We start from the raw sequence: 72,089 nt of genomic DNA on the forward strand, positions 1-72,089 counted from the left end.
GAGGAGGAGAAGGTGACGTGCTGAGGAGGCCTCACCATATAATCAGCTACCAGGAAATGAAAAGTGACACTCTCTTAACTGACGGTTCCTGCCGTATCGTAGGGATACATCAAAAATGGAAAGCTGTCATATGGAGTCCTACGCGACAAGTCACAGAAGCTATTGAGGGACAAGATGGATCAAGTCAGGTTGCAGAGCTGAAGGCCATCCAGCTGGCTTTAGATATCGCTGAACGAGAGAAATGGCCAGTGCTCAATCTCTGCACTGACTCATGGATGGTGGCAAACACTCTGTGGGGGTGTATGGGAGGCACGTCTAAAGGCAGGAAGGATGTGCCCAGGTACAGAGCCCAAGGAGCATGCCCCAGAGTTAGTAAACTGGTTGGTTAAGAAAGTCACATGATATGTAAGGATAAAAGGGCGCACGAGTTTGAAATAAAGCCTCTTTGACTACACCACCCACAAGGAGCATCATTCATTTCCTTGTTATACAAGGGCCTACCGCAACATATGGCGATCTGAAAGGGACATTTTTAGCTTATATTAAGCAGATATTTACCCTGAATCAGGTATATAAGTGGTAGTTTCTGGCTATCAAGTCTATTAGTTTGACTTGGGAATCTTTAACTACAAAAAACCTTGACGTCAATAATCCGTGGTCTTAGGGCATCTAAGAGACGGACAGTTAGTTTAGCGAGCTCAAAAATATTAGGATAGTGCATGGAAGAAGAGAAGAAAGAGTTAAAGAAGAAGTCGAGAGGTCAGAGCAGGCAACCGGGGAGAGCGGAGAGGGTCCAACGCAACATCAAAAGCGGTGAGTTTAGCTAAAAGGCATCCCGCACGCCTAGACTGCTCCCTGGGCAAGACGTGCCTGCTGCTCGGAGACCCGAGCCGCGGAGTACCTTAAGATCGTCAGCAAAAAGCCTGTTGGTCCCCCGAGTGTCGGTCATCTGGTAAAAGCGGCATTCCGCTGCCGACTGCGCTGGATCACGTGCGAGAAGCGGTTTCGCCGCTGCCCGTACCATCCCAGCCCCACCGCACAACCCCCGCATTGCCTTTCTGCCTAGCGGAAAGCACAGAGCTCCGTACCGCTGCACCGCCGGCCGGCACCTAGTGCCTGTTGCCTAGCAACTACTAAAACCATAGTTTGGAAGTACCGGGGAAATGGCCGAGCCAAGTACGTGTGCTGGCCGCCCCCCTGCGCCACGGCAGGGGCCCGTGCCGGGAGTGCCGCTTAACGGAACCCAGCGCTGCCTTAACATCGCCCGTGTTCGCCCGCTGTCCCTGTCGAACCCGCGCTGCACTCGAAAGCCACGTGGAAAAGGCAGAGCTGCGCCGCGACCCTATCGGAGCACCCGCTGAGTCCTGCGCACCAGAGGAGGCTCTCCGCCACCTTCTGCCGACCCCTGCCTGTCTGTGACAACAGTGTAGACCCTCCAAGCTGAGGAAAAACCTTTCAGAAACTGCGGAAACCCCAAAAGAACTTTTTGCCGCTTTTCGCCGCTTTCTGCCGCCGGCCCGGCGCTGGGACCGCCCGCCGGCCCCGTGCCACGCGGCGCCCGCCGAGCCGCACGCGCCGAGGATGCCCCGCGCAGAGCCGCTGCCGCTGCAGCCCACCCCGAGAACCCAGCCACCCCCTGACCGCCAACGTTCATTGCAGAAGCCGGCGCCCACGCCGCGGATGCCCGCGCCTGCCGACCCTGCCCCGCCGCTTGCAGCCTGCACTGGGACACCAGCCACCAGCGTCAGAACCCCACGGCCTGCCATCGCTGAACCAGCATCTGCCGAGCCTGCCCCCGCGCCAGGAGCTGCCCCACGCCGCAGCTGCCCCCAGCCGCGTTCAGAACCGCCCATGCCGCCGGAGTAGCGCCGTGCCTCCCCCACCACGCTGCAGCCGAAACAGCCCGGACCCCCGCAGCCCTGTCGAAAGAAAAAAAACGCAGAAAAAAGACTGCCAGTTAACCCAAACTGCTACAAAAGGACTCAGAACGTGTGCTCCCAGTCGCTGGAACATAAGGTAACATAAGACACCCTGTTTCCATAGAAACCTCATGATACATTGAAGCGAAACTCAGACTCAAGCGTTTTGCTAACTTTTACAACATAAAGCAGTTTACTCTGATAAACTCTGCCTGCACGAGGCACACAGGGAAGAACAAAACAGCCTACACCCCACCCCCCCCGCACACACTGCTGATAGCAGCACAGCACAACATGGTAATACAAACTCAGGGATCATACCGGGAGACACGAGAGCCACGTAAAGCGGTTCGCTGGGAAGGAACAGAGGCTGTAATGCAAGATCCCAGCCCATGGGGCCAGAGTAAACGACTCCATTACAGCGATGGGGGTAGTAATCCAGTGTACTTACCTCGTCTCGCTGCAGATGAACAGCGACCACGTGGGCAGGTATGGCCGCAGCCATTTCCCCCCCCCCCCCCCAGACTAAACTCCAACCTTTCTTTTCCGGCCAAGGAGCCAGCCCCGCCCCCTACTCACCGCCTGCACTGCCCACCATCCCCCCACAGGGAACCGGTTTTGCCGAGACTACAAGGAAGGAGAAATGGGAGGAATGGGAGGAATGGGGGGAGGGGAAGAAGGAGGGGGAGAAGCAGGGGGACAAAGAACAAAACATAGTTCCAACTGGAGGGATCAAAAGGACAAATGGGGAGAAGTCAGCTAACATGTGGGAGCAATGTCTGGACAAAGCAATTCGAATGGAAAGCCTGAATGTTAATTAGGCATACCCAAACCAAGATGATCATTTATCCTGCATTAAAAAGTTACAAGGTTATACTGAGTTAAATTTAAGATGCTTGGACCAGCTGCAGTCGACTTTAAACAAGCAAATTGAATACAATGAAGCCAGAGAGATGCTGTACAAGCATTTGGCTTTTGAAAGAGAAAATGCAAGAGCTTTGCAGAGCCCTCCTGCAAAGGAGAACTGTGACTTTACTGAGCTGGTGCAACCCTATCAAAAGGCTAGCTCTGAGAAGCAACTGCCTGCCTCCCTAGCTGCAGCTTTAGATGCCCAGATAAGAATACACAAGGAAGTCAGACACACAGCTAGCTGTTTTAGTTGTGGAGAAATGGATCACTCTCAGGAGGATTGCCCCTGGAAGCCCCTAATAGCAACATTCCATAGACACCCTAGCAGCAGAGAAATGACTCAGTTGTACCAAGGGCGCCATAAGCAAAACAGAAGATGTGCTACAAGCATTATACTGTTTGTAGCAGCCCTGCTTGCTGTAATCCTTTGTGGTACTACTTTTCATGTGCAAAAGAGAAAACTACTTAAGGCAAGCCACAGTATACCAATAACCAGCCCCCAAAATACCCATGTACCCTGTACCCCAAAGAAAGGTGACAGGTGGAAAACATTACAGATGTTAACAGCAGAACACGCAGTCAAAAAACATGCAGAAGCCTTGCAGATTGGACTGCCTCTACCTATAAGGCTTCTAGCAAATTGGTCACAAGTGGTAACTGATTCAAAAAACCATTCCTTTACCATTCTCCGTCACCCTGAGGATGCCCAGAAACCCCTCTTTCCCATCATGGTTTTAAGCAGTGCACAGACTATCCAAAATCACTGCTGGGCTGCCCTTCCTCAGGGGATGCAAAATACCTCGATAAAGTATCAGACAGCCATAATACACCATTATGCAGAGGACACATTAATAACCACAGCCACAAAAAATGAACTGCTAATTGTTTCTGCTGTTTTAACCAAAACTGCCCAAGGTGCAGATCTTCAGGTTGTTTCAGGAAGAATCCAACAACCACAACTCTGGAATTGCCATGAACAAGACAACACAGCAAAAAAGCTCTACACAGGTGACACAGCTCGAGGTAAAAAACATTTATACTTACGCGAGTTGCAGAAACCTCAGAGGGCTACCAGTTGCTTAAAACCTGTTTTAACCATAAACAGAGGGGACCTACACCCTCTCTTTGTGTTGCTAGGGGAGAACTCCAACTTAAAGTCTGACGAATTGCTAACTGCAGAGGCAAACCAAATGTTAGAAAAAGATACCAAGGTAATGAAAGGCAAACAAAACAGGAGAGATCCTGAAAGGCAAATCTGCCTAGTTTTTGTTTCCAGCAGGTATGAAGCATTGCAGTTTTGTTTCAGTGGGATCAAACTGAGAGAAGCCCGCTGTTGGTTCTAAAACAGCCTTTTCTGTCATACCTCACCACCTAAATCTGTGTAAGTTGCTATTGAGTTTGTAAGCTTGTCATTTAGGGCAGAGCACGACTGAGGATCTGGACGGAAGAAATCCTGCCTTTACCAACATTCCAGCTTTGGAAAGACAATTTGGATAGGATGACAGCTGAGGACGCTGGATTTCAAGATGCCCTGGCAAGTTTTAGTGGTAATATTTTAATTCATCTCCTTAAGCACAGATTGTGGCAGAAATCAACAGTTTACCTTTAAAGGCCATACCAGATGCGAACCTGAACCAGTGAAAGGCCTCAGGGCCTTCACATATGCATCTAAGAAAACATAATATGCTGCAATAGACTTAAATAAATCCTGCCACGGAACAGTAGGAAAACTACAAGCCATGAACTAAGCTTCTGTATAGTTCTGGACTGATTGTCATTCATATTACCTTGGGAAAATTTTAAAACAATCCTTTGATGTTATGATTGTGCTTATTTTGCTATAAGATTGATAACCTGTTTTGAAGGTTAATTTCCGTGAGATATTGTTAACCCTTACCTGTTTTTTAAAATGCGTTCTGGTTGGTTCCTGTGAGTTACAAAAGGTATGATTTCTATACAAATGCACACAAAATCACATCCTGACGCCACAGCCAATGACTGACAGAAACTGAAAAGCTACTAAAGCAGCAATGTTTAACACTATACCCAGAGTTTTAAGGCAAGCAATTGCCTCATTCATTCTCCATCAGAATACAGGTTCTCTAAGAGACCATTCAAAATAACAATTAATAAAGCTACATCATCAAGGCATGCACACTGTCAGGAAACAACACTAGAGAGTTAATAGCAGATGAGGCCTGGCGATCAGAGATATACATCCTTGAATTAGACATATTGAAATTGTACATGCAAATAGATATACATCCACAAAACATGACTGCTACTACATCCACTAGACAAAACACAAAAGTGTAAAACACATGAGTTAGTTGCTTAGCAACCCTTTGGTACTCTAAAATGGATTAACATTAAAATTAAGCAGTTACTTCCTATGAAATAGGAAAATTCTCACGTCAAGCATTTCACACTAATCCATAAAACAGTAAAGGCACATATTGAAACACGTGCTAAGTTTAAACAAAAGGGGGGAGAACTGGTGTAACCTGCAAGAACATCTGTAAAAAGCTATGTATGTTATCAATTTTTGAGTTGTGACAGTGCTGAAAGAAGCAGTTTTGAAAAGTAGCACACACCTCAGGCATTTGTTTCTTCCAAGTTGCTAATCATAGTAAGATTTGATTTCAGGACGATGGATGAGATTCCTAGGTTTGTGACATGGAGAGAAAGCTATGCCTAAAAGTTATAAGAAAGAACTCAAGCAGGTTTCTTCCAGGTGTGTAAAACCCTATTCAAATATGTGACCGCAGCAGCAGGAACCAGAGCAACGCAGAAGTTTGGAAAAGAGTTATGTTATGTTTCAAGTTTACATTAGAAAATGACCAACGTGGTGAAAAGCAATCTCTGGAATGTGTGTGTGTGTGTGTTCGTGTGTGTGTTCAGGGTACGGTGGCCACCGATGAATGAGATGAATGAAAGGAATGCATGAATGAAAAATAGTTGTTTGACTGGTCAAATAATAAAAAACAAACACCTCACAAATAACATTACCTCAGCCACAGGTCGCTTTAAGAAATTGTAGTTTACTAAGATTACCCTGTTCTTAAATAAAGTTGAATTCTCCAGTTATAAAAATCCTCAGATTAATAAAGTTATAAGTTTATACACAGTTAAGATAGGCCCCAAGTTAATAAAGTAATTATCCAAGTTGCACTACCCTATAGGAATATAAGAAAGTTTTAAAAAGGTTTACATTAGAGTTAAGAAACTGAGTAAAGCAATGTGCTGGGTCGCTGCGAAGCTTAGTAGTTTTATAATGTTCTGATTGTTAAAACTGTTGTTTGCATTGTTGTTTGCATTTTTGTTCATACTGTTTTTGTGACTTCTTAATATAATTAGAAGAGGGGATGTGTGGGAGGCGTGTCTAAAGGCAGGAAGGATGTGCCCAGGTACAGAGCCCAAGGAGCATGCCCCAGAGTTAGTAAACTGGTTGGTTAAGAAAGTCACATGATATGTAAGGATAAAAGGGCGCGCGAGTTTGAAATAAAGCCTCTTTGACTACATCACCCACGAGGAGCATCATTCATTTCCTTGTTATACAAGGGCCTACCGCAACAGGGGTGGTTGGACCGATGGAAAAAGACCAATTGCCAGCACAGAGGGAAACTCATGTGGGCTGCTGAATTTTGAGAAGACATCACTGCCAGGGTAGAGAAGTTGGCTGTGAAAGTCCATCATGTAGATGCACATGTACCCAAGAGTTGGGCTACTGAAGAACATCACAATGGACAGGTGAATCAGGCTGCCAAGATTTAAGTGTCTCAGGTAGATCTGGACTGGCAACACAAGGGTGAATTACTTCTGGCTCGGTGGGCCCATGATGTCTCAGGTCATCAAGGAAGAGATTCAACATACAGATGGGCTCGTGTTGAGGGATTAACTTAACCACGGACATTATCTCTGAGGTTATCCACAACTGTGAAAAATGCTCTGCAATCAAGCAGGTCAAGCAGGTAAAGCCTCTGTGGAATGGGGGACAATGGTCAAAATATAAATATGGAGAGGCCTGGCAGATTAATTACATCACACTCCTGCAAACCCGCCAAGGCAAGCTGTCTTAGTTTAAAGACAAATACTTGGGCAGGGACTCCAACAAACGGGTCACCTCCCCTTTTTTAAAAAAACTCTCCCCCTTTCACCAATACAGAGAGAAAAAATGTGAGTAGATATAAGTGAAAAGGTAACAGTTTACTGAAAAGAAATATAACAGCAACAACAATACAAACAGAATGGTTCAAACCAACAACAGATAGAGATCGCCTCTAGTCTCCCCCCTTCCCCCCCCAAAATTCCAGGGACAAAAGCAAAACCTAGGAAAAACTCTTTGTCCACAAAAAGTTATACTATTAAACTGCTCAGTTCACGTCACTCCCCTAGGCTAAGGTCTCATTCGGCTTGGCTGCAAACCCGCAGACTGTTGCTGGAGAAGGTAGCTCCTCACGGTTCGGCTAAGGCTTGTTCCCACACAGCTGCCTCCGACACCTGCGGGGCTCAGCTCTGCTCCGACTTGGCTCAGTTCAGCTCCTGTGGAAGTGGCACAGCATATTCCTGGCAGCAGCTAGCAAAAAGCAGTTAGCAATTGCGCAAGCTTTGGAGCGGCTTGCGGCAGGGCAGCGGCTGCATTTGGTGGGTCCAGGAGCAGTGGTGGTTCCTGGGGGTGGCTCCAACCCAGCAACAGTTATAGCTTGTTGGTTTCAGTAGCAGTTACGATTTCTCGGAACTCCCAAGAGGCAGGATGGTGGCAGGGACTGCAAAATGGCATGGAGACTGCAGAGTTAGTTCTACTTCTGTTTTCTCTCTGGCTGCGGCAACTGCGGCCCCAGGCAGCACCCTTTCAAGGAGTCCCCAGCGGGGGTGCAGGGGAGGGTGCTGGTGTAGCAGTTTCTCCCAGGGGTGGCTCCAACAGTCTGTGCATCTTCCTCTCTCTGCCCCAACAGCCAGCAGTGTGGTCCAAGATGGAGAGGGTCTTCCTGTTCCTTCCTGGTAGTGTCTTCCTCTTCCCCCCCCCCCCCACTCCCCAGTCACATGGCTGCAGTGAGGGGTTTGCTCTTAAAGAAACAGTATTCCAAAACAGTGTTGGAAAAGACGATGGAAAACAAAACCTACTTTAACCATGACACAAGCGCTACATGCTTACCACTGTGAAAACAACTCCTGGATGGCTGGAGACATACCCTGTGCCTCATGCCACTGCCCAGAACACCATCCTGGGCCTTGAAAAGCAAGTCCTGTGGTGACATGGCACTCCAGAAAGAACTGACAACAGGACTCATTTCAAAAATAGTCTCATAGACACCTGGGCTAAAGAGCATGGTATTGAGCGGATGTATCATATTCCCTATCATGCATCAGCCGCTGGGAATGTTGAACAGTACAATGGACTGTTAAAACCCACATTGAAAGCAATGGGTGGTGGGACCTTCAAACATTGGGAGCTACATTTAGCAAAGGCCACCTGGTTAGTTAACACTAGAAGCTCCACCAATTGAGCTGGCCCTGCCCAATCAGGACCTCCATGTACCATAGAAGGGGATAAAGTCCCCGTGGTGCATAGGAGGAATGTGTTAGGGAAGACAGTTTGGATTAGTCCTGCCTCAAGCAAGGGCAAACCCATCCGTGGGATTGTTTATGCTCAAGGACCTGAGTGCACTTGGTGGGTACTGCAGAGGAATGGGGAAACACAATGTGTACTTCAAGGGGATTTGATTTTTTTGTGAGAACAGTCTGTAATGTTAAATTGTATGATATTGGTTGCTGAATGACACTGCCACTGTATGTCATAACTACCATGGACAATGAGGATGGACTGCTCCAGATACACTAGACGAGCTCCTGATGCAGTTTGCAACCAGCTGACAGCACACCAGCTCTCCTGCCCTGGAAGACATTTAGGATGGATAGAACCCACAGTCATAGACTAAATGAACTCAACAGACATCTCGAAGGGACGGCCACTGACTATGGAAATGATACATGTGCTTGTGTAAATATATATATTTATATATACATGTATATAGTGGAAAGGTGTAGGATCTGGGCATGATGTAGATGGTATAGAATAAGGGGTGGATAATGTCCTGGTTCTGGCCAGGACAGGGTTAATTTTTTGCAGTAGCTGGGAGGGCGAGTGACTAGGACCTGGATGTTATTCTGAAGGGGACTCACTCTTGTTTCCAAGAGGAAGGGTGTTCTTTCCCAGTGGGGAGAAAACTGTGGTTGGGAAAGAGTATTTGTTGTGGTTTTCTGTGTAAATAGTTTCTTTGTTTTATACCTTTTGTTATTAATATTGTTGCTGTTACTGTTCATTTTCTTATCTCATTTCTTTCTCCAGTAAATTGTTCTTATCTCAACCCACATTTTCACCTTTTGTTCCTCCAATTCTCAACTCCATCCTGCCAGAGCAGGAAGTGGGGGGGGGAAGGGGGGAGTGAGTGAGTGAATGAGTGGCGTCTGGTTTGCGAGAGTCTCAGTGGGGGTACTGAACTGGGGAGTACCATTCCTAAACCACGACACTCCTCTGTCACTTGGAGAAGGAAGTTGTCATCAGTGCATTCCAGGAACTTCCTGGGTTGCTTATGCCCTGCTGTTTGTCCCTCCAACAGACATCGGGGTGTTTGAAGTCCCCCTTGAGGACCAGGGTTTGTGAACATGAGGCTGCTCCTATCTGTCTGTAGATCTGTCTTCCTGGTCAGGTGGCCTGTAGCAGACCCCCACTATAATGTGACCTGTCCCTGTCCTCCCTTTAATCCTGACCCATAAACTCTCAGTCAGCTCCTCATCCAGCCCCGGACAGAGCTCCATGCAACTCCAGCTGGTCATTGACATAGAGGGCAACACTGCCTCCTCGTCTCCCCTGCCTGTCCTCCCTAAAGAACCTGTATCCTTCCATTCCAATACTCCACTCATAGAGTTCTCCTGCCATGTCTCTGCAATGCCGATAAGGTCATAGCCCTGCAGACGTTTGCACATCTCTAACTCCTCTTGCTGCATGTGTTTGCATAGAGGCATTTAAGTTTGGCCCACAATGAAGCTGAATTAATGTCTGGAGTTGCTGGAATTCCTTGGTGCTGCCCTTCAGCTGCTCTCCTGCTGACCTGTGATCCCTCTGCAGGCTCTGGGCATCTCTTGCTGGCACTGGCATCAAAGCGGTAGGAGTGAGATGGATTGTGGTCCCCTTCCCCCAGCAACTTTAGTGTAAAGTCCTCTTTACCAGCTTGGCAAGCCTATGACAGGAGATGTTCTTCCCCTTCTCTGACAGATGGATCTCAAAATTTAAAAATTGAAAAAATATTTCAAAATTGCAAAATCTTAATTCAGACATTTAGTTACCAAGCTGAAAATATCCATCATATTTTTTTTAAAAGCGCATGTTAAATGACTATACATCATGGCTAGGCTTTGCGAATGAAGATTCGGGAAAGGTCTCTACCCACGTTTGTCAAAAGCATGCTGGTGGCTAAAAAGGCCAATACGAGACAGGCATGTCCGATTGCAAAAGGCACAGCAGAAGGACTCCTTAGGTGGTGTATTCTGCAAGGCACGATTCTTTCTGCATTGCCTTTTCTCCTCAAGGGTGATCCTGCGTGCTTTCTCAAAGGCATCAGCAGCGTTATAGATAGCGTATCTCCAGACCTCCTGATTGGAGGCCAGAGTAGACCAGTTATGGTGATCAATATGGCCAAGGCTGAGATGTTGTTTCAGGGAGTCCTTGTATCTTTTCTTAGGGGCTCCTCTCATGCGGCAGCCAGTAGCAAGTTCACCATAGAGCAGGATCTTAGGGAGGCGGTAGTCCTTCATCCTTGAGACATGTCCTGCCCAACGCAGCTGTGTTCTCAGCAACATGGCCTCAATACTTGTGATTGCTGCTTGTTCTAAAACAGATGTATTAGTCACATAATCTGACCAGTGGATGTTTAGGATTGTACGGAGGAAGCGTTGATGGAAGCGTTCTAAGAGACGCAGGTGGTGGCGGTAGGTGGTGGCATGTTAAATAACTATACATACATTAAACATATTTCTACTCTTAAGTTTGTAAACTGAAGTTATTTCTAGCAATTCAATGAAGATGCTATTTTTTTTCTTGTTTAAATGATGGTTATAGACTCTTACTTGCTTCAGGCCCTGCTGGCATGATTTAATTCTGTTGCATTTGCAAGATCTGCTCAGTGTCGATGAGGTACAAAAACCTTCAGTCTCTGCTCTCTCTGCCTGCAGTTGCAGGCACACTGTACCCCCACGTCCCACACGCCTCACTCATGGGGGCAGCAGTGCTCTCCCTGCTACTAAACAGGTTGCTCTCGAGGCAGGCAGGATGAGGGTTGCACTCATCGGCCGTTCCACGCCTGCAGTCGCAGGCCTGCAGTGGGGCCGGCACCTGGCCGTATGCCACGCATGGACCTTCCAGCGGTCAGCTAGGGCCTCGCGGTGCCCACCCAGGCTGGTCTGTATGACCCGAATCTCGGTTTCGGCATTACAGTACACAGTCCAGGCCGCAGTGGTGCGAAATGCCAGCTAGGGCTGTCGTTGCTTCCCGAGTGCCCGTCTTCTCCTCAGGTCAGTCTCGCGAGCAGCTGCTGGTGTCAATAAGAGTGACACAGTAGAGCTGTGACACCGCACAGTTAATTACGGCGGCGGCGCTGGGGATTTCCTCGCCGCCCCGCGCGGAACATTTGGGATTGTTCCCGTGACGTCACGGCAGGGGGACTCCCGCGAGCAGGGCGGGGTAACACCCTTGGTGGCGGCCGGGAAGCTCCACCCCGGACGCTCGCGGGGTCGTGCGGCCAATCTTGCGAGGCTTGGGCATGCAGAGGATTGTGTCTCGGAGCGGCGCCATTTTGGGAGTAAGACGAGCGGGGTGTGTGTGTTTTTGTGTGCGCGCGCGCGTCGTTTTCGCGTCTAGGGTTCCCCCGGCTCTTGGATGGCGGGAGGGGGCAGATCCCGTTAGGCGTGGCCTGGCGGTGGTGGGCCTGGGGCGCCGGGACCGCAGGCGCGGGGGGCACCCTATTCCTTTCCCCGCAGCGAGGCGGTCAAGGGGAGCTGCCTCCGGCGTGGCGACGGTGGCTGCTGTGGTTGTTGTTGTTGTTGTTGCGTGGGAGTGGCGGGGCTGGTGAGTGCCTGAATGCGGGCCGCGGCTCCCCTGGAAGTCAGGGCGCGCGCCCAGCGCGGGCCGTCGGAGCCCTTCTCGGGGGCAGCCGCGGCTCCACACCAAAAGCCCCCATTTGGGCCGGGTAGCTGGGGGTCTGCTCGCGCACTTCACAGGCAGCCGGCCCCGAAGCGGTGAGGCTTCCCCTCAGGGCTGTGCTGGGGGCTTCCCTAGGCGGCTCCCGCTGCTCCTCTAGGCTCGTTCTGTGCTTAAGCTCCGTTCCCCTGGCCCAGATCAGCGCCTTCCTCCCCAGGTGCCTCCTGCAGTTCTATTATCTTTTCCAGTAAAATGAGAAATGCCTCTTTCCGGTTGTTTATTATTCCCGGAAATTAGAGACAGGAAAACGTTTTTGCTGATACGCTGTGTTTTCTGATAAATATGCCTGCTGTTTTCTTCAGAATGTTAATGAATGTTTAATTGAGGCTTCTGTACTCGGGTTTGGCTGCTTGATTGCATGCGTGTTTGCTTTTAAGACTCAGATTTATGTACTTGTCTAATGCCAATTCAGAATTCCAGTGGAAAAACTGATCTGGTTCTTTTCCCCCTAGGCAATTTGCGTTACGGAGTCCTGGATATTTGGAGCCTTTTGCTGCAGCTGGTAGGGAGGAAAAAAAGGGGGAACCGTCCTGCACCAGTTGTTTCTTGTGAAAGGGGAGAAAAATCGGACACTGATCTGGGATTATTTGTCCAAGTGCTTCCTCCTGAAAAGGCTTCTGGAACAATCATTAGGCATCCAAGAAGTGAATTGGAAGTTGAAGTCATGAGCTTTTTCTTTCTATCAGTGTAGAGCACCTCACCCTCGGATGCTTTTGTCTACCTGGCATGGATACACAGCTAAATGTATCAAGTTCTGAATACTTCACCTGCCAAAATAAAATGGTGGTTTGCATTTAGTTATTTTTTTCTTCCATGTGCATTCTGTCTGAGTCACAGGCATAACCAGTTTTGTTAATTGGCTCCAGGTTAAATGCAGCCTGAGTTACTGTGTAGATGTTGCTGAAAAGTTTAATGACAGATATTTTTACCCTTATTTTTTACATTTTTTGATATAACCTACTGTAATTTTGCAATGAGACCTACTTTCTAAATGAAGTGTCTGATAAAAAGTTATTTATAATTTTGTCTTTTATATTTTATTTAATATTTTTAGTGAAAAATGTCGTTGCCAATAAGCAATACAGTGGTATCCAGATAGCTGTTGTTTACAAGTGCCTGTGTTACCTGAAGGTAGGAAATGTTCCTCAGTTCAGATGTGGAATTTGGATTTTTGGTTTCACAGGCTGTGGTGTAAAAAGTGTATTTGTTTCACCTGTAGCTGATGCTCCTTATAGTGAAATGTACATAGAATAGACAAGCGAAGAAACTGTCAGAGGAAAAAAAAAGCTTCTTAAGGCAGAGACTTGGCAAATTTTGGAAATAGCCTCACAGAATCTGTAAACAGGAAGGATGGGTAACTGATTTCTGTGAGGTCAAATCTATGTCAAACAGCTACAAATGTAGTATTGATAAGAACTCCGGATGTTATCTTGAGGAAAACAAACTGGAAAAATATAAGTCACACAATACTAATACATTGTGCAGCCCTCTTGGATTAGGTAAGTATTGTAGTGTTCATAAATCAAATTTCTACTGATAAATGGTTTATTCAGGTGTATGGTTAAGCCAGTAATATTACTGTCTAGAGGATATTGGGGTTTTTTTTTGGAGAACATCGAAATGAGCTTGCAGAATCTTTTACTTGCCATTTTAATAATTAATGGAATATTTTTAAGAATTTGCAGAATACATGTATTACTACAAAGAGAAATTTGTAAGTATGAGTGTTTTTTCTGGGAGATTAAAAATATGTGCATCTAGACTGAATCAGTAGGTAACTTCATATTAATATTGTAATCACAACAATGAGCTTTTATACTTATTGAACAAGTCTGCTGTAAGGCTTGTGTGTCTCAGTCTTTCCATTTGCATTAGACGTTTTTTCAGCATAAAGGTACTTATAATGTAGCTTTTTAAAACGTTATTTCCTTTCAATGTTCTTTGTCACTTATGGAAGCCAGATATTTATTGAAAAAAAATAATTTGCTTATGTAAACTGGCTTTTACATGTGTTGATATTTTAAGGTTGCGTTCAGAGTAATTTCCTGTTCTGTAATGGGAATGAATGAGTCTGATTAGTTTGAAAGTATACCATAGCAACCTCTCCAAAATCTTTTTGGAAGAATTCAAAACAAAATATAGTGGTGAACTAACCAATGTTACATGTTACTGTTAGATGTATTGCTGTCCCCTTCCCCCTGTAGTCGTTAAATGTTTCTGAATATAGATATAGTTTAGATATTGAAATGAATATATTTATGATCTGTTTTGTAGGTTTGCTTTCAGCTGAATTACTACTGCTTTGAAGAAAATTAAGATGGACAGAACAACTTAATTCAGAAGTCAGAGGTAATTTTTCGAAGTCCTCCCCCCCTTTCCCCACCTTGATTATTCATAAAGTTTTAAATAATTAAAGTATTATTGGGTAGACTGTCTGGTAAAGGTGACACATTTACCTTAGATGTGACCTTTTCCAAAATTTTTCAAAGCTTCTTCAGTATTGAAATATTACTAATAGTGAGTTAATGAAAAAAATTGTTTTCTCTAAGAGCACTGCAAAGATGTTTGAGAAGATGGTTTGTGTTAAAACCTTGTAGAAAAGTAATTTTAAGAATGTGAAACTTTGTCTAAAGATTACTACAGTGGTGGTGTTTTGTGGTTTTTTTTCTTTTTCTTCCCTGTAACTCGTTATTTTGACTATAAATGAAAGACTTGCAACTAAATAAGTACTTTAAATTCTTAAGCTCACTGAAGTAGTTCTGTTCTGTGTGTTGTCAGTATCTAAAAGTTGATCTAGCTTCAGTATTTTGCTTTCTTTGAATGTTTTTGCTGTTTTGTTATTTTAACTTACATTTCAGTTTTACTGTTTTGAAAACATGGAAACTGTGGATGTAAATAGGAGTGTTTCTGTAATCTCATGTGGCTGTGGCTTGTGGCTCTTCTAGATGGAGTCTTGGTGTGGCTGGGCTTGACTGAATGAACTAAGCTGCACATAAAGCAACCAAACTAACAGAATAGAATTACCTTCCTCATTCTTTTAGTTGTGTCAGTGTTTTGCTTGAAAGCACACGCTAAATGGGAAGAATTCAGATGTGAGTGGCCATTTTATTAGATTTTGCCTATTATGTGGCCATAAAGATAGCAATACTAGTACTGACTTTTTAAATCATAGAAAAAGGGATGTCTGTCTTATTCAAGCTATTAACTTTCAGTGCTATGAGACTTTTACCTCTGGACAAGAGGTTCTCACTGAAATTAAGTAACTGCATTCTCTCCACTTACTATTTTGGGTGACATCTTTACCTGGACTCTTTCTCTTCTGGATGTTTTGAAGAGTTTGCTTTTTAGCTTTAGTAAATTAACTCTTTCTTTACATTTTTCTGGTTGCTGGTAGGATAGTTCTTTTTTTTTTCTTTTCACTGTGTTTTGCATTTGGGAAGTGCAATTGTTCTTATTTGTATGCATATTGTATTTGACACAGATTCAGGCCTGTGCCCTTATACCCTAAGCAAAATTAATGCTTGGGTGAGGACCACTGAGGAGAAAATGCCTAGCATTCTGGTCCTTCTTTAGATTTTTATTTGTATAATGCTCACAGTCTAAGTGGTTTGCAGACAACTATGAAGGGGTCCTTGCCCTGGAGAGCTTATACTTTAAGCCTTGATGTAAACATAGCTTTTGTACTGGAATAACTGTCAGCAACTTGACTCTTTTACTAATGCAGTTATTCTGGTAAAATTCTTTGTATTGAGAAATTATATTGAAAGGGGTAGGCTGCTCTTCTGTGAAAAAACTGCTGGTGGAAGCTTTTGGGTTTAAACTTGCAGCACAGCTTAATTGGAATAAAATCTGTAAAATGATATAAGGGAAATCTGTAGATACTTACTTCGTTAGTACTTCACAAGCTAATGTACTTCAAGCTCTTTCTCCATTCTAGTGAGATTCATCTGTTCAAAATGTATGGATAAAACAGTTTGACAGTGATAGTTCATCAGTAATTTCTGAGGAAGTTGCTCTTAGTTCTTTATTTTTTAGTACTAGGAGTAAATTCTGTCCTGCAAGGAGAATTATTTGCAGACTTTATTATAAACAAACTTGAACGAGACTTGGTATGCTTTTTGTTGGTTTTTTTGGGGTTTTTTTGGTTACTGTGTGGTTTTGTGCAGTAGTATTACACAGTGGCTGATGATAATGTGGTACTATCAACTCTTCCACAATCATCATCTTTCATATTTTGGGTAAACATAGTTTGGGAAACAGCTGAAATTACATAGAATTGTTTTTCTGCTTTATATGCTCAGGATATTTTAAAACTGCCACCTTTTTCAACTGCTTTTTCTTTAGATCCTTGTGAAGACTCCAAAGTTCAAAGGCAGGCCTGGTGATTTTGTTACATAATGTATGCTGAACTGGGTGGTGATGTTAGTACGCTAACGCTTCATCTTTTGGATGAAGCAGAGGACAAGAGATTAGTGTTTATCCAGCTTTCTGCTAAATGGTAATGCAAGTGTAGGATTTCAAGCAGAAGGAACCGGGTTGTAGTTTATCTTCAAATATCAAGTTATTCTGTGTTACAAAATAGTTAACTTTTTTTTAAAAATTTACATATTGGTACAGTGCAAGAAGCAAAAGTTCTTTGGATAAAAGTGATGATCAAGGTATTCTAAGCTCTCTCATTAATTTGGTCTCTTTCTAAAACATTTCCTAAAAGATGTTTTGATTTTTGTGGCAATAATATTTGATTCACAGAAGTGTTGTAAACCCTGTTGCTTTTGAACCATATCTATATATGGAAAGGGGACTGAATGATAAGGAGCAGTAGTTGGGATTTTTAGAACACCTGATCCCACCAAGTCTACCAACATTCTAGAGGCTTATGCAAAACAAAGGTAGTAAGTGCACTTTAGTTGATTCAAACCTTCTTTTACCCCATTTATAAATTTTATACTAAAAAATATGATGAGGAATGTTATCAAACAACTGTGTAGCTGATGAGTAGAGTTAAAGTTCCACGTGCAGTTTATGGAATGCTGTTCTTATTCTAGTAATAATCTATGAGGCATTAGGTAAAAGATAATTGGGTATGTGCCACTTAGATATGCGTACATGTTAATTTTAGATTTTCTGAAAACTATGTATGTACATATATCCACATGCTTTAAACATTCTGTTCATGGATTTCTTTATGCAAAACTGAAGTTCTAAATGGTCTTTAGGGAGCATCAAGAAATTTGAATTTGTATTTCCTTTCTAACTTTGGGAATTTATGTATTGAAACTTACTTTTTTTTTTTCTGTTAATAACTTTACTACTCCACTCACAAGCTTCGAGTATTCCTACCTATTTGAATTTATATTGCCTTTTATTTTAATCTTCTGTCAACCTCTGAAATACCTAGTGTCACAGAAACTGCTTCCTGTAAAATAATTTAGGCTATCCACAGAGTATGAGAAGTATAGAAGCTGAAAATGCAGAACTATTTTTCCTTGTGTCTAGTTCCTGGTGACATGGGTTCCACTGACATGGATTTTTTCTAATTTTTAACGTTATTTTAAAATATGTTAGGAAAAATTAGTGTAGGTAGTTCAGACAAATAGCGTTATCAAATGTATCTTGCCAACAGTAATGAAATCTGTCTCAGATCATAGTGTGGCGGAGGGGGCGGGGGGTGGGGTGAAGGGGATGTACCACCACAATATTGAAGGCAGCTTTCTGGGCTAGGGAAATATTTTTATTTTGTACACCGAAGAGACCTTCCTGAAGTTGGATCTGTTCAATACCAATGGGACTGTCTTTGCCAGTTAAATACTGGTTAAACAAGTTAAAGAACGTGCCCTTAAAATTGGGTGGGGATGGTCTTTGATCTCATGTCCTTGTCATCTTAAAGTTCTGCTGCGCTCTTTTTCTCCACCCTCGATGAAAGAGGATCAGGTTAGGAAATACTTAGATATACATAAGTTTATGGGGCTTGACAGGATGCACCCATGTATGCAGAGGGAGCTGGCTGATGTAATTGCAAGGCCATTCTTGATTATCTTTGAGAGGTCATGGGTATTGGGAGAGGCTCTTGAGTACTAGAAGAGAGCAAATGTCAATCCTGTCATCAAGAATTGTAAGAAGGAGGATCCAAGGAACTACATGTTGGTCAACCTCACTTCAGTCCATGGGAAGGTGGTAGAGCAAATAATCCTGGAAACCCTTTCCAAACACATGAAGGACAAGAAGGTGAGTAGGAGCAGTCAGCATGGTTTTATGAAGGGGAAATCATTATTAACCAAGCTAGTAGCTCTCTAAAGCCAGGTGACTAGCTTGGTAGATGAAGGAAGCAATGGATGTTGGTTATCTTGACTTCAATAAGGCTTTCGATGCTGTCTTCCTTGACACTCTCATAGAGAAGCTAGCAAAGTATGTGTTAGAGAAGTGAATGATGAGGTGTATCAAAAACTAGCTAAATGACCAGGCCCAGCTCGTCAGGGTTGTAATCAGTAGCACAAAAGCCATTTGAAGGAAGTCATTAATATTGTACCCCCAGGGTTCAATACTGGAACCAGTACTATTTAAAATCTTCATTAATGACCTGGATGTAGTGATTCAAAGAAACTTCTGCCAATCTGAAAAGCACTTTTATTACGGCCGGGGAATGCAAAGGGGCAGGTGTTCTCCCCAGTGCACTCCGCCGAGCCAAGAAATAACATAGCCTTTTATACAGTTTGAAAGTAGCAAGCTCAAAATTATCTTTACACACACTCCTTTTGCAGTCTTTCTTATCTAAATAGACACTTAGTTTTACCTCCTATTCTTACCATTATAGAGTAGTTACATAAAGTTTTATCACTTCAAGCAGTTTCAGGTTCCCCACCCCTCTCTACGTGCTAAAAAGCCTTCCCCATTCTCTAAGCCTTTTATCTCAATTGTCCACAGTTCGGTCAGAGACTTTTAAGCAGTTTTACATTTTGCAAAGTCACACCTTCATAGCTAAATATCTAATATTTTATTTCATTCTCTATTTCAATTCCCCCCTTTTCTTTTAACTAATGCAAATTCTTTTGCATCACTTTTTGTACAGTCCAGATCACGTGTACTTGTTGTACTATAGTTCTTATTTTCCACCACATCCATAGATTGACGATTGTAAGGAGGAGAGCTGCCAGCATCAAAACCAAGATCGGGTGAATCAGGAAGTTAAATAGCTGAGCTGCCGTGGGTGAATGTCTATTGGTTAATCCCAAAAACATGCTCCACCAATGATGTTCTCCAGTTTTTGTCACTTCTGTAATGATGTTTTTTTTATCTCTGTTGTGTCGTGTTTCACTTGCCACAGCATGCGACGTGAAGTAGCATTTACCTTTTCCATCATTTGTTCAATATCCGGATGATAGAGCATTTTCTGGAGGATATTAATGTCCATGCCTATTTGTAGTTTAGGCACTTCATGATATGACATATATCTATCCGAGATCAATTGCATGGTGGTCACAGGAGCAGTGTATTTAAAGTCACATCCTATTATTTTGGTAAAATTGCAAACACAGAAGTTAGTACCATTAGTTAGTTCTTTACAATTATCAATTGTTATACTTGTGCAAGGTGTCCTGATGCAGGCACATCCTTTACCTACATAATACACTTGGGACTGTGCCTGTGTATTTGGGAACATTTCAAACGTACATACACTGTCTTCTGTATCTAAACATAAATCCTCCTTCTCTATTACAGCATTTTCACACACATATCCTAGTTGTTCCCTAGGTATACAGGCCTTCGTGTTGACAGTTTGCCACCTCCCCGTGTCCTTGTCATAGCTTGCCCAGACATTATGCCCTATAGGTCTAACTACAATGTCCCGGTGTATTGCTCCTAATGCTAAGACAGGAAATATGGTCTGTTCTTTTGCCTCACGGATGGTAAGACCATATGCCTCTATTTGTTCCTGCTCTGTGTTATATGTGAATTTCACTAACTGCCACCATGCCTGATGTTCTTTTTCAAATTTACTTGTGGTGTCTTGTCTGGATATGATCTCTCTTATCTCTTGAGGTAAAATTCCTGAGGTTCCTTCTCTTATAATTCCTGCCGATACAGATTGTATCCATTGCTGAGTTTGGATACACTGTATTGCTACTGAGACATCTTTTTGTAATTTTCCAAAGACATTAGTCACAACTTGAAAGTCTTTAGATGTGTGTTCAGTTAACAAGATCATCAAATCTGTAGTAAAAGATTCTGTTTCAGCTATAGTCATTAATGATGATCTGAGTGGTACTTCCATATAACATTTCAAAAGGGCTCAGCCCTTCTTTAGTTTTAGGTTTGACCCTTATTCGCAATAAGGCCAGAGGTAATGCTTGGTACCAATGTAGGTTTACTTCTTGACAGATTTTTGCCAATTGTTGTTTTATCAAATGATTCATTTTCTCCACCTGACCACTTGCTTGTGGTCGATATGGAGTGTGTAATTGCCAATTGATTTGCAGGATGCTGCTAATTCTTTGTATTACTTTAGCTACAAAATGTGGTCCTCTGTCCGAGGAGATGATGTCAGGTACTCCAAACCTGGGGATAATTTCATTAAGTAGTACCTTGACAACTTCTCGAGCCTTATTGCTTCGAGTCGGGAAAGCCTCTGGCCAATTTGAGAAAGTATCTGTCAAAACCAACAGGTATCTGTAGCCTCCTTTCCTAGGCAACTCAGAGAAATCTATCTGCAAGTGTTGCCCTGGGAGATTACCTTTGCCAATTGTCCCTATCTCGATTTTATTGGTTGTGTGAGGATTATTTTGAAGGCAGGTCTTGCATTGTTTAGTAACCTGGATTATTGTAGTGTATAAATTTCGTCCTATAATTTGTTTCCTTAGATATTTGTGTAATGCATCTGCCCCCCAATGAGTTTTGTTATGTTCTGCCTGTACAACTTTCCACAGTACTCTTTCAGGTACCACTATTTGTCCTGTTTCTAAGTAGTACATGTTACCTTTGCGTTGAGCTTGCTGATCTTTTATTAATTTTAAATCCTCCTTTGAATATGATACATTAGAGCTTACCTCTATAATTTTGCCATCAGGAATTAGGGAGGCAAGTTCTACCTGGCCGTTTTCTGCTGCCTTTTTCGCCTCTCGATCTGCCAATCGATTGCCTTTTTCTTGGTCAAGCCTTTTTGATGTCCTCTACAATGCATAATAGCAAGCCTTTTCGGTAACTGGACAGCTTCAAGTAATTTTAAGATTTCTTCTGCGTGCTTTATCTGTTTTCCTTGTGATGTGAATAACTCTCTTTCTTTCCACACTGCTCCATGAGCATGAACTACTCCGAAGGCATACTTTGAGTCCATCCAAATATTAATGTCCTTTCTCTTTTCTTTCAATGCATAACCAGCTTTGTGGATTCCATCTTTCATATAGCTGCTTCCGTCCGTGAACCACATTTCTGCCTCAGGCAGTGGTGTATCTTTCAAGTCCGGTCAGCTGAAATATGTTGCTTCAATAGTTTCAATGCAGTCATGATACACCGGTCTCTCTGTGGTTGTTGAACTTGATAAGAATATTGCTGGATTTATGATGTTAGTGGTGACGATTTCAACATCATCTTGTTCTACTAGAGTGGCCTGGTATTTGAGAAACCTGGAGGGCGAGAGCCAGTGACTGCCTTTCTGTTCGAGCACTGCTGAAACCACGTGTGACACTAGAACAGTCATTTTCTGTCCCATTGTGAGCTCTCAGGCTTCTTGTATGTTCAGTACTACTGCAGCTACGGCCCTCAGGCATCCTGGCCATCCTTTGCTCACTTCATCTAACTGTTTAGAGAAGTATGCCACTGCTCGGCAATATTGTCTGACCTGCTGGGCCAGGACCCCAGTGCAATTCCCTGCCTTTCATGCGAAAAGAGCAAAAAAAAAAAAAGGCTTAGTTACATCTGGGAGGCCCAGTGCAGGTGCCTGCATCAGTTCTTTCTTAAGCCAATGGAAGGTTTGTTCAGCTTCTCCAGTCCATGTTAATTGTTGATCTCCATCTTGTAGAATTTGGTATAGAGGTTTGACTATTAGTCCATATTTGTAGATCCAAAGCCTGCACCAGCCAGTCATTCCAAAAATGTGCAACGTTCTTTTTGGAGTCTGGGGCAAAGGTATTTTACAGATGGCTTCTTTTCTTTCTGGCCCATGTCGATGTTGTCTTCCTGAGATTTCTACATATTGCAAGAGGACTCCGCTGTCTGAAGGTACAGTCTATTCTTCAAGATCTTTGGCAAACTGATCTCCAAAAATTGTTGGATTATTTTATATCCTTGTGGGAGAACAATCTATGTAAACTGTGCTCGTCTTCCTGTATCCGGGCTTTCTCATTCAAAGGCAAAAAATTTTTGATTTTTAGGGTCCAAAGGCAAGCAGAAAAAGGCATCTTTTAAATCTAAAACAGAAAACCAGACATATTCATTTTTTGTTTAGTTAGAAGTGTATATGGGTTAGCTACCACTGGGTGGAGCTCTTCAAAATAGGTGTGTTGAATTCTGATTTACATTCAATTAATTCTTACCGGCCGTGTCCCAGGTTTTAATCTTACTGTTACAGGTTGAGCGTGTCTGGCCCTTCCTGGGGTCCTGTCAGCCCAGACCCCCGGGTAGATCTGGTCATAGATTGCTGGTGGTACTTCTCCCGATATCTGTGGCTGGATTAGAGCAAGACTTAAAATTTCGATTAATTCATTTTCTTTTACTTTAAGTTGCATATCTTCCATTGTTGAACCTAATTTCTGCATTTAGTTTTTCTAATATATCCCTTCCCAAAAGTGATTTAGGTGCATGAGGCATATATAGGAATTTATGTATACCTAAAGTCTTACCTAATTTAAAACTTAGTGGTTTCATAAAAGATACTTTTTCAACTTGACCAGTGGCTCCTATCACATTCAAAGATACATTGTCCATGAGGTTTAATTCCTGATTTAACACAGAAAATGTTGCTCCAGTGTCTACTAAAAATTCTATTTTATGTTTATTTTTCCCCAGTTCCATTATAACCAAGGGATCCCTGGGGGCAAAACCCCTCGGTCCCCTTTAATCCTGGTCCAATTCTGCCATTAAAATAGGTTTTTGCTCCCTTTGAGGGCATTCTCTTTTCCAATGTCCTTCTTCTTTACAAATTGCACATTGGTTTGGTCTCAATTTCTGCTGGTTACCACTTCCAGGGTGCCATCCAGGTCTCTTAGAGCGATGTTCTCTTTTATCCAGGGCGGCGATGGTTGCCTTTGTGATAGCTTTACCTAATTTCTGTCTTTCTACCCCAACTGGGTCATCTCTATATTTACGAGCAATATCGTTCCAATTTTCTAAATCTCCCATATAGAAATTAACTTTAAGTTTTATAGGCCCCTGCGGTCCTGCAGCCTCTCTTAAAGGGGCTTGTATAGTCCGCCTGGCCTCTGTGTGTGGGGAGACAGATTTTGCTCTCGTTTTACTGCGTGTCCACCTGCTCAGGGGAGATAAGTAAGGAATTTCCCTTCTTCCCCTTTCTCCATCTCTTTCCCTCCCCTGCTGTCTTGAAGATGTGGACAATTTACTGTTTGGTCCTGAGGGGGGGCAGGAGCCCCTCCTTTGGCTATTTCATTTGCCCTTTCTCCAAAGGGACTTATATAATCCTTAATTCTACTTTCTAACTCCTTGTTGGTATATTTCAAACATCTCTGTCCTATTGAACAGGCTGAACAACATCTTTTGAGTTCTCTTATACCTTGTTTTACATTCTCTTTCTCTAATGTTAAAACAGACGGCTCTCGTGGGGCTAAATTAATGCCACACTCCCTCTGCCATTCTGGGTGTTCCCTCAAGCAAAAGAACATATTAGCATAGACCACTTCATTTCATCTTCCATGCCTTCGCAAAAACAACATTAACTGCAGTAAAATATTATAGTCTAATGATCCGTGCTTTGGCCACTTTGCTCCTTCCTCTAGTTTATAGAGGGGCCACCATTCTGAACAATATTTGATTAGAGTTTTCTTGTTAGTAATCTCAGCCTGAGATTCCCCAATTTCTTTCCAGTGTGTTAAAACACATCCTAATGGACTTTTATCAACCTTTTGTTTTCCTTGCCAGTTTCCCATTTTTAGCTTTTGCTTTGGCCTGTTTCTAGTCGTGCCCTTTGCACAGATGTAAACTCGTGGTTATCTGCAAATTTCAGTTATATACTTTCAACACACACCACGCACACACCACACCAGCTTTGAGGCAGGAAAGTTCTGAGTCAGCCCTGTTAGCTTGTTCAAGTATCTCCTGTCTGGTAGCAATCCTCAGTCTGGCAATAAAAAACTCCTTTCTTAGGTGTTCACAAAATAGTCACACTCCACACTTACTGATACAAGGTAACAATCTCACAATCTAAGTATTAATGAGAAAAGAACCACCCTTTTTTTTTTTTTTTTTTTTTTGCCTTATTTTACCTGCATATTTTGTTACTCTCTCTTAGATACTGTATAAAACCGTATCTAAACTTAACCATTCCAATGTTAAGATCTCCTAATGCCACTCTTACCCCTAACACGCCAAAATTGCCAACATTTAACACAGATTACAAGTATGAGGTGAACAATTTTACAAATTGAGCAAAGATATGGGTTTGCACTTCCAGAGGTTGTCAGCCCTGGAGTTTGTGGCATCTGCAAGCGGCCAGCAAACTTCCTGGTTTAATTCCTGCAAACAATGAGTGTTAAGGTTCCGCCTAAAATCATAAAACCACAAAACCACTATCTCCTGTAAACACACGAAGGTAGTCCTTTTGCCATGATTAGGAGAAAAACAGTATATATGAAAACAAATATAATTACCCAATATTTGCTTACTTAACATACAACAGTAATTTCATGACATAAGAGACAGTACTCACAGACAAAAACAATACAATTCAGCAAACACATGGAACACAGACAGATGGTTTAAAACAAACCCAGATATATTACCAAACTTATAATAATCGCAATTCCAAAGCCAAGTCCCAAATCTAGCCACAGTGGTAAACCCAAAAACATCTGTCACAAAAAAAACCTATACCACCCTCTAATGGGACTGTTAACCCATATTCAGAAGGATGCAGCCCTCTGCCCAAAATTCCTCTTTTTGGTATAGCTTCGGTGAGACTCTAACTCACAATCAAAGCCATATGCATCCTCCTGGTAGGACTCGAACCTACTATTAAAAGGGTGTTGCTCTTGTTAGCTGCTAGCAAGCCCAGAGCCCTAAAAACCAGCGTACGACTTACGGTTTCCTTCCCAAAACCCTAGGGAAAAATAAAAGAGTGCTTTAAAATTTGTATACTTGTGTTTTAGAATTTGTATACCTGTGCACAGGGTCTTCATCTACTCCCGTGGTGATCCAGCGGAGCCCGGGGAGCCTCACCGGAGTAACGTCCCGGGGCGCGCAGAGGGTCCCCGGTTCCGGAGGGTCCTCACCGGCGAGCAGAGATTAGTCCCATCTGGGGTGCCATATTGATTCAAAGAAACTTCTGCCAATCTGAAAAGCACTTTTATTACGGCCGGGGAATGCAAAGGGGCAGGTGTTCTCCCCAGTGCACTCCGCCGAGCCAAGAAATAACATAGCCTTTTATACAGTTTGAAAGTAGCAAGCTCAAAATTATCTTTACACACACTCCTTTTGCAGTCTTTCTTATCTAAATAGACACTTAGTTTTACCTCCTATTTTTACCATTATAGAGTAGTTACATAAAGTTTTATCACTTCAAGCAGTTTCAGGTTCCCCACCCCTCTCTACGTGCTAAAAAGCCTTCCCCATTCTCTAAGCCTTTTATCTCAATTGTCCACAGTTCGGTCAGAGACTTTTAAGCAGTTTTACATTTTGCAAAGTCACACCTTCATAGCTAAATATCTAATATTTTATTTCATTCTCTATTTCAGTAGGGCAGAGTTTACCCTCAGCAACTTTGCAGATAATACAAAATGGAGAGGAGTGGCTGATACAGTAGATATTTGTGCTGCCATTCAGAGGAACCTGGACAGAGGATCCTCATGAAGTTCAGTAAAGGGAAAAATGTGAAGTCCTACATCTGGGGAGTAGTAGCTGTATATGCTAGTACAGGCTGGGGCCTGACCAGCTGGTAAGCAGCTCAGCAGAGAAGGACCTGGGGGTCCTGTTGGACAGCAAGCTGACTGTGAGCCAGCAATGCATCCTCACAACAAAGAAGACCAACAGCACCCTGGGCTATGTTAGGAAGAGTGTTGCCAGCAGACTGAGGGGAGTTCATCCTTCTCTACTTTGCACTGATGAGGCCACATGTTGAGTATTGTGTCCGGTTATAGGCTCTCTGGTACAAGAAAGATATGGACTTATTAGAGTGAGTAGCAAAGAGCCACATTCCTCCTATAATCTGCAATGGGTATGGATGTGGGAAAATAAAAGGTAGGATTACATGTTTTTACACTTGATTATGATTCACAGAATTGTTATAGTGTTTATAGTTAAGTAATTAAAAATGTGATACTAAATGCATTTCCTCTAGTTAGAACTACTTAAACCATTGGAAAAATAAATGAAAATAGTATCAAAAGATCACAGCAGTTAAATGTGAGTGCATGTTACCTTATATGCCACAATTCTTTTAGGAATCTGTATTCTAATAATCAAACTCATTTTTTCTTATTTGACCTGTTTATAGAAAACAAAACATGGAACTGAAATTCAGAATGCTTCGACTACAACTGTTTCCTCTGCACTGTTCCTGAAGTAGCCCAGATCATTCCTCTTCCCCGGTGCCTCACATCCACTTATGCAGCCAGTGCAGAGATTCCCTTGAGAGTAATTGTCATGGGAAGCATTTTTCCAACTCCTGAAGAGTATTGCACACTTCCAGAGATGCTATTTTGATATTTATAGTGTTGTGTGAGTAGACAGAGAGAGAGGATTTCTAATGCTAGAAAGATCTGATAATGGAAGTGAAGCTAGAAGAAATTCAGGATAAAGGATCATCTTTCTAGTGGTGCAGGAGTGATCACTTAAATTAATTTTTGTGTAATCAGTTTATTCCAGACCTCTGTATCCGTTATTTTTTTGATGATATGTTTAAGGCCAGGTTGGAGACATTTGTAAAGGAAATTACTATTGTTCCACTGTGTTAGCAGGAGCAGTGCAGGAGACGTTATATGAATTTCTAGCATATGAAGAAAGTCAGGTTAGATCATAAGGATTCCAGTGTTTGAATTGGAAACTTGAGCTTTTGTTGTTTGGTTTTTTTTAAAGCTTTGTCAGTTCTAATTGTTTCCAACATGTTATATGTCTGGCATGGAAACAAAAAAGTCTATGTCTGTCTACTTGCCTCATCTTTTTGGTCCATGGCTTTTCTCAGCACAACTGCTTCCTGGTTTAGCATTGCAGCTAAGCAAGTTCAGAAATGCACCTGATTCTGTCTGTAGTGACTCTGCAGTTACCCTGTCTGTAATGAGTCTGGTACGTGCCTGCATTGTATCCCCATTTTTTTATGTGCTACGCAGAGAGATATGAGCTGGACTAACGGATCTTGCTAGGATTCTGCAGTATGCTTATTCTATAATGCTCTCATGCTTCACTAGTGGTGAGAATATTAGTATTGCTAGTCTGCCTATTTAGTGAAATTGTTCAGGAGTGAAGGAGGGTGAAATCTGTAACAATGAGAATGAGTAAGCATTCTATGTTTTGGGTTTTTTGTTCAACTGGATCTCCTTGATCTATGTATTTCGTGCCCTTGTTTTATGTGATAACTACATGGAGGTTTTTAGTTTTGTTGTGAATGGAGTGATGCATTTCACTCTTAAGAAAGAAATAACGGTATACTTTTAAAACAGTGAGTTAAGAGTTCAACGGTATATGCAACAGTGGTTTAACAAGATTCGATGGCAAGGTACAGTTGCTTATTTACTGCATAGGGGACAGGGTCAGACAGAATTGTCAGGGAGACCTTTCTGTTGAGTCATGAAGTTCAGAAAGGACCTCCTAAATTTGTGAAATTTAGGAAAGGTCCTAAATTTGTGAGGCAAAGCAAGCCCAAGTAGTTTTCTTATACTTCTTTTTGTCCCTGATTGCTGTAATAGTTCATTATTGCACTAAGTAAAAGTTTAAATTTCTGTGCTGTTATTCTACATGTGATTTTACTAGTATCTTTTCCTGTGGTGATTTAAAAAAAGAAAAATGTAGTACTGCAGGAAAAAATGACTATACTGTTTAAGATTTTATTTCTTCTTTTACTTTGGTAAGCACAAGCTAAACTTAATAGTTATTTCAGATCTATTTTTTTTGAGATTTGATTCTTAACCTTTTTGTAGAAGTCTTGACTTCCAGTTCATGCAGTGGCTTTCTGGTTCCCTTTTCTCAGTGTATTACCTCTTTTTCTAAAACAGAGGCAAGATATTAAATTTTCTTGAATGTTCTTTGGATGAGACAAATAAGTTTGTTTTAAAAAGTGTTTCCAGATGCTGTAAAACTGGTGACAAATACTTTACTACAAAAGGATCTTATTGACTCAACCATAAAAAAACCCCAGCCCAATCTTTTTGGATGTTGGTTAAGCATACTTGGTTCAGTGTTCTTATTTCAGCTGCTTGTGTGGCTTGAAGTAGGTGACTGAGTTATATTTATGACAAATTTTATGGACTATGGGAGACTTTTTTTTTCTGAAGTCACTATGCAAGGGAAGGAGAAAAAAAAAATTCTTGCTGTAGTCTGTTCACATTTAATTTGCTATTAATTTAGCATCAATTGTATAGGTTCATCTGTAAATGTAGACACTTTTTCTATACCATTGCTGAGCATGATTAATCAGTAAAAGTGAACTTGGTTCCTGTTAGAAAGAAGAGCCATTTTTGTGATGGTTCTGTGACTAGAACTTTCTTCGTTTATTTAAACTAGTCTGACGTAATTGGATTATTTAGAAAATTTCTCTGGAATTTCTTTTGAAGTTAATTTAGAAGAGACTCTTGGATGACTTCAGTAGAGTAATTTATAACAAGTTACTTGGGTGACACTTTTAAACTTGTCTCTATTTAATGATAGCCGATTTTGTGCATCTTACCTTATGGTTTAACTCTGGTATCAGAGGTACCTAAAAAGTTTTGTATGAGCTCACTACATAAAAAGGAACTGGCAACTCAACCAAGTAGTGCAGTTTAATGCTTACGAATCTACTATACTTCCTTTTGGAAGTTGGAGCGTTTTCCTCTGTTACTGGAAGTCTGCAGTAGTGCGCTTCAGTCCAGAATAGAACAATAATTAACAGGTTTGGATTACACAGCTCTTATTAAAATTTACTCAAATGACAGCAACTTTAGATTAAAGTGAACTACATCTGTGTTCACTGACTAACAGATCTGCATTCTGTTGTGCAGAGATGTGGAATATGTGTTTATTTGGGTCCCCCTGTGAAATGCATGTGGATGTTGTTTTCACTAGCTGAATTTCTAAGAGTGTGCATATCATACTTAAGATACTTTTGAGTCATTGACAATTTTGCAGTATCTAGATGCAGAGCATGATTCTGTTATACCCTTGTAATTTAGGCAGTTTCATCCATTTCTTTCTGTGCTATTGCTCAGCTTCAAGTAATATAGTTTTCATCATCTTGCATTCTCTTGCTTACTGAGAGATGTTTTCTCCCCTGTGGAGAGAGCATGAGGTAGGAAAAGTACTCTTGGGTTTTCTCTTAAGCCATTTTAACCCTGAGATTAGCTCAGTTGGTTAGAGCATGGTGCTAATAACACCAAGGTTGTAGGTTCAAACCCCGTATGGGCCATTCACTTAAGAGTTGGACTCAATGATCCTTGTGGGTCCCTTCCAACTCAGAATATTCTGTGAAATTATCTTCTCTTGCTTGTTTTCAAGCTAGAGAATTTAACTGGATTTTTGACAGTATTTCTGGACATGTAAACACTGTTTTCATTAAATCTAGAGAAAATATGGGGGATGTGGTGGTTCTTAGCATCTAGTCTTTTATTAAGGAACTTTAATTATGGCCTCTAAGATTGACTTTTAGGGACTAATTTGAAAAATCAGCTTCTTCTAGGAAGCTAATGAAATAGCTCCTGCAATGTATTCTAGATAGTACTGGAAAATATTTCAGAAAGCTAATTTTGCCACCACTTTCTGGTTAGACCTTATGCAAGATACTTCATCCCATTTATAAGAGGAAATAAAGGGCTGAATGTTACAGATGTATTTTCATGATACCTGTGATATCTTCGATTAGTATGACACTTTGGTAATAAAAGTGCAGATGTGATGCTGTAAATGAGATGAGGCTAGTTAAATTCTAAAACCAGATAGAGTCATTAAGGTTGGAAAGGACTTCCAAGATCATCGAGTCCAACCTTTGACTGAGTACCACCATGCCCACTAAACCATATCACAAAGTGCCATGTCTACTCTTTTTTTGAACATTTCCAGGGATGGTGACTCCACCATTTCCCTGGACAGCCTGTTCCAATGCTTAACCACGCTTTCAGTGAAGAAATTTTTCTTAATATCTGATCTGAACCTCCCTGGCACAGTTTGAGGCCATTTCCTCTTGTCCTCTCACTTAGTTGTCTGGAAGAAGGGGTTGACACCCACCTAGCTACAACCTCCTTTCAGGTAGTTGTAGAGAGTGATAAGTTCTTCCCTGAGCCTCCTTTTCTCCAGACTGAACACCCCCAGCTCCCTCAGTTGCTCCTCATAGGACTTATGTTCCAGTCCCTTCACCAGCTCCATTGCCCTTCTCTGGACACACTCCAGCACCTCAGTGTCCTTGTAGTGAGGGGCCCAAAACTGGGCACAGTACTCGAGGTGTGGCCTCATCTTCCCTGGTCCTGCTGGGCACAGTATTTCTGATACAGGCCAGGATGCCATTGGCTACCTGGGCACACGCTGGCTCATGTTAAAGATCTGTCTGAGAAAATAATACTAGAAAACAGAATGGAAATAATGATCAAAACACCACAAGTGTAATCCTCTTGTAAGATAAGCATCTGAAAAGTACTCGTTTCTTGGTTTGTTCTTATTACAGGGACTTGCCATGAGGTGCTGAAGCCTTGTTTCATTTGATTCAGAGAGACTGGACCTAAATGGCGCAGCATGACTTTGCTCCAGCCTGGCTTAATTTTTCTACTCCACCATCAACAAAGGTATGTTCTTCACTATTCTTTTGACCAGGCAGTCTTGTTATTAGAGAAGTCTATAAATGTCATAACCTCAATCATAGTAAAAATACAAATCTCTTTATGAAAATGTGAAGGGTGATAACAGATGTTATTTAGCAAGTCTTGCTGTCATGATTTAAATAGTTGGACCTTGGTTGTCGAGCTTGTACCTCTGGTAGGGGAGTTCATGGAAAGAAGTATGTGCCTGGCCATGTTGTCAGAGCTGTTGGATTAAGATTGCCTTCATTGGGAGTTTAAAATTAATTATAGTATTTTGTACTAGAAGAAATGAGACAGAGGCATGTGCTTAATGTTCTTGCTTCTGATTTTGCTCTATGTCCTATACATTTTACAGAAGTGTTATTCTATCATCCAAGTGATAAAAAAATGCTTTTGAAATAGACTTTCTGAAATGGCTCCTCAGTTGCTGGCAGGATGCTTGCTACTACTGGTAGCGTGTGGCGCTTTCAAATAGTTGTGCATTCTCACTGTGGTGGTTTCATCTAGACTACTCTTAATCACTTTATGCAATGGGACAGCTTGGAAACAAGAAATAGCAATCTCTGAAACATTAGGATTTGTAAGTATTCTAGGAAGTCTTGAATATGTCTATCTCATAAATGTTTCCTTTTCTGGGCTATCCTACTCTTTCTTAATTTGTGTGACTGCAGAAGCAGAGGCAGCACTGGATATTTCAAACTCCTGTAATCTGTTTTATTTCCCCATTTGTAGAGCTGTTGTCTTCATTATAATATCTGCAGCTATGAGAGTGGCATTGCCTTGCTTTAATGTATTTATGTAAGTTTCTTGCTGTCTTTCATGTCCATGGGAAATGTTTAGCCTTTATAAAGTTATGGAAATAGGCTTGTGCTATTGTTAAATGCCCAGTCAGCTGTCAGTGTATGTTCCCATTGCTTTACTTTTATATGTCTGCACACATGCATGCATTGAATGTCCTTATTTATCATATTGCTCTATTCAACTTTCTTCTACACTGATCTATCTAGCTTCTTTTGTTTAGTATAGTCTGTCAGCAACTGTCAATTGCTGTTCTGGGAACATCAGGCCTATCTCTTCCAGAATGGTTCCTGTGATCTATTTGTTTACATTCTACTTGATTTCTGAGATATTCAGCTCTTCTGATATGCTTTTTCCAATTTAAATACATTTTCAATCAGAAAAGTAATTAGAGCTTAGCTTAACATGGTGTCACAATTGCAAAACAGTCTTTTTCCATATATTTCAAGAATCTGCTGGAAGAGCTTTACCTGCATATTTAAAGTGTCAATATAGCCAGATAAAAATAAGTTCTAGCCCTACCTCAGTACTACTCGAATATATCTGGGGTGTGGGTTGTATTTGTCACCTCATTCCTCTGTCCTAGTTAGAACAGCTGGGACCAGTTCATCACTGTATGGGTGTAACCCAAAACTGTGTATTCTATAGCCTTCCATGCCAATTCCCAGAAACTGTTATCAATAGACTATTTACACCATCTGCCCAGAGCAGGCCTGACTCCTCAGGCTATAAACTGGGTCTTAAGAGGCCTGCAAGATAAGAGGATGCTCCTCACACCCATTGTGGAACTCCCCGCCCTGAGGGAGGTACTGGGCATTCCTGCCTGAACTGGAAGATATATAATCTTGGGGTCTTGGGACTTTTTTAACCACTCGTGAGATCCAGAGGAAGACTGCAGACCACCACTCTCGACTGAACTGCAACCACCACTCTTGACCAGACTGCAACAGCACTCTCACCAACAGGTTTTTCCCCTCTCTTTTTACTTTGGACTCAGGGGGCCCAACGAACACCACTCCGTTCATGCCCCAGGGTGCTGGGTTATACATTTGGGTTTTGTGGGTTAAAACCAATTGTTTGTCTGTATAATCATACTTATTGTATTATTTTATTAAATTGTTATTCTGACTTATAATCTCTCTTTTGAGTTGGGTTCATTTCCCCTGCCGGTTTACCTTTAAACCAGCACATCCTCAATTATTGGAAATTTCTTTGCAAGTATATGTTGTGGATCCTGTTCTCTTCCATGAATCTTTGCCTCAGGGAGTTTAGATAGACTTACTTTCATCTCTTGCAAAAACTCTTTAGTTGTATGCTTTCTCCATTATAGTCTTTGTCCTTCATTGTTTGAAATGCAGCTTATTTCCTTGTATTACCTCCTCCCTCAGTGATCAGCATTGTGTGATATAAAGCACATTTGGATATTAAACACTTGAAAAGTCTTTTTGGTCCGACCCAGTGCGTAGTAGTTTGTAGTTTATGGAATATAGCTTATTCTAACATTCCTCTACAATAGAGGTCTCAAATGTTGTGCCCTTCTGCTCCCTGTCCCCTCCATTTCCTAGGATAGATGTTTATTTCTGCTTCCCATATCTCAATATGACAGCTGCTGTAGGGAAGAGCAGATAAAAGGGATGAAGAAGAAGGGGGTGAGGAAGGCAAAGTGTCTCATGCTTCATGCGGAATGGAGCTGGGATGAGGCTATGGTAAACTTGAGAAGGAGAAACTGAACTCTGCCCAGTCAGTTTTTATTTCCCTGAAAGGCACTTGTAGGAACTGTGTCTTTACAAGTTTAGTTTCCCCCTCAATCCTGGGTAGCTGAGGCTTTCCCTTACCTAGGTAAAGGCTAGCATTAGAAAGACCTGATGCCAGGAAGCTGGGGTCATGAAAGAGTTTTCTTAATGTGACTGATTACAGCTTGAATGAAATCCATCTTGTCTATCGCTGATGATTTCCTCTTAAAGATAACCTTTTATATCATCTCCCTATCACTTATGTGGCAAAGACAACTGAGATAGCTGGATATCCATTGCTCAGTAGCTTTAGTTTGGGTCTGAAACTAATATATTTACATCAATGCAGTATTGCAGTTGAGCAGGTGGAAATGGGAAAGCTTTGTGAATAGTGAAGCCATCTTGGGATATGGATGAACCTTTTAAAAAAGAATTGCTGTAAAATGTGTATGGGGAGATTGCAGATTGGTAAATGTAGTTTTTGCAAGTTTGCTGTTACTTCATGTTAAGCAATAAGACTTCTTATACTTCAAAAATTTGTGTTGCTTTCTTTCTTGGCTGGTTGTATCAAGTCAGATAATTTCTCAACTTCAAGAAATTGCTAATAGGTTTCCTGTTGATTACAAGAAACCTGATAGACTAATACCTTCCTCACATGGGGAAAATGCAAACTGCATGACCTTTGCATGCAATTTAGAGACTTTAGATGCATTATACAAAAACAACTCAAACACTATATATAAAGTGCTGTCAGTTATAGCTTGTGAAAATGTGCTTGTTCTTCAAAGTTCATACAAGAAAAAAGTTAAACTCCAAAGGCAACATTAGAATGGTGTTTTATGTAAATGTACATGTGAAGCTAACTTCTAAAATTTCATCTATGATCAACAGATTGGAGCTTTCAGAAACTTTTGGTAGTTTATTCAGTTTGTTTATAACGAATGATTTTTTTGTTAACTGCTTGGATCTTTTGATAATTTCTTGTGATTTTCTGTTTTTTTCTCTCCAAGTTTGTCAAGGAAATAATTCACAGGTCTCAAATTGAGAGGGAAATCCCTTTTCATTTGATTTCTATATGGTTTGGAAATACATATCTATTACTTGAGTTTGAATTTTAAGCAGTGGATTTTGGACAGCACTTTGAGTTCCACTGGGGGAATTGTCCTTAGAATTTAGGTGTCATTTTTTGTGTGATTGTCTCAACATATTTTCCAAAGTAGTTAAATCAGTTACTATTACTGTAATTTCCTTTTTTTTTCCTTCTCAGTTTGACCAGTGGAGTACTTTGGATATTAATATGACTTCTTTAGACATTAATGGATAATAACTATTGAAATAAACTTGAGGCTTTCATTTTCAAACACGCACCATTACCGCTATGCTTTTTTTTCCCCTTGACTATTACTGTCTGGAGACAGAGCGAGCTTCAGGCAGCAAAGCTGATACTTTTCATGCAGTGAAGTTTATACTCCCTGGAATCACTAAACTTACTTTGCTCACATAATACATTTCCACATTTATGTACATTTATGCATTTGTAGCTATTATGGCCCTGGGAAGTGTTGGATCTCTTGAACATGTGCAATACAATGCACATGTGCACAGTATGTGGTGGAGGGAAGGGGGCTTTGCTTCATCTGCATCAAAGGTTGGCTATGTAAGCAGGGAGGTACTGGGTAATGCAGCTTTCTGCTATCACTGGGGTATGTGTGGCATGTACAACAGTAAGGCTAAACACTATTTTTGCAGAATGAAAATTTATTCTTGAATTTTTAAGGTGTAACAGTGGAAGAAATGTTGTAGTATTAAAACAGTAAAGCCAGATAGAAGTAATAAGGAAGACAGCTGCTGTAAGACATGATCCTTTTTTGGTTTAATCCCCTTAGGTATGAGTTCTAGTCAGGATTTGTTTGGATTTCTGAGTGCTATTCTCAACATAAGGTTTTAGTTTAATATACCAATAGAAAGTACTTTATAAAGATTTAGTTCTCTAAAATTTCTACCGTGCCTACTTTATAATCTGGTAATTTGAAGTATATTTGTGAATCTGTACACTTTTGACTCTAGATTTTACTTGTATTTCATAACTAGTTGTATTTGCCTTATTAAATTGTAATGACAGCTAATAAACTGGGTCTTTTTTGGGTACAGCTGTCTGGTGGAAGCAACTCTGCTTTCTATGCAATACATGTATAGTCTCTAACTACTCTAAGATCCCAGACTTCTTTCCTGCCTTCCAAACTGTGATCTTGTATCCTTTGTTACCGGTTTTTTTATTTTTCCTCTGCTGCCATGTGTCACTTGTGCTCTGTTCTGCTGCCAAACCAAACGCTTGGGATTTTTACTTTGTGTCACAAGCATGGTCCTCAGCATTGTTTCAGTGTCCTGGAGCAGAAGATATAGCTTCTGCTAGCATGGGAGATGATGACCTAATTGAACATATGCATACTTGCGAACTGCTGTATGGTCTGCCATTCATAGTCCTTCTAAAAATGGATTGTATATACCACAAGTAATGTACATATTACAGTTTTGATAATTCAGTTTTGTTATTAATCAGATATCTCAGGTCTACCACTTGTGCTCCTTTACAGTCATCACTGAACTTTGAGAAACATTCTGAAAATTTTCTGTGGACAGTCAGTCATTATGAAGCAAATCGCAGAAGACACAACTCTTCAGATGGGTTTGATCCTAACATTGGATGGCCTAACGGAGGTATAATTTAGTTTTCGTGGAACATTTTAAATATGTTTATGTTGTTGCTGTCCTATGCCAAATGCTGTATTCTATAGTAGAATAGAGGTAATGGAAAGATAGATCTTCTGGGAGATGATGTGATGACTAAGGGTTGGTTAAAGTAGTGTGATTCCAGGTGGATTTCTCTCTTAAGAAGAAGGTGGTTAAGTTAATTCTCTAGCTAACAATATAATAATGAATAGCCAGAAAAAGGGTTTGACTTCTTAATGTTGGATTACTATTCTATTTTTTTGGCACTGTTTTGTGAGATTCTTCTTCCCTGCTAATTATGTAAATGAAAACTAAGTTTACTAAACTGTCACATCCCAGAGTGTAGAGCTGCTTGCTTAATTTCTCTACCAATTTTGCAGAAGTAGAATGTTCTTTCAAAACCATTAGTAATTACATTTATTTAAAATTTTAAAATCTAAGGGCATTTTGGGAGAAAAGAGAAGAATGGTTGGCGTTCACAAGGCAGAGATGGTACAGAAAATATAAACCATCTTGGGGGATACCATGGCAGAGGTTCCCGCACTTGTACCAGCACTTTCCACTGTGGACAAGGCCAAGGACTGCATGAAAGCAATGTATGTGATAATGAAACTGGGAAAAAGGAAGACAAGGAAGTAACCAAACAGTTTGAGGCTGAGGATTTTGTAAGTTAATTGTAATTATAATAAACAAGGTTTCATTGTTTCTGCACCATTTTGTCCATTGCAAGCTACTTCATGAGATTTCACCAGTTACAGATCATCATATAAGGGATCACCCTTCCCATAGGTAAGAGGGTGTTAGTCATTTGTCCACTAATTTGTTTTTCTTTCTATATCCAGTTTTTATCATGATTTTGTTATTGTCACTTAAGTGTTGAAGTGAAACTATAATTGTGTTCTAAGTTTATTTCATAATATCTTACCACAGTTTACTGTGGCGTGTGTATGCATTAACTTCTACACAAGTACCTTACTGGAAATCTGAAGTACTAACAAAATGATCTTTCTGCCACTGGCTGTTTGAGGTCCCATGCTTCAACCTAAAATTGTAGGATGTCAGGGGAAGGATGAGCTTCCTCTTTGAAGAACCATACATCACTGTGTTTTGCTTTCTTTGGACAGTTTGTATAATGCTATTGACTGCTGTTTGAGATGTTTTGTTGGAGAAGAGGAAACAAGTGGGTGTTGATCTATTTGGGTTGCAGGGAGAAGTGTCTAGTCTGTCTCCGTTTAAAAATCTTTGACAGCAGAGGTCATACTTCCAATATTATTGTGTTTCTATATTTCATTGTTCAATTCAAGACTTATTAATAAATTTTATTTAATAATGATAAATCTTCCTTTCAGCCATCTTTGAATCCTGAATACGAGAGCACACCAAACCAGAATAATTCTTTAGCTGCAGGTGCTTGGGGTGAGTATTTTTGATGTTTCTAAATGTAAGAATGTAGCAGAGATCTAAAGTTGTTTTATTTGTAACATAGAATTTTTTTTTTAGAATATTACACAGATATAAATTGAAATTGAGGAAACTTCAATATTATTACAATGTAAGTATCTTTTTGTTAGAGAGGTGATACTTCTATTTGGATATCAATCTGTTACCCCAACTGGGATTCTTTCCATCTGTAAAGATGTCAAGAATTTATCTCCCAAGAGGAAATGCAATGAAGGTGGGTCACCTAAACTAGTGATGTAATTGCTAGCTCAAGACTTGGTAAAAGAATACCCCTGACTGATTAGAGCTGTTGGAAGATCTTGGAGAGAAACTTAGGACTGGGAAGAGCAGGTTAGTTTGCAGATAATCATAGAATCATTTAGGTTGGAAAACACCTTTAAGATCATCAAGTCCAACTGTTAACCTAACCGCTGCCAAGTCTACCACTAAACCATGTCCCCAAGTGCCACATCTATGCATCTTTTAAATACCTTCAGAGACGATAACTCTACCACTTCCCTAAGCAACCTGTTCTAATGCTTGATAACCATTTCAGTGAAGAAATTGTTCCTAATATCCAATCTAAACCTCCCCTGGTGTAACTTGAGGCATTTTCCTCTCATCCTGTCACTTGTTACTTGGGAGAAGAGACTGACACCCACCTCACTACAACCTCCTTTCAGGTAGTTGTAGAGAGTGAGAAGGTCCCCTATGAGCATCCTTTTTTCCAGACTAAAAAACCCCAATTCCTTCAGCTGCTCCTCACAGGACTTGTTCTCTAGACCCTTCACCAGCTTTGTTATAGAATCATAGAATGTTAAGGGGTTGGAAGGGACCTTAAAGATCATCTAGTTCCAACCCCCCCGCCATGGGCGGGGACACCTCCCACTAGACCAGGTTGCTCAAGGCCTTATCCAACCTGGCTTTCAACACTGCCAGGGTTTGAGCATCCACAACCTCCCTGGGCAACCTGCGCCAGTGCTTCACCACCCTCACAGTAAAGAACTTCTTCCTAATATCTAACCTAAATTTCCCCTCTTTCACTTTATACCTGTGTCGTGGTTTAGGAATGGTATTCCCCAATTTAGTGTTCCCACTGAGACACTCCAAAACATGCGTCGCTCGCTCACTCCCCCCTCCCCCTCTCCCTGTGTCAAGCTGGAGAGGAGAATTGGAGGTACAAAAGGTAAAGTTCACAGGTTGAGATAAGAAACAATTTTCTGGAAAGAGCAATGTGATAAGGAAAAGAACAGTAACAGCAACAATACTAATAACAGTGTACAAGAAACAAATGATTCGCACACGAGTACTCACCCCGATAGTACCCCACTGTGCCACTATGCAATGCAACCCAGAAGGGACCCCTTCCCCTGTCCCCGGAAAATGATGTGAGGTGTGTTGATGGAAGGGAATGGACAGAGTGCTCCAGGATCAATATGATCAGGCAAAATGTCCTCTTTATTAGGAGAAAGACAGATTATATAGTGCTCATGACGCTTAGTTTCTTGTTCACACAACATTGGTTACATAAGGAAAACATACTGTGGTGTACAGCACTAATTGGATAACTGCAGGTGTCCATAGAACTTTTCTTGCCAAAAGAACTCCTCCTTCACCTTGGCACAAGGCCTGCAGCCATATTAGTGGCGCAGCATTTTTTGCTATCTGCACCCAGCCATGCCAAGGTAAAACACACAGAAATGCAAGGGAAATTGTTCACACAATTTCTGTCCTGTAACAGAGGTGGTATAGAATAACATCCAGGTCCTGGCCGTGCCCCTCCTGGCTACTGAAAAAATTAACCCTGTCCTGGCCAGAGGCAGGACAACCTATTACTTCTTGTTCTATCGCTACAGTTCATGATGACGAGTCCCTCTCTGTTTGCCTGGAGGCCCCTTCAGATAGTTGCTATGAGGTCTCCACGCAACCTTCTCTTCTCCAGGCAGAACAGCCCCAACTTTCTCAGCCTGTCTTCATAGGGGAGGTGCTCCAGTCCTCTTATCAACTTAGTGTCCCTCCTCTGGACTTGCTCCAACAGTTCCATGTCCTTCTTATGTTGGGGGTACCAGAAATGTGCACAGTACTACAGGTGGGGTCTCATGAGAGCAGAGTAGAGGGGGAGAATCACCTTCCTTGACCTGCTAACCATGCTCCTTTTGATGCATCCAAGGACATGGTTGGCTTTCTGGGCTGTGAGCACACACTACTGGCTCATGGTGAGTTTTTCATCAACCATCACCCCCAAGTCCTTCTTTGCAGGGCTGCTCTCAATCACTTCTCTGCCCAACCTGAAGGTGTGCCCCTCTCTCAACTCTCAATCCTCTCTCTCAGCAATTGTAAATTCAAAATTTAGGGGGCTTCAATCGAGGAAGTGTGTAAAAAAAAAAAAAAAGAAATAACAACCCTTTAATAAAAGATATATGTATGTTGGCAAGAACAGCAAGAAAACACAAAAAAACCCAACTAGACAACAGTCTTGTACCCAAAAGTCCCCTTTAAACAAAAGAAAAAGGTCTGAATACTTCTCTGTCTTTAGCGCAGTTCTAATCACGGTTGGCAGGGGGCGCTGTTGGATCACTGGAGGTGCAGAGCCTGCAGTTCTCTGTGTTGACCGGCAGGGGGCGCTGTTGGATCGCTGGAGGTGCAGAGCCTGCAGTACGCTGTGGTGGTCTGCAGGGGGCGCTGTTGGGCTCTGACAGTCACTGCGCGGGAGGGGGGTCTGCGGGGTGGTCTCAGATCGTGGGAGAAGCTGAAAAGAAAACGGAGACCCTTCCCCCAATGGAAGAAGGGCAGAAGGATAAACAGTCCACCCTCATGGGACTGACTTGCTTTCAGATGACAGTGTTCCAAGGCTCCTCCCCTCTCTCCCAGCAAGCACACAACTCTCCGATGAAAAACCCAGTAGGTCCTGGCTGGAGTCACGAGGCAACGTGCGAGCCAATCGAGGCCGGAGGTCAGGCCTCACCAGGATGAAAAGCCAGAAAGACCGGCTTCCAGGCCCCCTCTCCAGAAATGCCCGGACACAGACCCTGTCTCTGTCCCAGAGAGAGAACTCCGCAGTCTGATCTCTCCCCTCCGAGAAGAGCCAGCCACCCCCTCCCAAAACTCCTCCCCTCTCCCCCCAGCCTTTGATGGGCCATTCGTTAGGAATGCAGCTTGGCTGGTTAGACCCTTTCTAACACTAATCGCCTCCCTTTCCATTCAAACTCTGTCTTTCCTACAGTGGGGGCAGGGGGAAGAAAAAATTCTCCTGGATTTCTAACCTATAACAAGGTGGATCTCTGCACCCCTGTTGACTTCCATGTGCTGCAGGGGCACAGCTGCCTCACCATGGTCTTCACCACGGGCTGCAGGGGAATCTCTGCTCGATGCCTGGAGCACCTCCTGCTCCTCCTTCTCCACTGACCTTGGTGTCTGCAGAGTTGTTCCTCACATATTCTCACTCCTCTCTTCTCTGAGCACAATTGCACCTCTGTGATAAGTTTTTTTTCCTTCTTATAAAGGAAAGACAGTGGTGAGTCTATCCTGCAGCTGGCTGGCATTGGCTCTGTCAGACATGGGGGAAGTTTATAGCAGCTTCTCACAGAAGCCACCCCTGTAGCCCTCCCTCCTACTACCAAAACCTGGCCACACAAACCCAATCCTATGTCTTAAGCTGTTGGTTGTGCTGCTGAATTACTTGGAAGAAAGGCAGTCCCAAGAGTGGGCCTTTAACTGAACTGTAGTCTAGGTTTGTTTTCTCATCTCTACCTGATAAATGTGGCTACTGCTTTACAGTTCTGTGGGCTTTAAGTAGTGAAACGTTCACTCTAAGAAGGTGGCAGCTTTTAGACTGCACAGGTTTTAAAGTAGTAAACTTAGTCAAAATAAGAACCTTTCTTTTTGAGGAAATAAGTTTAAACATAAAAGCTAAAACTTAAAATGTTGTTTATACCGAGGTCTGGAACTTGTTGCTCATTTTAAATGGTACTTTATCTTGCTGATTCTTTTTCTCATACTTCCCCAATATGTTTTGCATTCCTAGGTAACAGTAGGTGTAGGCCAACCCCTCAATATAAATATATAATTGCTAAGAACTTTTGCAGGAGTCTAAACAATAGTGCTGCTTTCTATTTTTGTTCTTTTAGCAGCTTTCATGCAAAAGTCAGGAAATAGTTATCTTTCAATAAGAGTAACAATAGCTAAATTTTTTTCCTAACCAAGTTATGGAAAATTATATAGCGACTCGAGTGTTTTAAAACCTTTGCAGCCTTCTGGCAGTGGCTGCTGCATGATGTGGCCCAATTTGTTATGAAGGAGAGCAAGGTTTCCAGACTTTCTAGGTATCACTCTTCACAAGCAAAGGAAGAAATGGTTCTATTAGCTACATGGATCTGTAAGTTAGCATGCAGCAGTTTGTTACAGCTTACAGCTTGGTATCTTTCTTTATTACAGTTCTGCTATTGCAAGCCTTGTTTTCTGATTGAAAATCTGAAATTAAGGCTGTTCTTATTCCCTCTTAAAGGAAACTTAATATTCAAAACAATCCCCTTTTAATGACTGTTAAAAACATATACTTCTGTTAGATTCCATTTTACCTTGTGTATATGGGATGGAAGCATGTGAGTACCATGAATAATCTTTTCATAAATTTTAATGAGAGCTAAATATACAGTTATCACAAATGTTTTGTAACATCTACCTGCTAAACAAAGCTAAAATCATTTACACTTTTAAGATGGCTTTTTAAAATGTAGGATATGGTGACTCTGTGTCGTGGTTTAACCCCAGCCAGCAACCAAGCAGCACACAGCTGCTTGCCCACCTTCCCCCCCCAACAGTGGGATGGGGAGGAGAATCAGGAAAATAAAAATAAAAAGTAAAACTCATGAGTTGATATGAGAACAGTCCAACAACTGAAACAAAATAAAATATAATGTAATAACAAAAACAGTAACAATAAAAAGGAGAGAGAGAAAGATAAACCCAGCCCAACACAGGTAACCGGGGTGCCAGGAGGAGCTGTGCTTTAGTACCAATCACCTCTGAAGCAGCTTGAAGCCCTTCATAAGTTACCAGTATCTCTTTTTCAGTTGGAGTATAGTGGGCTTCAGATCCTTTGTATCCCTGACTCCAAAAGCTGAGGGGTCGACTTCAAGTCTCCTCTGGTGCTTCCTGCCAAGGGCCATTCTCCCCAGCTGTGGTGTAGAGCACATTTTTCACATGTTGCCCTGTCCTGACTGGCCCAAGGGCTACTGCATGAACTATCTCCTGTTTGATTTGTTCAAAGGCTTGTCATTGTTCAGGGCCTCATTGGAAATCATTCTTCTTCCTGGTCTCTTGATGGAGAGGGCTGGCAATTAGACTGTAATTTGGAATGTGCATTCTCCAAAAACCCACAACACCTAGGAAAGCTTGTGCTTCTTTCTTATGAGTTGGTGGAGACATTGCTGTTATTTTGTTGATCGTATTCATTGGGATCTGATGACATCCATCTTGCCGTTTTATTCCTGAAAACTGGATCTCCTGTGCAGGTTCCTTGACCTTAATTTGTTTTATGGCAAAACCAGCTTTCAGAAGGATTTGGACTATTGTCTTCCCTTTCTCAAAAACTTCTGCTGTCTTGACACGATGATGTCATCAATATATTGCAGATGTTCCAGAGTTTCATTCTTTTCTAGTGCAATCTGGATCAATCCATGGCAGATGGTTGGGCTGCGTTTCCACCTCTGGGACAGTCGATTCCAGGTATAGTGGACACTCCTCCAAGTGAAAGGAAACTGTGGCCTGCACTCTGTTGCCAGAGGTATTGATAAAAACACATTAGCAATGTCAATGGTGGCACCACTGGGCTGCTTTTGACTCCAGCTCATATTGAAGTTCTAGCATGTCCGGTACAGCAGTGCTCAGAGGCAGCATGACTTCGTTCAGGCCACAATAGTCTACTGTTAGTCTCCATTCAACTTTCTCATGGGCCATATGGGACTGTTAAAGGATGAGCAGGTCCTGCTGATCACTCCTTGTCTCTCCAGTCAGTGAATTAGCTTATGGATGGGAATCAGGTAGTCTGGGTTGGTGAAATATTGCCATGATCAGCACTTGTTGTTCTTTGACCTCCAGCAGTCCCACAACAGAAGGGTCCTCTGAGAGACCGGGCAAGGTAGGCAGCTGCTTAATTTCATCTGTCTCTAAGGCAGCTATACTGAAAGCCCACCCTTTTGGGTTCTTGAAATACCCTCTCCTGAGGTACTCTACACCAAGGATACGCAGGGCCTCTGGGCCAGATGCAATGGGGTGTTTTTGCCATTTGTTTCCAGTCAGGATCACTTCAGCTTCCAGTACAGCCAGCTGTTGGGATCCCCTTGTCACCCCAGAAATAGAGATGGATTCTGCCCCCACATATCTTGATGGCATCAGGGTACATTGTGCACCAGTGTCTACTAAAGCCTTATACTCTTGTGGGGCTATTGTGCCAGGCCATCGGATCCACACAGTCCAGTAAGCCTGGTTGTCCCTCTCCTTCACTTGGCTGGAGGCAGGACCCCTATAGTCCTGGTCATAGGTTTCTGCACTTACTTCTTGTAGAAATGGATTAGAATTTCTTCCCATACGATCCAGAGTAAAAATCATCCCTTCCACTCTGCCTGTGGAACTGCCCACTGGATACCAGAGCAGCAACTCCATTTGTGATTGTTTTTCATTGCAATTTATGTCCCTATGCCTCTATGCTTGAGGTATGTTTTCCATCCCATTTCCTCATCTCCTCTCTGTGGTCTTGCAGGTGAAACCACAGGGTATCCTATGGTGTGTACTTTCTATATTCTCTCTCGAGAAAGGATGCCCCTTGTCAATCACTGAGATGTGGGTCCATACAGGTGGGGAGTAGCACATATCCTCTCTGAATTGATGGAACTCCTGGGTCAATTTATCTGATAGTTTCTCCACAGCCGAGATAAGGGAGGAAGAAATACTGTCTTCATATTCCCGGATTTGACAAATTGCTTCATCCACTGTTGGTGGCACGTTGTCTTTCCAGATTAATATTTCCAAGGGGTTGGCATGTACCATTGGTGCACTCTGAAAATTTCTGCCATGTGGGTCGTAGGCATAAGACTTCATCTGGATCTGTCAGGAACTGCGCATTGTTTGGGTCATAATAAATCATCTCTTGCATGGCTAATTCCCTCAGGTATTGGATACCTTTCTCTATTGCAGTTAATTTACCTGGCTGACACGGAATATCATCTTGTAGGATACCTTTCCCTCATGCTTGACAGGAGTGGCCTCCAGAGGCTAAGGGCTTGTGTCTTTTTTCCCATTGCTTTGTCAATGCCTGCTTCCTTAGAAAGTGATTCCAACTGCTTGGCTTCCTTACCCTCTAATTCCAAACTGCTAGCCCTGTTATCCCAGCATCGGAACAGCCAGGTGGCAATATGCTCACCTAAATCTTTTCGTATCTCACACAGCTCACTCAAGGATAGGGATCAAGTAGTGCTTACCTCTTCTGTCTCTTCTTCCTGTTCCTGGGATGGCCCTTGTGATAGCCCTGCTGCTTTGCCATCTTTGCCCTCCTTATTTCTCCTTTATTAAGGCTCTTTCACAAGATGACTTTCATGTACATTTTTTCTTGTGTATAGGGGCTACTGATACCGGCATGGGTTGGTTCTCTGGTTCAGCTGCAGTGTCTGTCACTGCAGTTTGAATAGCCGCAGGGCCTGTTGTATTATTGTCAGATCCAGAGACAACATGTTCCCCCTGAGGGTACTGAGTAGTGTTGAACATGCCTTGGTAGGCCTGGGCCAGGCCCCAGCACATTGCAGTGATTTGTGTCTCTGTGGAATTGCCAGGGTGACAGCACACCTGTGAGGTGCTATCAGGAGTGACAATATGTGAGAGCAACAACTCTGCAGACACCAAAGTCAGTGAAGGAGTGGGAGGAGGTGCTCCAGGTGCCAGAGCAGCAATTCTCCTGCAGCCCATGGTGAAGGCAATGGTGAGGCAGATTGTGCCCCTGCAGCCCATAGAGATTAATGGTAGAGCAGCCCATAGAGGACCCCACTCTGGAGCAGGTGGATGTGCCTGAAAGAGGCTGTGACCCTGTGGGAAACCTGTCCTGGAGCAGTCTCCTGGCAGGACTTGTGGACCATAGAGAGAGGAACCCATGCTGGAGCAGTTTTGCTGGCAGGACTTGTGACCCTGTGTGTGGGGGACCCACGCTGGAGCAGGCTGTTCCTGAAGGACTGCACCCCATGGAAGGGCCCATGCTGGAGCAGTTCATGAAGCACTGTAGCCTGTGGGAAGGACCCATGTTGGAGAAGTTTGTGGAGGACTGTCTCCTGTGGGAGGGACCCCACGCTGAAGCAGGGGAAGAGTGTGAAGAGTCCTCCTCCTGAGGAGGAAGGAGTGGCAGAGATAATGTGGGATGAACTGACTGCAACACCTGTTCCCTATCCCCCTGTGCTGCTGGAGGGGAGAGGAGTAAAGTTAAGCCCAGGAAGAAGGGAGGAATGGGGGAAACGTGTTTTTAAATTTGGGGTTATTTCTCATTATCATACTCTGATTTGATTGTTAATAAATTCAGTTAATTTCTCCAAGTCAAGTCTGTTTTGCCCATGATGGTAATCAGTGAGTGATCTCTCCCTGTCTTTATTTTGACCCATGAGCTTTTTGTTGTATTTTCTCTCCCCTGTCGAGCTGAGGAGTGATAAAGTGGCATTGTTGGGCACCTGGCATCCAGCCAGAGTCAACCGACCACACTTTATTTTCTGAAAGTACAATTCCTGCATTTCCAAGTAAAATATTTTTAAAAGAGGGTTGTGGAAAATCACAGAATCATAGAATAGATTGGGTTGGAAAAGACCTCCAAGATCATCAAGTCCAACCCTTGACCCAACTCCAATACTCAAGGTGTGGCCTCACCAATGCAGAGTACAGGGGAAGGATCACTTCCCTGCTCCTGCTGGCCACACTGTTCCTGATGCAGGCCAGGATGCCATTGGCCTTCTTGGCCACCTGGGCACACTGCTGGCTCATGTTCAGCCTCCTGTCGATCAGCACCCCCAGGTCCCTTTCCGCCTGGCTGAATGGAACAGAACAAGGTTTTACCCAGGTTTGTACAGTGTGTTATTTGGGGAACTAATACTAGACCAGGTTTCTGATTTATGCCTGTTTGCTCTGGACTATATGGCTATCCAGTATCCTATGAACTAGGAACTTAATAATATATACACATGCACATGCATATCTATATATATATATATAGATATATACACACACACACTTTTTCACTTCTTTTTTTTCCCCCCCAGATTACCCTTTGAATCCTAAATCTAGATCTCCGAGAATGCTGGTCATTAAAAAGAGCAGTACAAAAGAACTGCAGATACCTGGATTCCCTATAGTAGGAAGTCTTCATTCACAGACAGTAAAGAATGGAACTGGCACAAGTGTTTATAAAGGATTAATCCCTAAACCTGCTACTTCACCCACAAAGGTGAGTCTTGGATACTGGCAGCATGAACAACATGCTGAAAAAACATCATGCTCTAATTCTGAATGTGCTTATTTCACCCCTGAGAGTACTGTTCCTAGAGTATTATGCTTTCAAATCTTGCTAAGTGCAGAACACTGAAAGTAAATTGAAACACTTTTCCCCATTTTTCTTTTTAAACTATACTGTAATTGTCTCTCTCTGTTTCTCATTTACCTTTTTTTGAGAAGTGCAAGAGGTATCCAAGGGAGAGTGAAAGGGATGTTTTAACTTAGACAATAGAAATGCCTTTTGTATATATGTTTTTAACAGAAAAAGATACCTAGTGGAAAACTATAGTTTGCAAAAAAGTACCTCCAGAATTTTTCCCAATTATTGATATGGATGTGCTTAGTGTCATTTTGGTCCCTCTCCATATGCAACTTTCCATGTTCATATTTTGATTTTGTTTCAGGAATTTTTCTGTGCTCCTGAGAACATCTGATGGAGCTGTTCTTAACTCTCTTAACATACTACATTAAAAACACTACTTTCAGCTCTTAAAGACTTATGTGTTTGGTTCTTAATACTTCAAATATTAGTATCTGAATTGTTTGTAAATTTATCTCTATATAAAAAGTGTAAACAGTACTTGTAAGAGAGGATTAATTGCTCGTAAACAGTCTCTTTTCCACAATAAAACAGGCATTTGCTCTAAATTATGGTTGCAGTTATGATTTGCTTTTGTTTAATCATTTTTTCTAAATATTTCTGAAAATAATCCTGTTGTAGTTAATGGCTCTCTAAATTTTTGTTAAAACTTTTGTTTATCTTACACAGTGGAAAAGCCAAGCAAAAGAAAATAAACTTTGGAATCCATTTTCTCATGAATCTGCATATGGTATTGGCAATTTCAGTCCTCTCAAATCAACTGCCAAGGCATTTACTGTATCACAGAATTCAATAAAAGAGGTAAAGCAATGTCTGTAGTTTTTATCAAATCTATCAAATTTTAAATTTGGTTGGTTGGATAACTGGATCAGTAAGATTTATGGAGAACTATATTAAATAAGTTTATTTTTGTGGAAGTTAGTGTGGGAGAGAGAAATATGGAAGGTACATCACTGGCCTTTAAGCACTGCAGTATTTGCTTTGTAAGTTTGATTTGGAGAGAAAATGGTGCATTGGAAGGATAAACTGGTAGATTTAAAGTTCAAAACTGCTAATAGTGTGAACACTTCAAAAGGTTCAGTTTGTTAGCAACGCTTTGTAAACCTTCATCTCTGGGGTTACATCTAAGAACTATATCTCCCCTCTACTTTTTATTGTGGATATACATGAAACCTGAAACTACAGGTGCCTGTGAGTCTTTGTCTTTCATTCAAAGTTTTCTAAATGAATAGACTTCTAATATTTTTTTCTTTTTTTCTGACCTTCCCCTACATTAGTGTAATTGGTCAAATTTATCACCCCCTATTGACAAAGTTGGTCAGCCTCGTTTAACAAAATTGACAAGAATGCGGAATGATAAGAGTGAATTTTTGAAAGCATTGAAACAAGATAGAGTGGAAGAGGAACGTGAAGACAAGAATCATGTTGGGCAAGAGAAGGTAGTTTTGTTCATACTATTGTTGATCCAGCAGTAACAGTTCTCAGACCAAACATAAACTACTTTTTATTTGACTGTAAACAGCTGTTAAGTCATGGTCTTGATCTCTAAATGAAGGAAAGTAATTACCTTTTGATGAATTTTTAAAAGTTGTTCCAAGTACTACTCTTTCTTCAGTGCTTCTTAGTTTTTTTTTTTTCTTTCTGCAGTATCTGTTCATGCATGTTAGAAACAGATGTGTCTGAGTTTATTAGCAACAATAAAGTACACTAACCTAATCTTTGTGGAGGGCAGTGTTTCACACCTTGGCTGTTAGTTATCCTAGAACAATTAATGGAAAAACTTGGTTCTGCTTCTTAAACCATTTCCTTTCTAATTGGAGTGTTTAGATAGCCAAAAGTTCTCTATTCTTGGTCTAGTCATAGGGGCAGTAGTTTGATTTATGTATATATAAAGAACCTGTTTTTACTTCCTAATTGAGAACTTGGAGGTCTATACTATGTATAATATTATGTGTCAGTTTTCTTTCAATTTGAATCAGTTTATGCAGTGCATAGCTGGCATCTGAGAATATTTTTGTCAGAGCTATCAGCCACCAACAAGCCATAAGCATATTTATCATACATAGTCCAAGTGAAGAAATGTATTATTCAGGATGAGGTGATTAAAAGCCTATGTTTGCTCTAAATGAGTGATTTAAAGTGTAAACAAAATAAAGGGGCACAAATTACAAATCAGCCAGACAAATAAAATGAGTGGTTTTGAGGAAGAGTTATTCAGATACATGAAAAAAGAAACATTGCCAGTATGCATTGCTCATAAAAGTAAGATTCACTTTTCTGACCCAGTTCCTATTTTGGGCAAAATAAAATTTGTTCTAATAGGACCGTACAACTTAGCTGTATGTGTCAGTTGGAAAAGGTATGCATCTTTCCATTAGGCATTTTATGGCTGAGCACCCTGAGATGGATGTTGGGGGAAATGCTGTTCATCTGTGTTTCAGAAATACAGAAAATTTTGATTTAAAATTAAAAAGATCATGGGAAACAGTCTTGAGCGTCAGAATTCTGAACATGAATTTGGTGAGAATTTCTGTTCCTGAAATTGTCTTGAGTTCTTAATATCTTCATGATACTTATGTCAAATGCATTTTGTTGTCCCTGATTTTCAGAAGCAGTATGTGTGTGGGGGGGAGTGTTTAGTAGTGAAAATTGTAATGTCCTTGGACAGGTATCACATAGCCTGGAGTTATTCAGTAAGTGCATGCATCCTCTTCCTTGCCCTTGCTGTTTCACTAACAGGTCTGAAAAGATGTTAAAAAAAAATCATGTAACTAATAGTTGTCCTACTTCTAACATTCATTTTAATGATCATCAGTCGAAGGCATGGTGTGCAACTGAATGGATAGGGAGATAACTGTGTAACAGACTTTTTATGACATGATCCTGTTGATGCTGCTGTTACTGTCTGCAGTAACAGATTTCACCTCTGAAATAATGAGACAAATCATGATCAGCAGCTGAATCATACTTGGAAGCTATTTTTCCCTAAAAGATTAAAATTATTTACTATTTTTATTAATTTTGAGATTTATATGAGATGCATTCTTCAGGTGTATGATTTAACAGGTGAATATATGTTTATTGGGTACTTGTTCTTATGAAATTCTTGCTGAGCATTCTAAAATTTCTGGAGACAGCACTGTGAGTGGGACAGGAACGATGATGGATGGTCTTGATTGTGGACTCTGAAGTATGAATTTGTACAAGTGCAGAACTGGCTGGTTGAGCAGTTGCCTCCTGCTATGGATAATGCTGTTATATACCAAGTTTAGGGATTTTGTTGTCAAAAGGATGTTAGCTGGATAATGTTCATACTATTCTTTGTTTTGACAGTTGGTAAGACTTCTGAGGCTATTTGGCTCATTACTAAATAAGAATTACAAGTTATTGAATGAGTAAAGTTAAAGGAAACATCTCTGATTTATAGGATTAAAGAGCTTTTAATATTTAAATGAGCCCGAACAGTCTGCTTTCTAAATAAACTTTCTTCCTAGTTCTTATTTCATGGCTAGTAAGTTACAGTTGTAACAACAGCCTGAGAAGCTGTGATGCATTTAGGGGAAACTGTTGTCTGAATGTAAAGAGCAGTATCCAATCTTTCTGAACTTGTGGCAGATTAATTTGCTGGTTGAGGTAAGTTGGCTGTGACCTGCCCCTTAAACTAAGCAAACTTGAGAACTCTTTTTGCTTTTAAACCTGTTCTGACATACGTGGCTGATATTTAAGTAGAAACCTTGTTTGTGAGTTCAACAGATAACTTATTTAAACTGCCTTTCATACTTATAGAAATAATAAATTTGAATTTTAAGATATGTTTGAAGCTTTGTAGAAAAAAGTTTAAGACTGAGCATGGGAGTTGATTTCTACATTACTTGATCAGTGGCATAACTTAGGATTTCTGTAGTATCCAGGTATTGCAAACTCTAGAAGTATGAACAGAATTACCCCCAAAGTAGTATAGAGCATCTCCATTTAAACTTAATTTAAATTAAACAGAATCACTGAATTGAAGCATTTGCAGACATTTACTTGTGAATGAAATTTACTGTTAAACTTTGTAATAATAATTATTATTAACAGGATGATGAGTCCTTTAACTTACACAACAGCATCAGTCCTCATCATGCAAGAGATATAAACAGAAACTTTGAAAATGAAATTCCGCAAGAGAATGGCAATGCTCAACAGATCATTCAATCTTCAGCATTCCCTCAGGCAGATGTTCTTTCAAGCTCACTTGAGGCAGAGCATAGGTATGTACTTTATTATATTATAAAGAGTGTTCCTTTATGGTAAGCAAGCATGTCTTAAATTCTTACTAGTTCAGAAGTCAGAATCTGAAAACTGAGAACACATAAAATGTTTAATGAATACTGTCAAAGTCTAAATTTCAGACGTACTAATTTAACATGGAATATACTTTATACTAGACTTGTGTAGTCATGGGAGGAATCTGTCTCCATTTATTTTCTTCCCTTCATCCCAAAATCACTCCTAGTTTTAGTCTGTCTATGCTGGAATATCAGCATCAGCTGTCAGGTGAGATTCAATTGCAAAAAAGCCTATCCTGGCTCTGACATTAGTATGTACTAGAAAAAAAGAAACAGGCCATTGCATCCTGAATCGTGCTTCTGTCACTTAGGATCGATCAATGCCATTTCTCTCATGTGCATTACCTCTGTCTCCAAACTTGATGCAGAAGATACTATGGGTCTGAGATGAGGAACCACCTCTGATGTTGGTTCTCATGGAAGAACATCGCCAGCATTCCTACACTGCTGCTCCATCAGAGCAGTTATGGAAAGTTACTTTTCCACCTGACAGATTTCTTGTCTTAAAATGAAGGTAGTTGCTTAGATTCTGCTCTCTTCCTGCTTGAACTAGTGTAGCCAGGGTCACTTGATTGTACTAAAGTCATTTGCCCTTGATAACTTCTTATGCAAATATATTGATGATGGAAGTTGCAGCTTAATGGGCTGTAAAGTCCATAGTCCCAATACCAGATATGCTTTTAAGAGAAGTCCTGTGCATCAACAGCTGAACTTGCAGATGATCCAAATTCTTATATCTTTTGCTTTCTTTATTGCGGCAGTCCTGGAGAGCAGCCATCCAATTGAAACAGAATATGAAAAGCTGTCAGCCTTTTTTCAGCTGGTAATAAAGATCATGAAGTGATGATCTGGTTGTGGGGATCAAGTGCACCCTCAGTAACTTTGCAGATGACACCTAGTTGGGTGGGAGTGTTGATCTGTTTGATGGTAGGAAGGCTCTGCAGAGAGACCTGGACAGACTCATTTAATGGGCCAAGGACAACTGCATGAGGTTCAATTAGGCAAAGTGCCAGGTCTTGCACCTGGGCTACAGCAACCCCGTGCAGCTATAGGCTGGGGGAAGAGTGTCTTGAGAGCTGTTTGGCAGAAAGGGACCTGGGTGTGCTGTTTGACAGTCAGCTGAACATGAGCCAACAGTGTGCCCAGGTGGCCAAGAAGGCCAATGGCATCCTGGCTTGTGTCAGAAATAGTGTGGCCAGCAGGACCAGGGAAGTGTACTTGGCATTGGTGAGGCCGCACCTCGAGTACTGTGTCCAGTTCTGGGCCCCTCACTTCAAAAAGGACACTGAGGTGCTGAGGCGTGTCCAGAGAGGGGCAACAAGGCTTGTGAAAGGACTAGAGAACATGTCCTATGAGAAACAGCTGAGGGAGCTGGGTTAATTTAATCTTGAGGAGGCTCAGGGGAGACCTCATTGCTCTCTACAGCTACTTGAAAGGAGGTTGTAGGAGGTGGGGGCTGGTCTCTTCTACTGTGCCTGCAGTGAGAGGACAAGAGGACATGGGCTTAAGCTGATACAGGGGAGATTCATATTAGATATTAGAAAAAAATTTTTCACTGTTAGGGTGGTCAGGCATTGGAATAGGTTCCCCAGGGAGGGGGTGGAGTCACCATCCCTGGAGGTGTTTAAGAGGCATCTGGATCTGGTGCTGGGTGATGTGGTTTAGGGGTTACATTGGTCGTCCTGGGTTGATGGTTGGACTTGATGATCTTAAAGGTCTCTTCCAACCTTGATGATTCTAAGTGAGATAATATGATGAAATTTGGCTTTTGTGTCCTTATGTTCAGTGGTTGGCAGAAGAGCAGGGTCTATGTGAAACCTGATGGCAGGAAATGTAGTACTTGGTATGTGCAAGTGATAGTGTTGATATATGCTTGAAAATAAGAATATGTTCTATGAATAAAGTATTACTGTTTAATTTTTGCAAGCTTTGAAATTTAACATGTAGATGTAAAACAGGGTCATCTGTGAAGGACCTGAGAACTACTCAACTTTCGTGCTTTATATATCTTTTGTAAGGCTTTTAACAAAACTACTTTTATGTAACAGTTTGTTTAAAATAATTATGGACCAATTAATCCATTTATTACAGGTCTTTTACACATTTACGTAGGTAGAGCTTGAAACATCTGTGTGTAGCAAATTCCTTAATGTTGTCCTTTTTATTTTAAAGGTTGTTAAAGGAGATGGGCTGGCAGGAAGACAGTGAAAATGATGAAACATGTGCTCCACTAACAGAGGATGAGATGAGGGAATTTCAAATCATTAGTGAACAGGTAACGCTAATTTAATGTTCCTTTATGAACTTGTCAATGGCTACCCTGTCTACCTTTAAGGGGGATCTCCAGTAATTCTGATGGTTATGGATGCTGCCATTTCAGCACCCTTTTTCTTTTCTCTCTCGTCTCCTTGTGCTTTCAGAATAATAGTTGCTTTAAAAAGATAGGGGACCAGTACTTATTGTAGGTAGGTGTAATAGAGAGAGTTCGAAAGGATGCTGAAACTGAAACCATACACCATTGAAAGCTCAACAAAGACCAATATTTATTACCAAGAGGTGGCCAACAAAACGAAAACCTGAGAGAGAGGAAGGAGTAGGAAAATAAGCCCTCAGTATGACTCCCACAGTCACCCAGGTGTTGCTTATGAAGTTATCTTACCGACCCAGAATGCCTAGAATTACCCATAGCAGCAGCTGCATTCTCAGAGAGTCGGCAGGCTCACAAGATAGTGGGCGTCCCCGCAGAAGGCAACGTTGTCCTTTGATGTAAAGCTTGCCTCCCCAGAATGAGCTATCTGCTTTTTATACAATTAATTGGTGACATCTACCTGGGCAGGTGTGGCCAGCACTGCCCAGCTAGAGACCTTCAGTCCCACCCCTTGTTATGCAAGTGGCATCTCTTCTGCGCCTGCATGGGTACCTTGGAATTCCCCCCACGCTTGCACGTTATACCTCAGGGGTCTTTTCTAAATGAGTCTGGGGGCTTACTTCATCCTCCTCCTCTTCACTTTCTCCTTCAAACGCCCTTGAAAGGCGATGAGCCAATCATAAAACAGCAATTAATTTCAGTTTATACAAGATGCTTGCTTCAAGGATGAAGTTCTCATTTATCAGTGCTTGTTTTCTCATAACTTGGCAGGAAAAGAACAAACTTTCACAAGTGGCTGGGCCAAACACAGACCAAAGTAGCATCATCTAATTAAGCCCTGATACAGTAGGCCTGTTCTCAAAATATCAAGGGAAGGGTAGGGGAGTGGTTTTGAGTAGTTTTGGCATTGCTGGTAGTAGAATTGCACAGGCTTTCCAACTCTTCATCTTAGCCTGAGGAAAGGAAATTTTCTTTCAAAGTTTTTGTGCAGTTTCCTTGGCTTTCCAAAATATGAATTTTCTCTGTTGGAAATTGAGGGACTCTTCATTCACTAGTAACAAAGTCCAAAAAGACAATGTAGACTCCAATTAAAAAAAAAAATTACCTTTTTTTTATTCGGAGTGTTTTACATACCTGATAGGGATCAGTGAGAGAGGAGAGGCTGGAAGGGAGAATAATGCATAGTGTTAAATCTGAACATTTGATATTTCCATGAGTCTAGCCATGCAGGTGCTAATTAGAGCATTTGGAATATTAAACTCTTAAGTGCTTGGATTATTGCCCAGCTTCTGCACTATGTCTGAAAATGCAGTAATTTCTTTCTTGTAGAATAAATTGTTTCTTTCTCTCCACTGTCTTTGACTTTCCAACTGCATCAGGTGGACAGACCGGGATACCCATTCCTCCCTGCTTCTTCTTTTCTTGGGCCCCTTCCTCACTGCAGAATCTGCCCTTCTTAGCACAGGTGTTTGCAGCACACTATGAAAAAAGGGACTGCATCACGGGAGAGACAATGTGGGAGGGATCACTGGGGCGAGATATCTGAGGAAGTGGGTGAGAAGAAGGTAAACTCTTGTTCACTGCAGGAGCTTAGTTTAGTATAGTTGGAGGCTCTTGGATGCAGGTGGCTGGCCCAGAAGTAAAGGCTCTCAGGTGAATTTTCCTTTGTGTGTATATATATATAAAATAGGTTGTGCAGTGGATCTAATGTAGCCCATAGATGACATAGAGAATGCTGAAATGCAACAGAGTGTTGTGTTTAGCTTTTTCTTTATCTTGTTTTCTCATTTCAGTTACAAAAAAATGGCCTTCGGAAAAATGGCATTTTGAAAAATGGCTTAATCTGTGATTTTAAATTTAGCCCCTGGAAAAACAGCACTTTCAAACCTGCTCTGGAGAATGAGGATTCAGAGACAAGCAGCAGTGATACATCAGATGATGATGATGTGTGAAGATTTTTGTAACATCTGTAGAAGCTTGTTTTGATCCCATGAAAATTTGGGGATCTCTTGTTTGGAAAAAAATTTCTAATTGATGTAGTAACATGCCCCATTAGAGAAGAAAGCAAGAAATGTTGTGTTGAACATTACTGTAATTTCTTTGTGAAAAAATGTAGAATGAGGACTTCGGTTGACCCAACATTGACTGATTTCATCACTGCAGCATTTCTGAGTAGCAATGTGACAGTGTAATAAATCAGACTTTCTCAAAAATAAAAACAAAAGGAATTGTGTAACATTTAGCAAGGCTTCTGTCTTAATATGTCCAAGTATATTAGGAAAAAAAAAAGGCAGCTTGACACAGTGTTTTGCTTGCCAAATAATTTCTTTCTTAAAACAGAAATCCTTGAGTCTACTTTGTATGCAAAAAGGGCAATGTAGCATGTTTGCTACAAAAGTGCACTAAAACTCTTTTCCTTAATTGAGCTGTTGTACTGTTCTGCTTTTTCCACACACAGTTGTTCTTTAGCCATTTATAATGTAGTCATCATTATTAACGGAAAAAAACCCTGATGTTTCGGTTTCAAATTCCTAGAACTAACCTTTAATTTGAAGGCTTTATGTGGGGTATTGCAAGACTGAGTATTCTCACAGTGAACATGTTTCTTGGGGGCAAAAAAAGCAATTTAATTTTACTATTCATGTGCTGTAATGCCCCATCCTGCTCAGTGGGTTTAGGGGAAGGTAGTTTGATTTACTCTGGGTGGGGCATGGGAGAAACAACAAAGTTCTCAGGAGGTTCAATAGCAAACAACTTTATTTGCAAACTTTAGAACATCCAGATAGAATGAGGCACTTGGCAAGGCTTTGACTGGATTTTTTGGTCAAACTTACCATCTATTTCAAGAAGAAGAAGGTAGGAGAAGAAAGGGAAAGAAAAAGGAGAGAGAGGTAGATAGGCACCACCCTAGGATCCAGCATGGTCTCAGCAGCTTTTAAATCCAGGGCCTTGAGGGGAAACCATATGAGGAGTGGCTGAAGGCACTTGGTCTGTTCAGCCTACAGAAGAGGAGACTGAGGGAAGACCTCATCACAGTCTACAACTTCCTCATGAGGGGAAGAAGAGAGATAGGCAATGATCTCTCCTCTGTGGTGACCAGTGACAGGAGCCAAGGGAATGGCCTGAAGTTGTGTCAGGGGAGGTTTAGGTTGGACATTAGAAAAAGGTTCTTCAACCAGAGGGTGATTGGGCACTGGAACAGTCTCCCCAGGGAAGTGGTCACAGCACCAAGCCTCCCAGAGTTCAAGAAGTATTTGGACAATACTCTCAGGCATGTGGTGTGACTCTTGGGGATGGTCCTGTGCAGGGCCAGGAGTCGGACTTGATGATCTTTGTGGGTCCCTTCCAACTTGGCATATCCTGTGATTCTGTGTTTCTGGTTTTTTATCAGTTCTGGTCCCCTGTACCCCTCCCCCAGGTGGGCCTATGCTAATTTCAGTGCCAAAGTCTCACGCCTGCACTTTACACAGAGCCAGAATGTTCCTGGCACCATTTTGGGGTTTACCGTGGTCCCATGTGGTCGACCGCCCCCATTACAGTGCCGACTGCTGCCGACTTTTCAAATGTGCATGCACTGTGCAGCAGAGGGGTGGGAGGGAGCAGTGCGCTGCCCACCTATGCAGAACTCACCCTTGTTCCCTCACCACTTTTCCACCTGGTTGTTTTGAGCCAGTCAACCATTCCTCCAGTCTCCTACACGTGCAGAAAAAATAATTACACTGACTGGATTTGTCTATTACATGAAAAATAGACTGATTTACAGAGTATTGGCTCAGTGCATAGCATCAGGGGTATTGTTTTAAAATCTATTTAAGTTTTGTTTGCCTTTATATTAGATGTACTCTGGCAGCAGTGACTGCATTTCAAAATGAGTTAAAAATATTTTTATCACCAGATCTTGCTTTTATAGCTGCAGAAGTATATCTATGCAGTAAGCACCTGTTTTGCTTACTTTGTGTCAAATTATTTTCTTTATTAACCACACATTTAAAAACTATTGTATTATTTATAGTTTGGTTTGTTTTAGTTCTTTAAATATTTTACAAAGGGTTGTACAAACTATGGAGCATTAATTCATAAGTACAACTGCTCTTGGTGATGTCACATACATTTATAACATACCTTATATAGAGACATTCCTCTTTTAAAATATTTTTGAATTACACTACTTTTTATAGTAAGTAATTTGCAATTTAAAACTAAAGCAAAAATATAAAGCTGAGATTTTGTTCATGTTTAACTTCTTTAGAAAAAGACATGTTTTTATAAGGCGGCATCTAACAGTTTTGGGCCAAAGTGGTAGGGGTGTTTTTTTGTGGGAAGTGTGGGTTTGTGTGTTGTCGGGACGGACACCACACTGGGATTTTACGCAGAAAAAACTTTATTTCATACAAACATTGTTAATTTATAGTCTCCCCTAGCCAGCATGTTTCACCACCATTGGTGCCCTTACTACATACACATCTTAAGATTGGTTGCTCTATAGCTTCTGCAACTCAGGGTGACTCAGCAAACAGTCCAGGCTCTCTGGCTATCACAGCTGCCCCGCAGCTCTGTCCTCCCTGTCCACCTTCTCATCTTCATTGTTTACATTCCTTCACAACTTCACAGCTGCAACCACTCAAATTCAGGGCCCAAGCTGTCCACAGCTCAATTTCCCCCCACATTTGTGGTGGACGTTTTTTTTGTTTTTTAAAAAGTTTTCTATTAAGATGTCAGGTGGGTTTTTTTCTTGGAACAGGCATGCACTTGATGGTGTAGTTAATTTTTGGCACAATGTATTGAAATATGCTGTTTTGTCTAAATTTAAGAGGATAAAAATGTTTCTTCTTTTAAAGAGAAAACTGCTGTTTTGGTAATGAAGTATTTCCTATTTGTAATACCTTATCTTTCTCTTTCCCTTCAGCAGTTATTTTTTCTTTTTATTGACTTCGACACCTTGGTGTAGTTTATTCTCTTTTTTTGTTGTCGCATCCTATCAGCAGGATCTTCTGCCTATCATAGTTGTGGGATGATGGATAGGGTTAAAATTTAGAAGAGACTAAGAATTCTAGGGTAAAAGGCAGTAGCTACTCCCTGGATGGAATGTGATGGAATGTGCTCTCCATACAACGATAAACATCTACTCAGAGGAATGTAACGGAGCGTGGAACGAAGTGGAGACTACGTGGCCCCCCTCCATTCAAATCCCAGCAGAAAGGGGGAACATTGTGGTACTTTGAAGATCATGAGGCCATACAGTACCTGTCAGCCAAGGGAGAATCAAGGTGTTCTGCTGCTGAGCAAACAACCATGTAAAAACCCCCTCCTCAGGTGCCAAACCATGACCACTCCCCTCCCATTAGGTACAGTGAGAGAACTTTGCACCAGTCAGAAATAAAAGATATTTATGACTAAAGCCACTCAAGCTCTGCCTAAACATAAAGAAATAGTATAAAAGTAAGTGGAGGATAGGGGGAAAACTGGAGAAGACTCCACTGAAACTGCTGGGATCAGTTGACAGGCTGAACCTATCTTCTCGCCCCACAGGGATGCCTTGGGCAAAAATTATACTCTATGCGCATTGAATGCTGCTTTTAGGACTAGAGCTTGTGTTTGTGCTTGCCCTATAGTATATTAGTAGATTGATTCGTATTAGAACTTATGCTTGCTTAATATATCAGTAGATTACTTTAAAACATATTTTTGCAGTAGACACTATCACCAACAACCTTCAAACCTTATTAATCTGTCACAATTTGTATTAATAAAAAGTGTTATTCCATGAACTGTTAAAGTGAGTCCTTTCAGTTGCCGACAGCAGAAAACACCTTGGCAGGATCCACTGAGGGATCTTCACTCTGTTGAGTCCTCCCTGACAAGGGTAGTGGAAGCATCCTCTGATCTTGTGAATCTGTTGGTGAAGGGTCTCATTATGAGACGCCGGCAGACTGCTGGATACAAGGGTCTCGACTTTCCTGGGGGCACTGACAGGCAAAAATCTAAACTCCCCCCTTTCACGTGACAATAGTGATATGCAAATGTACTAGTTTTACTACTAAGTGAAAACTTTTTTTGCCTTGGTGTTTCTCAATGCCGGACATAGAGGTTTTTTTCCTCTGGCCTCAATTTAGTGACAAATGTCACCTCTGTAACTAACCCTTTGAGAAGATACTATAATTATAGAAGAATTGTGTTATACTAAGTGTATAGACTTGGTAAATTTACAGGTTGTAACTGAGAAAATTTTCTTTAGAGAAAGTAGAAATAATAGTTATTCTTGGTACTTCTGTTTCTCTAATTTTACATACTGAAACTGGTAACAGAAGCACAGGTCACAATGAGTTGTAAGCAAAGGAAGTAACAGGACTTGAATACTGGTTTTGCTTTGTAGAACAAAACACCTTTACAGCTTTTGTAACTTGTTTTCTATGAGTGTGACTTTTGGCTACTTCCCTTGTATTTGCTGTGTTGTCCATTCTCGCTCTATGCACCCAGCATAATTACTCTGTACTCATACTACCCCACCGTGTTTGCATTTCTGAGGTCTATTGTGTTTGATATGGTGATTTGATGATGTGCAGATGCATAACCTTAACCAACTGATGCTTGTGGATTCAGTTCTAGTCCAACACAGTGGTCCATTCTGACCATGCTAGTTCAGAAACTGGTGTCAACGGTCTGCATAGCCCTTAGCTTAAATGGTTATCTGCCTGCTCTGTTGCTTCAGTTTGCCCCTCACCATACTAAAAAATGGAAGCAGGGAAGCTGTGATGTTTTTACTGAGGAATTGATTGCCTTATGTTATATTTACTTAATGGCAAAGCTAAGTAATGCATTGGTCCTCTTTTCTGCCACCTTAATAAGAAACACTTTCTTTAGTCACTCACTGAGGAACTCTGTTTTTGGTTGAGCTTTTTAATTTTCATTTTCCTGGAAAATGTCACTTGAAACAAAATTTGGTTTTCATGTTTTACTACCATAAAATTTATGAAAAAATTCTTTTGCACTGTCCCTTTCCCTTTTGTTCAGTGCTTGAGGATGTAAAGCAGAATGAAATCTGATTTCCTAGTATGTAACAATGCAACGTTTTGCATCTTTGACTTTGTTCCTTTCCCAGGGCAATTTTACTGGTTTATCAGCCTTTCTCTTCTGTCATATATGAACCCTGATCCGTTTCCACGATACATCCTCTCTTGTTTTTCTGCTTGAGGATATTAAACATCAGCAAGGAAGTCTACCTTAAAGGCTTAAGAAGTTGTTTGACTAAGCTTGCCCATTCCTTTAGTAGGTTCTAGTAAGCTTTGGATATTAAAGAATGTCTGCTGGAGATAGTTTGTCAGTGCTGGGCCCCAGAGAGCTTGACTTTAGTGACAGTAGTCACCGATTGCTGCATGTAGACATGTCACTGCTGCATGATTTGCAGTAATCACTGCCATTTTTCTTCTTAATCGTGTCTCTGTTGGCAGAGAACTGCATCTTCTTCATTCCCCTTCCCATCTTTTTTTAAAAGGGAAGATGACAGATTAATTACTCACTGATCTAGTTATTATGAGGGATGTGCCCTCTGTATATACTGATGGTATGGAAGGTACCTTTGTTTATGGTAAGGATCTGAGATCTAGAATGACTTTTTCACTGATATGTACAGGGTCTTTTTCTCTATCAACTGGTAAGAGAAGCTAGATATCTTTCCTGAAAACAGTGTGAATTCCAGTAAAGTTGTCCATTGATGCATATTGGACCCATTCAAGATTCTGAAGATTTTTGCTGCTTTTAATCTCAGTCTTTGAGAAATGTTATGAAGTATGAAGGAAATTCGTTTTTGTTCTTCTATGTAGTTGCTGGGATGCGGGGAGGTGGTGAAATATTTTTTTATTTATGATGGGGACCTCAACTTTAAATGTATTTACTGAAGAACAGACATTCTTTAAAGAAGAAACACTAAACTGCTATCTGCTAGAAAGTGAAAGGAGAGCATAGTCAAGGATGTCTTTGTTTGTTTTCTATTTGCTGCTAGGCAGTGGTTGAGACAGTTTACTCTGCTACATGAAATTTTTAGTTCGATTAAGGATTATTGATGGCTTGTGACAAGAATTATTGGCTCATTAGAATGATAAACATGCTGACTAACTGGTCAACTTTCCTCATGCTGTTATTCATAGTCATTAATGAGCTTTATTGCAAATTGAATGAGGTTTGTTTCATTCCCTGGATCTTGCTCTTTAACCTTCCCTAGAGGTAGCCGGCAATGCATTTGCTAGATGAACACTGGCAGTGATTTGCAAGGCAGTCTGGCTGTGTGAAGCACAGGTGTGTATTGAAAACTTTCTTCTGTCTCAAGAGGTTTGCTATTCCTCAGAGATTTGTAAGCAACTTCTAGGGTCTGTGTTGCATCTAGAAAAGACTTTCAGACAGACTAAAGAAAAATTCATACCTTTGACCAGTTGGTCAATACTGTTTTGTTACTAAATTCAGTGCCTACCAAAGCCTGATCTTATCACATTCTCTTGTACAAATCTGATCATCTGATGGAAATAGATTTTACAGGATCTATAGTCATGTGAGTTTCTTTAATTCCTACAAAGATACCTGAGTATATGCTTGCTATATTTGCCAGGAGGCCTCCATGGATGAATAAGAGCTGCTGAGCAAATTCAGAGTGAAAAAAGAAGCTTTCAGGAAGTGGAAATGAGGACAGGTGGCCTGGGAGGAATACAGGGAAATTGTACAGGCAGCTGGGGACAAGGTTAGGGAAACCAAGGGCCAGTTAGATTTGAGACTGACCAGGGATATCAAGGATAACAGGAAGGGCTTCTATGGATATGTTGCAAACAAAAGAAAGACTAGGGATAATGTGGGCCCTCTCTGGAAGGAAACGGGAGACCTGGCTACTCTGGACAAAGAGATGGCTGAGGTTCTCAAAGACTTCTATGCCTCAGTGTTCAATGGCAAGTGCTCCAGCCACATCCCCCAAGTCAGGAAAGGCAAATGCAGGGACTGGGAGAATGAAGACCCTGAGCCCACTGTAGGAGAGGATCAGGTTCAAGACCATCTAAGGAACCTGAATGTGCACAAGTCCATGGGACCCAATGAGATCCATCTGCAGGTCTTGAGGGAGCTGGCAGACCAAGTTGCTAAGCCACTATCCATCATTTTTGAAAAATGGTGGCAGTCAGGTGAAGTTCCTGATAACTGGAAAATGGGAAATATAATGCCCATTTTTAAAAAGGAGAAAGCAGAAGACCTGGGGAACTATAGACCAGTCAGTCTCACCTCTGTTCCAGGCAAGATCATGGAGCACATTCTCCTGGAAACTATGCTAAGACACATGGAAAACAAAGAGGTGATTGGTAACAGCCAACATGGCTTTACAAAGGGAAAATCATGCCTGACAAATTTGGTGACCTTCTATGATGTATCTACAGCATTGGCAGATGGGGCAGAGCAACTGACATCATCTACCTGGACTTGTGCAAAGCGTTTGACACTGTCCCACACAACATCCTTGTCTCCAAATTGGAGAGACATGGGTTTGATGGATGGATGTGGTGGGGGAAAAAACAGTTTTCCCCCTAGAGTTATAAAATGGTAACCTCCCAGGGGGTGGTGTCCCTTAGGATTGAACCAATGAGTGCTTCTGCAAAATATAAAAATATCATCCAGACCGGAAAAGAAGGGTTGTAGTTGTTGGAGTGGTAGTTGGAAGAGAGTAGCCATGTTGTAAAGCCACGAGGTAGGGACCCGGAGCCCCACTGGGGGCTGGGCCCCCCCCAGCCCCCAGCTGGGGGGCTGCAGGGACTTGGAACGGTGTTAGACTAGGCTAAGTATCTGTAGCTAAGAGCTGGGGGAAGTTTCTCCACTGTAAGCAGCAGCAGGAGCGGCGGCAGACCAGCACTGACTGTGGCAGAAAGCCAAGAGATAAGAAAACAAGCAGCAAAGACAGGCATGCAGCAACACAGAGAGAACTCCTGCAAGGAGAGAGAAAGAGAAAGAGAGCCGGCACAGAGCAGAACTAATCTCTATGGACAGAGTTGTGGGGTAAGAACTGAAATCAAAACCCCCAAACTCCTTTTGAAATCCCTCCTAAGTGGAGGGGGTGGACTCCTACTGGATGGAAGTCCTAAAATGCAGCATGCACTGCAGAGAGAGGAGCTGAGAAGCTCAGGCATCCTGGAGCTGGACCGGGATGGCCAGAATGGAATGCGGAGGAGGGCTTCGCCCCCCCGTTGCTGCTAAGTTAGCAGCCTGAGATCAGAGCACGGGAGCTTGAATCCCCTGAGGATAGGGACCGTCATGAAGACTCCTTTACTTCGTGATATGACATGGTGAAGTGACCTTTGTCCCGGTGAACACAGCCCACAGAAGAGAAAGACCCTCGCTTGGAGTTGAAGGGCCGAGAGGGGCTTGGAGACCCCCCGTATACTGGCAGAGATCCAGCTACAGCTGCTGCATGGAATGAGAGAGACTGCTGCCCTAGAGAGACTGCTGCTCTGAGAATGGAAAGGTTCTCTTCCTTCTTCCCTCCTGGACTTTTATTTGGAGGGAGAAGAGATTTGATCCATTGTAAATACTGCTTTATCATAGAAAAGATAGTTATGATTGTATGTGATGTATTGTAATATTTATTTGTACAGTCATTGTAATATATTTCCCTTTTCCCCATATTGAGTCTCGTGTGTTGTCTGGAGAACCCATCTCACACTGGGCTGAGATGTGGGAGGGGCCTGGACTAGAGAATTGGATTTTGGGGCTCTCAAACCATTACAATGGACCACTCAGTGGATAAAGAACTGGATGGCTGCACACAAAAAGTTGCAGTCAATGACTCATTGTCCACGTGTAGACCAGTGATGAGTGGTGTCCCTCAGGGGTCGGTACAGGGGCCGATACTATTCAACATCTTTTTTGGCAACGTGGACAGTGGGATCGAGGGCACCTTCATCAAGTTCACTGACGACACCAAGCTGCGTGGTGCAGCCGACACACTGGAGGGAAGGGATATCATCCAGAGGGACCTTGATATGCTGAAGAGCTGGGGCCGATGTAAACTTCATGAAGTTCAACAAAGCAAAGTGCAAGGTTCTACACCTGGGTCATGGCAACCCCAGGCACACCTTCAGGTTGGGCAGAGAAGTGACTGAGAGCAGCCCTGCGGACAAGGACTTGGAGGTGATGGTTGATGAAAAACTCACCATGAGCCGGCAGTGTGTGCTCACAGCCCAGAAAGCCAGTGGAATCCTGGGCTGAATCAAAAGGACCGTGGCCAGCAGGTCAAGGAAGGTGATTCTCCCCCTCTACTCTGCTCTTGTGAGACCCCACCTGGAGTACTGTGTCCAGTTCTGGTATCCCCAACATAAAAAGGACATGGAAGTGTTGGAGCAAGTCCAGAGGAGGGACACTGCATTGAGTGTGGCTGAGGTGGAGTTTATTTCACAGTGCTGTGCTCTGCATTGGTGTGGCAGGATAGCGCACTCTGATAAGGCCTAGAATCCAATCAGAGAATGCATACAATGCAAACCATCATGCAAGTTCAACTGCTGGTGCTAGGGTGCTGTCTTGCTGTTGAATTATGCTAAAATCAACCTGGTTCACTAGACTTTGAATACACATCCTGCTTTTTGAAGCAGAATTTGACAGATAAGCTAGTCTGTGGGCCTGTAAATCTGTGACTACCACTCCATCACTTTATAACTATAAAAGCCCAGTCCAACTTTCATATGTGTGCAAGTTTGGAGCTGGCTTCCCGCCAAATCTCCAACACTCGACAACAGAGCCTTGCTTCCCAGAGAGGGGAGGAAAAAAAAAAACAAACAGCCAAAGCTATAGCAAAAATATATTTTACATATAAAACAGATATATACAGTGAAAATACTATATACCTATAACCCCAGAAACCCCAAATAGCTTCCTAAAGGGAAGAGGGGATAGGGAAAAGGGAAAAAAGGACAAAAAAGGATGAAAAGGGACAGAAGCAAAACAGGTATGCCCAATCAAAAAATCCGGTAACCAGAAAACTAAAGAACTGGCAAAATCTCACCAACTGACCCAAACTAACCAAAGGGATATTCCAGACCATATGATGTCAGCTCAGATATAAAAACTAAGGAAAGAAGGAGGAAAGGGGGGCGTTTATTGTTTACAATGTTTGCCTGCTGAGCAACTGCTCCATGTGCTGAAGCTCTGCTTCCCGGGAAGTAGCTGAACATCACTACGGACCTTATTCTCTCTCCCCTGTCCGGCTGGGAAGGGAAGTGATAGAGTGGCTTGATGGGCACCTGGTCCAGCCAAGGTCAATGCACCACAGTCTTTTTGGTGCCCAAACGTGGGGCGAGACAAAGGCAGTTATATATATATATTGCATACTGTAGTAATAGTAGTTATTGAGTAGCAAGCTCTGTGCGGGACACACAGGAGCTTTACTGCTTATCTCTTTATTTTGCTGAGTTTGGGAACGTACTAATATAAACAATGGCTCCATGCTTTGCCCTTACACTAAGGGCCTTGTCATGCTGGGGGAGCGATCTTCTGGGGACGATGAGGGAATACACTCTCCTCTCCCTGCCTGAGATTGATGTGAATGGTTTTATAATGCAGGCTCCCGTGGTCGTTGCTCATCCTTATGTAAGCTGTTTAATACTGTTAATATTACTAATTCTGTCAGCACACTATGGAGTTCATGGAATCTGGTGTAGCGTGGCAGGTACTTTACATGGTAAAGAACGAAGCACGCTCCTTGTGAGGTGGTGAGACAAAGAGAGTTTATTTCAAACTTGGCACTGGTTTTATCCCTTCAACCCATGTGACTTCTTTGACCAATAAGGTTATCTATGTCGGCGCATGCTCCCTCTGGCACTCTTGCCCTGGTACATCCCCTGTACCTTAAACACGCTCCCTACATCACCCCCCTCTTAATTATCTAAAGAAGTCACAAAACCAGTGTAAAAACAACAGTGCAAACAATCAGAACAGTACATTGTAAACCACCAAAGCTTGCAATGACCTAGTACATCGCTTACTTGGTCTCTTATACCTCTATGGTAAACTTTATAAAACTTTCTTATATTCCTAAAGGGTAGTGCAACTTGGAGAAATAACTTTATTAACTTGAAGGCTTTAGCCCAACTGTGCCTAAACTTATAACCTTTATTAATCTGAGGGTTTTTTAAATAACTGGGGAGTTCGACTTTATTTAAGAAACAGGGTAAACTTAGCAAAACTAAATTCTTTTAAAGTGACCTTGTGGTGGAGGTAATGTTATTTTGTGATGTGTTTTGTGTTTTAATATTTGTCCAGTCAAACAACTTTCTTTATTCATTCACTCTTTTCATTCATTTTCATTCATCGGCTACCGCTACTCATTCATCTCACACACACTCACAGATTTTTTACAGACTGCTTTTTACCACATTGGTCGTCTCTTAATGTAAACCTGAAACATAAACATAACCTTTTTATAACTTCTGCATTACTCTGGTTCTTGCTGTTGTGGTTGTGTACCTGAATAGGGTTTTACACACCTGGAAGGAATCTACTTAAGTTCTTTTCCTGTAGCCACACAAGCATAGTTTCCCCCCCAAGTCACAAAATCTAAGGATCTCGTCCACTGTCCTGAATTCAAGTTTCTTACCATGACCAGTGGTTCAGAAGAGGCACAAGCCTGGGGCCTATGTTGCCTTTCATACTTACTCTTTTCAGTGCTGTCACAATTTTAAAAAATTGATAACATATGTGGCTTTTTACAGATGTTTTTGCGGGCTACACAGATTCTCCCCCTTTTTTGTTGTTCATTGAACATGTGTTTCAGTGTGTGATGTGCTCTTTCAATAATTGCCTGTCTTATGGGTTAGTGTGGAATGCTTGTGACGTGAGAATTTTCCTATTTGATAGGAAGTGAAGCTAATTTATTATTAGTGTTAATCTGCTTTGGGGTACCAAAGGTTGCTAAGCAACTAAGCCATTGTGTTTTACACTTTTGGTATTTTGTTCAGTGGATGCTGTGGCAGTTATGTTTTGTGGATGTGTATCTCAATTTCTGTCCGTCATTGGCTTTGGCATGTTAGCATGTGATTTTGTGTGTATTATATAGAAATCAAACCTTCTATGAATCACAAGAAACCAAGCAGAACGCATTTCAAACAACAGGTGAGGGTTAACAATATCTCAAAGAAACTAACTTTCAAGACGGGGGATTAACCTTATAGTATAACAGGCATAGTTACAACATTAAAGGGTTGTTCAGAAAATTTTCCCAAGGTAATATGAACGGCAGTCAGTTCCAGAACCTGTACAGAAGTTTGGTTCATGGTCTGTAGTTCTCATTCCCACTCTTCTGTGGCAGGATTTACTCAAGTCATTGCAGCCTTTCATGTTTTTTTCAGATGCATGTGTGAAGGCTCTGAGGCCTTTTACTGTTTTATTTTTGCATCTGGTAGTGGCCTTTGAAGGCAAATTACTGATTTCTGCCCACAATCTGTGTTTAGGGAGATGGATTGAAATATTACCACTAAAGCTTGCTAAGACAGCTTGGAATCCTGCGTCTTCAGCCAACATCTAATTCAAATTGTCCTTCGTAGCTGGGATGAAGATGATGGTAGGATCCCTTCCGTCCAGTTCCTGCAGTCGTCCTCTGCCTTTAATGACAAGCTTAGCAAACATTTCATTAATGGTTGACACAGTCTTAGGTGGTGTGTGGGGCAGAAAGAGCCACTCCAGAATTAGCAGCGGGTCTTTCTCAGTTTGATCCCACTGAAACAAGACTGCAAATGGCTGGTACCTGCTGGGAACTAAGGCTAGGCAGATTTGCAGTTCAGGATTTCTCCTTCTGCCCTGCCTATTCTCTATCGCCTTGGCACAAATGTCTAACACCTGTTTTGCCTCTGCTGTCAGAGACCTGTTAGATGTTAGGCTGGAGTCCCTCCTTTGCAGCACAAATAGAGGGTGTAGTTCCTCTGTGGTTATGCCTAAAATAGGCCTTAACCAATTTATGGCCCCCAGGAGTTTTTGCAACTCACATAAAGTGTCCTTTACCTTGAGCTGCAGTGGCTGTGTGGAAATTTCTTGCTGTGTGATCCTCCATCCAAGATAAGTCCAGGGTTGTGATGGTTGGATCCTTTCTGAAACAACATGAAATTCTGCATCTTGGACAGTTTTGGTTAGAGCAGTAATAACGAATGGCAGTTCATTTCTTGTGGCCGTGGTTATTAATGTGTTATCTATATGATGATGTATGATAATTGTCTGATTTTTCGTTGGGCTATTTTGCATCCTCCGAGGAAGGACAGCCTAGCAGTGCTGGTGGTCTTGCATGGGCTGTGCATTGTTCAAGGTCATGATGGAAAATGTAAACCTTGGTGCATTCTCAGGGTGCAGAAGGATGGTAAAGAAATAGTTCTTTAAATCAATTATCATTAGAGGCTAATTTGCTGGAAGCCTTGTAGGTAAGGGCAGTCCAAGCTGCAATGCTTCCGTATGCTTTCTGACTGCATTTTCTGCTCTTAGCATTTGCAGTGTTTTCCACTTCTCACCTTTCTTGGGGGTGCAGAATACAGGGGTATTTTTGGGGCTGGTTGTTGGCACATTGTGGCTTGCCTCAAGCTGCTTCCTCTCTTGCTCAGGAAAGCGGGTGGCAGAGAGTATAGCAAGCAGCACGGCAGCAAGCAGTGCTATGCTTATGGCATAGCTTTTGCCTTGCTTATGGCACCCTTGGTATAACTCAGCCCATTCCCTGCTGCCTAGATAGTTATGGGATGTTGCTGCTAAGGGTCTCCAAGGGCAGTCTCCCTGAGAGTGGTTACTGTCATCACATGTAACACAACTAGCTCTGTATCTGGCCTCATCTTTTACTCCTAACTGGGCTTTTAGGGTTATAGCAAAAGGGTTAGATTGGTGTTTCACAGAGCTAACTCTTTGGTAGGGTTGAATTAACTGAGCAATGCTGTAATCTTCCCTTTCAAGAGGGGTTTGCAAAGCTTCTCCGCAGCTTGAGCTTGCCTTTTCAAAAGCCAATTGCTTATATAGCATCTCTCTGGCTTTATTGTATTCTACTTGTTTGTTTAAAACAGATTGCAACCGATCTAAAACTCTGGAATTTGGCTCGGTATAATTTTGGAATGTTTTTGTGGAGGGCAGGTTGCTATTTTGGTCTGTAGTGTGAAGGTTTTTTATAGCTTTCAGGGCTTGTTTGGCTATTACACTGTATATCTCTCTATGGTATTTAGATTGTGTATCTCATCATGGCTAGGCTTCGCGAACGAAGATTTGGGAAGGCTCTATCCACATTTGCTACAGGCACGCTGGTGGCTTATGAGGCCAATACGTGACAGACATATCCGATTGCAAAAGGCACAGCAGAAAGACTCCTTAGATGGTGTATTCTGCAATACACGGTTCTTTCTGCGTTGCCTTTTTTCCTCGAGGGTGATCCTGCGTGTGTTCTCAAAGGAGACAGCTGCGTTATAGATGGTGTGTCTCCAGGCCTCCCGATTTGAGGCCAGGGTGGACCAGTTATGGTGATCAATATGGCCAAGGCTGAGATGTTGTTTCAGGGAGTCCTTGTATCTTTTCTTCAGGGCTCCTCTCATGCGGCAGCCAGTGGCAAGTTCACCGTAAAGCAAGATCTTAGGGAGGCGATGGTCCTTCATCCTTGAGATGTGCCCTGCCCATCGCAGCTGTGTTCTCATCAACATGGCCTCAATACTTGTGATAGCTGCTTGCTCTAGAACAGATATGTTGGTCACATAATCTGACCAGTGGATGTTTAGGATTGTGCGGAGGCAGCGTTGATGGAAGCATTCTAAGAGACGCAGGTGGTGGCGGTAGATGACCCATGATTCGGAGCCATATAAGAGAGTCGACAACACTATGGCTTTGTAAACACTGATCTTGGTGCTTTTCTTCAGGTGTTTATTATGCCATACTCTTTTGTGGAGTTTTCCAAAAGCACTATATGCCTTTGCTAATCTGTTGTCTATCTCTCCGTCGATCTTACCATCTGAGGAGATGAGGCTACCGAGGTAATTAAACTGTTGGACTGATTTGAGCTCCGATTGGCCAATGGTGATGTGGGGATGATGGGGGACTTCCTGAGGTGCAGGTTGATGGAGGACCTCTGTCTTCTTTAAGCTGACTTCCAGACCAAAGAGCTCAGCAGCATCTGCAAAGCAGGATGTTAAATGCTGCAGGGCTGCTTCTGTGTGGGCAACAAGGGCAGCGTCATCGGCATAAAACAGCTCCCGGACAAGATGGTTTAAGGTCTTGGTGTGGGCCTTCAGGCGCCTTAGATTGAATAGACTTCCATCAGTACGGTATCGAATGTAGATACCGTCCTGATCATCGAGGTCTGCTGTGGCCCTTTGGAGCATCATGCTAAAGAAGACGGTGAATAGGGTAGGAGCGAGAACGCAGCCTTGTTTCACACCATTCTTAATTAAAAAGGGCTCAGAAAGTGTGTTGCCGTATCTGACTTGGCCGTGCTGATCCTCATGGAGAGAGATGATCATTTTAAGGAACTTGGGGGGACAACCTAAACGTTCCAAAATCTGCCACAGACCTTTTCTGCTCACAGTGTCAAAAGCCTTGGTGAGGTCGACAAAGGTTGCATAGAGACCTTTGTTCTGTTCCCTACACTTCTCTTGCAGTTGTCTGAGGACAAATACCATGTCTGTGGTGCTCCTGTTGGCTCTGAAACCACACTGACTTTCAGGAAGGATACCTTCTGCTATAGTGGGTATTAGTCTGTTCAAGAGTATTCTTGCTAGGATTTTGCCAGCAATGGAGAGCAGAGTAATACCAGAGTAATCTATTGAACTATAATTTCCATCCCTGGTTAACTGATGTGCTGTTACACCTGCCTGTGGGTCACTGGCATAA

General features: G+C 41.9%; 1 protein-coding gene across 2 annotated transcripts; it reads left to right on the forward strand.

Moving 5' to 3' along the window:
- The first annotated feature begins 11,644 nt into the window (after positions 1 to 11,644).
- LOC135405174 (vasculin-like) lies at positions 11,645 to 56,480 on the forward strand. 2 transcript variants are annotated; one of them, XM_064639873.1, is made up of 14 exons: positions 11,645 to 11,686; positions 11,865 to 11,952; positions 12,537 to 13,583; positions 14,359 to 14,433; positions 31,088 to 31,205; positions 36,346 to 36,469; positions 36,923 to 37,146; positions 37,831 to 37,897; positions 47,209 to 47,393; positions 48,210 to 48,341; positions 48,818 to 48,979; positions 51,621 to 51,793; positions 54,044 to 54,146; positions 56,033 to 56,480. In XM_064639873.1, exons 5-14 carry the CDS (start codon positions 31,146 to 31,148, stop codon positions 56,189 to 56,191), a joined length of 1,389 nt encoding a protein of 462 aa, XP_064495943.1. In that variant the 5' UTR covers positions 11,645 to 11,686; positions 11,865 to 11,952; positions 12,537 to 13,583; positions 14,359 to 14,433; positions 31,088 to 31,145; the 3' UTR covers positions 56,192 to 56,480. The 2 variants fall into 2 exon arrangements, with proteins under 2 accessions (XP_064495943.1, XP_064495944.1); XM_064639874.1 differs by lacking the exons at positions 11,645 to 11,686; positions 11,865 to 11,952; positions 12,537 to 13,583; ... (3 more) ...; positions 36,923 to 37,146; positions 37,831 to 37,897 and adding an exon at positions 38,015 to 38,033 and having other exon boundaries at positions 56,033 to 56,478.
- The last annotated feature ends 15,609 nt before the right edge of the window (positions 56,481 to 72,089 follow it).

The sequence above is a fragment of the Pseudopipra pipra genome, chromosome W, assembly GCF_036250125.1.
Source record: "Pseudopipra pipra isolate bDixPip1 chromosome W, bDixPip1.hap1, whole genome shotgun sequence".
Lineage (NCBI taxonomy): Eukaryota > Metazoa > Chordata > Aves > Passeriformes > Pipridae > Pseudopipra > Pseudopipra pipra.

Coding starts and splice junctions, on each gene's coding strand:
- LOC135405174 (XM_064639873.1), top strand. CDS start 31,146: ATGGCGCAGCATGACTTTGCTCCAGCCTGGCTTAATTTTTCTACTCCA. Junction 37,147..37,830: donor AGTTTGAGGCTGAGGATTTT/GTAAGTTAATTG, acceptor TCTTCCTTTCAG/CCATCTTTGAATCCTGAATA. Junction 48,342..48,817: donor CACAGAATTCAATAAAAGAG/GTAAAGCAATGT, acceptor CCCCTACATTAG/TGTAATTGGTCAAATTTATC.